The sequence below is a fragment of the Astatotilapia calliptera genome, chromosome 12, assembly GCF_900246225.1.
Source record: "Astatotilapia calliptera chromosome 12, fAstCal1.2, whole genome shotgun sequence".
NCBI lineage: Eukaryota > Metazoa > Chordata > Actinopteri > Cichliformes > Cichlidae > Astatotilapia > Astatotilapia calliptera.
The window spans coordinates 29920058-29981005 of NC_039313.1; the positions used below are offsets into that span (position 1 = coordinate 29920058).

The 60948-nt window shown below is 39.3% G+C and overlaps 2 protein-coding genes across 3 annotated transcripts; one reads left to right on the forward strand and one right to left on the reverse strand.

The window, feature by feature from the left end:
* Positions 1-22905: 22905 nt before the first annotated feature.
* On the reverse strand, positions 22906-34990 carry prodhb (proline dehydrogenase (oxidase) 1b). Of its 2 annotated transcripts, XM_026188405.1 has the most exons (14): positions 34118-34989; positions 33083-33291; positions 30063-30097; positions 29818-29967; positions 29606-29670; positions 29411-29527; positions 29160-29233; positions 28570-28651; positions 27751-27843; positions 27173-27319; positions 25670-25845; positions 24867-24965; positions 24672-24760; positions 22906-23656 (listed from the first exon to the last, which is right to left on the reverse strand). In XM_026188405.1, exons 1-14 carry the CDS (start codon positions 34460-34462, stop codon positions 23466-23468), a joined length of 1872 nt encoding a protein of 623 aa, XP_026044190.1. In that variant the 5' UTR covers positions 34463-34989; the 3' UTR covers positions 22906-23465. The 2 variants fall into 2 exon arrangements, with proteins under 2 accessions (XP_026044190.1, XP_026044192.1); XM_026188407.1 differs by lacking the exon at positions 24867-24965 and having other exon boundaries at positions 34118-34990.
* A 998-nt stretch (positions 34991-35988) lies between these two features.
* scarf2 (scavenger receptor class F, member 2) lies at positions 35989-54596 on the forward strand. The gene is made up of 11 exons (XM_026187697.1): positions 35989-36692; positions 39167-39225; positions 39320-39421; positions 39867-40386; positions 40845-41063; positions 41275-41403; positions 41747-41850; positions 43005-43119; positions 43419-43516; positions 48311-48466; positions 49035-54596. Exons 1-11 carry the CDS (start codon positions 36583-36585, stop codon positions 50195-50197), a joined length of 2775 nt encoding a protein of 924 aa, XP_026043482.1. The 5' UTR covers positions 35989-36582; the 3' UTR covers positions 50198-54596.
* The last annotated feature ends 6352 nt before the right edge of the window (positions 54597-60948 follow it).

The following is a 60948-nucleotide window of genomic DNA, read 5'->3' on the forward strand; positions in this document are numbered from 1 at the left end:
GCCACTGACATAAAGACAAGAAAGCTCCTTACCATGCATGGAGGGTTTCACCCCAAGTCCAGCACCCTGAGGCTGTACGCTAAGCGGAAGGAAGGGGGCCGGGGACTGGTGAGTGTCAGCACCACAGTCCAGGATGAGACAACGAACATCCAAGAATACATTGGGAAGATGGCCCCAACTGACCGAGTGCTCAGTGAATACCTCAGGCAGCAGAAACCCAAGAAAGAGGAGGGAGACGAGGAACCATCATGGAAGGACAGGCCCCTGCACAGTATGTACCACCGGCAGATAGAGGAGGTGGCTGATATCCAGAAATCCTACCAGTGGCTGGACAAAGCTGGACTGAAAGACAGCACAGAGGCACTAATCATGGCAGCACAAGAACAAGCTCTGAGCACAAGATCCATAGAGGCTGGGGTCTATCACACCAGGCAAGACCCCAGGTGCAGGCTGTGTAAAGATGCCCCAGAGACAATCCAGCACATAACAGCAGGGTGCAAGATGCTAGCAGGCAAGGCATACATGGAACGCCATAACCAAGTGGCCGGCATAGTGTACAGGAACATCTGTGCCGAGTATAACCTGGAAGTCCCGAGGTCAAAATGGGAGATGCCCCCAAGGGTGGTGGAGAATGACCGAGCTAAGATCCTGTGGGACTTCCAGATACAGACGGACAAAATGGTGGTGGCTAACCAACCGGACATAGTGGTGGTAGACAAACAGAAGAAGACGGCCGTAGTGATCGATGTAGCGGTTCCGAATGACAGCAATATCAGGAAGAAGGAACATGAGAAGCTGGAGAAATACCAAGGGCTCAGAGAAGAGCTCGAGAGGATGTGGAGGGTGAAGGTAACGGTGGTCCCCGTGGTAATCGGAGCACTAGGTGCGGTGACTCCCAAGCTAGGCGAGTGGCTCCAGCAGATCCCGGGAACAACATCGGAGATCTCTGTCCAGAAGAGCGCAGTCCTGGGAACAGCTAAGATACTGCGCAGGACCCTCAAGCTCCCAGGCCTCTGGTAGAGGACCCGAGCTTGAAGGATAAACCGCCCGCAGGGGCGTGCTGGGTGTTTTTATATATATATATATATATATATATATATATATATATACTGTATTTTTTATAATTAGTTCCTGCTTCCAAATGTTTATAGTGAAAAAGCATGGAAATTACACCAAGTGACATTAACATTAACAAATGACAAACCTTTTAAATGTGTCCTTTTTTGCTTTAATTTATTAAAGTTAAATAGTGAAATGTTATTCTACTGGGCACACACTCCAAACTTCATTTAAAAAGTTCTACGGCTATTTCTGTTTTTCATTTTGGTCAATAAAGGTTAACTGTCACATACTTCTAAATGCCACCTCAAATAAGCTCATTATAAACCGTCAGCCTGTTGCTGTTTGATCTATGTTAGAGCCAGGTGAACCAGTACAGACTTTATGTCCTGACTTCTTGATGCTACAGTGCTTCTGACTGTTAAAGCTGATTACATGCAGATACCTGACATACTGAAAATACCACCAATGTGTCAAAAGCAAGCCACAGTAGAATACTTAAAGAACATGGAAGTAATGATGAAAACTGGCCCCAGGCTACCCTGTAGTCAGAAACATCAGATGCTGTAGCTACAGTATTTCTCCCATCACATTTATCTATTGAGATGGAAGGAGGGCAGAGCAGTGTCAGGAGAAAGGAGCTGGATTATTGTTTTTGGATCAACAGTAATTGGCTGATTCTGTTAACTGATTGCTTGGATGGGTAATTAATGGGAAAATTGAATAACTGATTTGAAGAGTAATTGGTTTGTGCATTTATTAATGATGGGTGGGGGGGTTCTATTGCCCAGGAGTCACAAACGTTATTGAAATGTTCACCCACAAAAGAATAACTTTCAGATAGCGCTACTGTACGTGCATTTGTAAGATAAAAAACACAGTTTGTGTTCCTTCAAAAGCATCACACCTCTCATCACACTCTTTTAGAAATAGCTACAATCAGGCAAACCTTTCATCATCCTACACCTAACCCCTCTCCTCCACTGTGTGATGAGCAATTCAAGATGATGATGATGATGCATTGCTTTGACATATCACAGACTTCAATGCCAGTGCTTTCACCAAGCTACAATATGTGGCCTGGCATCGTACCAGTTAGGCTGTATATATACAAACGTTCACAGTTTAGCCTGAGGCTGGTAATGAGCTGGTAGGCTGTGGAGTCCTCAGTGGAGAGCGAGATGGGAATGTATCCCTGGGCTTCCACTGGGCTGCTGGATAAACCTGGCCTTGCTGAGACTGAGAACACCCACTCACATCTGCAGTATCTGCTTTGTGACTCAGTGGATATCCCTCCTATCACAAGCACGCACACACAAAAACACACCCTTTTTCTCCACCCACCCCCCCCCCACCATATCATCTTCCCCTCACCCACGCTTATACACCCACGCACTCCCAACTCCCACTCACACACGCCTGTGATACTGTCAAATACTTAAATGCCAGACGACCTTCCACCTACCTAGTGCATCCCACATGCACAGACGAAGTGAGAGGAATACACATATGCTATTCCTGAACACACACAGACATACACACCCACTTGTGGAAACAGACACGTACAATATCCTGCTGTCCTAGGGGACAGGGTTAATCCCTTTCTCGCTTGCACTTTAGCTTCTACTTCACTTCATGAGGCAAAAGATGACCTTTTAATCCATAAAACTTTTTGTCGGGTTACTCCTACGTGCCACAGCTCAGTTATCCCTTTTCGACACATTGTTAAGATCTTACTAATGTTAGACTTGCTCAGGGCATTTTTTTAATCCTTAATAAACAACAAAAACAACAAATAAAACGGTTTAAATTGCTGATCTATTTTATTTGGGTGATTAAGGTTAAAATTCTTTTTAAAAAATATGTGAGATTGTCTATAGTGGGAAATGCAAAAATGCAATTTATTGCAAAGAAGCAATCTTTTATTATTATTATTATTATTGTTATTATTATTATTATTATTATTGTTATTATTATTATTATTATTATTATTATTATTATCATTTTTTATACCAGATGTTCCTTGTCACGTTCTACCTTGCCAGAATCTGTTACTTACATTCCCAACAGTGGATACTAACCACTCAGGTAACGTCACTTGAGGCAATTAATCACACTTTGCACTGTTTTCACATAAGATTTTTGATTATTTGAAATGAGTTAAAAAAGAAGACAGAACAATATGGCGAAGAACAGGAGGATGCACTGGAGGCGAATAACAAATGACTGCAGGTGCAGGGAAGGATACATAGAGAGATGGTAAGGCAGGTAAGCACTTGAAGACCACAGGGCCTGTAATAGATTTAATATACATTTACCAACCACATTTTTAAGGACTACAAATAGACCACTTGTTGAAGTTCAAACTGAGCATCAGAATGGGGAAGAAAAGTGATTTAAGTGACTTTCAACATGGCATGGTTCTTGGTTCTGGTGGATCAGAAACTGACGATCTATTGAACACACAACATGTCAAACCTTGAAACAGATTGGCTACAACAGCAGAAGATCACACGGGTGGCACTCCTGTCAGCAGAGAAAATGAAACTGAGTCACAGACATGAATCCATCTTGCCTTGTATCAACATTTTGGGCTACTGTGGGTGGTGTAATGCTGTGGGGGATATTTTCTTGGCACACTTTGGGCTCTTCAGTATAAACTCAGCATCATTTAAATGCAACAGCCTACTGAGTATTATTGATGACCATGTCCATCCGTTTATGACTACAGCATAGCCATCTTTTTATGACTGTTTCAAACAGGACAATGCGCCATGTCACCAAGGTCTCGTTTCTTGACCATGACAATAATAATAGTTTTCTGTCACCAGATCTCAGTCCAGTTGTGCTGCTTTGGAATGTGGTGGAATGAGAAATTCATAACATGGATGTGCAGCCAACAAATCTCCAGCATCTCAATATGGATTAAAATCTCTGGGGATCATTTCCAACATTGATGTGATGAGGCTATGTTAAGGTAGAATGCTGACTGGTTGAAAAGTTAGCATGAACAGGACAGGTGACAGTGGAGTTCGTTATAAAGAGAAAGAAGTGTTTAAAAAAAACATGTAAATCAAAGATCAACAGGCATGCATGCACAATACAACCACTGACTGCAGTGTACAGTTTTTTTCTGTCATTTCCTTGACTATTATGACTTCTGTCTCCTCTGTGGTTGAGGCTAACAAGGACCAACACCAGCCCAAGCATAAACAAGAGCAGCCCTTATTATCAGTTGTTGTTTTGACACTGCGTCCTGGTGACAATAGGCTGCACAATTACATGCTCTGGTACCTTCAGACAGGGACCTGCAGCAACAGCATGTGCTGTACGCTGATCGCTGATTATTATCACTAGCAAGTGACATGAACATCACTGATCATCTTGGTACAATGTGTTTCTGGAAGACTCCAGAAACATACATGCTGCTATCTCAACATGTACCAACAACGCTGTGCATAAAGTGGGTGTAGATCAAACACACCCTTTACGACAGGGGTGGGGACTCCAAACCTCAAGGGCCGGTGTCCTGCAGATTTTAGATATCACAGGGTCAGCACACCTGAATCAAATAATTAGTTGATTAACAAGCCTGGAGAACTTCAAGGCATGTTGAGGAAGTAATTCAGCAATTTAAATCAGCTGTGTTGGATCGAGGACACATGGTCAAGAAACAAGACCCCTGCAGGATTCCGTCCCTAAATTCTACCATCTAGGAATGTACCTGAATAAGTCCAATTCATGGAGAGTTTACCCCACAAGACCCAGTGGATCTGGTACCGGATAGCCAAAGCTCTTAGATGTTTCACTTCCATTATTCAAAGGGTCAGAGATTCTTCAGTCACGTGGTGGAGCCACGTATGGTTGTAATGTTGTGGCTGATCGATGTATGAGCAATAGATTGTGGTAGAAGTGGCAGCTGGTAATGGCAGAGAGAGACTCATTTCCGCTACGTGTTACAAGTGATGAGATTAGTCTGCTGTGTGTACGAGTGTGTGTGACAGAAGGAGGGAGAGAGGGAGACAGTATAATTGGTGGATTAGAGAAAACACTGTATATTTTTGCACGAGCTTGAGTTAAGAGAAGGAAATTGAAAAGCAAGTAGGTTACGCGATGAGTGCATACGTGTTTATTTGTGAAACAAGGAGGAAGGCCCCGTGCTGAGCCAGACAGGCAGACAGCTTTCCACATCTCCCTCTAACAACACCTCAAGGTCAGCTGAGGTTAGAACTGCTGAGGCTGGAATCTGAGTCGTCTACTGCACAACCAATATCTGCTCAGCTTTGTTCCTTTTTTTTTTTCCCTATCAGCACTGTATCCCACAATCCTCTGCAGTGATTAAACATCTGAAAGGGAGTGTGAATTGGGATGATGGGATAGAGAACGACACCGAGTATTTGAGTGTGCGTGTGGGTGAATATTTTGGGCCATGTGTGGAAAAAAGAAAGGAGGAGGCAGATCTGCAGACAGAGACAGATGTGACTCGATGGTTGTGAATGCCTCTGTTTACATTTAAAAATAGTCTTGTACACCTCAGCCACACCTCATTGCTCCTTTCCACTGCAGCTATGTCAGTGTAAGGAGAAATGTCAAACCAAAGGTGACGCAAAAAGGGAGGGAAGCAACCAGAAAAAATGTTTAAGCATATTGCAGAATGATTTTCTCTATATGTCACTGTCAAATGAACAGAGATAACCATCGATTCTGCCATCTCTCTGCCCTTTAGCTCCCTTTCTATTCTTATGTGCAACATCACACATCAAATCAGCTTTTAAAGCCTTAGATGGACTTTTTTTCTTTTATGTTTCTCTGCATTTAAAGAGAAGAGGATCAGCTCCAAGAACATATTCTCTGGAGTGTGTGCCTCTACGCTGATGTTATTGAATGAGTGATTGAAGTTCATCCATCGAAATCAGTACATTACAGCATAAAGAAGTCTAAAAGTTTCACTGGCTTTGGGCCAAGCTATAAAAACAGTATGTTTAACAGCTAAAGTTCTCACTAAACTATGTTGAAAGCAGATGAAAATCATTAGTAGTATTTCTGTCTGGTTATGGGGGCTGCTGAGTCTTATTATTCTCCAGGCATGCAGCAAGATAATCAGAACCTCTTGAGATGACATTATTATTCACAACCCACCACTTTTCTTCTGTCAACATTAAAATGTAGGTGAAATGTGATTTGATGTCACTCATGAATAATAATACAGCTGTACTTTTAAAGACTATATTTCAACTTGCAATAAGAACTGGATGACAGCTTTCAGGTTTTCAAGATTACTTTTTGACAAATAGTAAAAAAGGGAGGAAAAGTTTCACTTTGGTGTGACAAAAGCCTTTCTTTGCTGCTCTGTGGCGTATATTTCAAGACCTCATTGTAGTTTCCCTCCTTTGTGGACGTAAACCATTTTACTTATTAAGTATCTTTCTTCATTAGACAACACGAATCAAAATAAAAAGTAATAAAGGCAGTGGAATTAGAAATAAGGTATAAAATAAATGAAATTATTACTTCTCAACAGCACTTCTAAAATACTTGGGTCTTGAACTTAACCTCCTAAGACCCGAACTCTTCCACGGCATGCATTTTTAATTTCTCTTTGATATTTGGGCATATTGGGACCCGATGAATGTAAAAACAAAGAATTACCAGATTCTTTTTTTTTTTACCAGATTTTTGGTTCTAAGAAAAATGAAAGCCACATATGAGGATATTTGTTTAAAATTTCGATAGAACAGTAGCAGTATAATGTCCTCGTAAGTGGATATCAGGCCCTTGTAGAGCAAAATTGAGTATTTTGGTCTAAATAACCCAAAATGTGATGTCCACATAAGTGGACGCCAGGTCCTAGGAAGTTAACTGTTTTTTAAGCTATTCACAGAGTCAACACATTTCAAGTCTACACCACTACCTACAAAAGGTTTTGAAAGGTCTACATGTCACAAAGGGTCACAGTGATAATGAAAGAGTGTTGGCATAGTGTTATTTTCTGGTTAGCTTGGGCCTTTCTCTTTCCTGTATCTGTAAATCCTGTATAGGTCCTCTTACAGTCCAAAGACATGTTTGGTAAATTGGTGAGTGTAAGGTGTGGCTGCAAGGTAGATAAATATTTAGTGCAGATCAATATATATGTGAATATATGGGGAAAAGTTATACCTAGCTTAAAGTGTAAAGCTCTCTGAGTGATCAGTGAGACTAGAAAAGCTCTATGAAGGCCATTTAAGCTAGATCTTTAATGGAGAAAGGTGTGTGGTTCTATAAGGTAATCACAATTATTTCGAACTAGAATCTGAATTTGACTTGGAGGAAAGAGTTTCAGAGGACCTCTTGGTCAAAGCTTTTGCAGACTCATTCTGAATCACTGCTTAAAAATCCCAGGATGGTTTGCAAACTGAGAAATTAATTAAAGCAGCCTAAATGAAATGGAAAAAAAGTAGCATGAATAATCACCTTTGTCACAGCCTGAGTTTCTAAATATCCTTCACATGCAAAAAGAAGAAAATCTTACACTGTGGTGAGACCCCAAGAATTCTGACTGACACTTTCCTGCTACTTGGTGTCACACACGGACATAAATAAAAACCTCATCGTTTTTGTATCACATTTTACACAATCATTTCTAATTAGACATATTACAATGGTTAAAGGTTTGTAACAATATTTTTTACATACCACTCATAAAAAATACCTTTCAGTTTATGCTCAACTGCAAATGATTACCAACAGCAAAAGTTCTATCAGAGTGTCATGATGTGAATGAGTGTGTGGTATTCTTCCATTTGAGTCCTGTGAGTTCCTGTGTCCGCCCATGTGGATGAGGCTCTGGTTCCTCACCTGCTTCTCTCACCTGTAATCCATTGACAGCAATCAGCGACTCTTAAGGCCAGTGCAATCCTGCACTCTTTGCTAGTTTGTCAGCTACCTCATGGTGATAACTAGGCCTCCTTGTCTCCCACAGCTCATGGTTTTGGTTTGGTTTGGTTTGTTTGGGGGGGGGCCCTTGTACTTACTCCCATCTCCTTGTGTCCCTAGATCTCTTGCCTCCGATTAACCTCACCTGCTGTGTAATGTCCTGGATGCTGGCCACACCTGGTAACACTCTCCAAACCTGCTCGAAGCCCCTTTCCTGGAAACAGCACTACTCACTGGACTCGCCTGCCATCACTCCTGGATTCCTGGAGTCACAAGGTTGGAACCTCACCTTTCACAGACCCCTTCATTCAGCCAGACGCTCACTCGGCTACTCTCCCGAAGCCTCTCACATCCCACCTGAAAGTAAGCCCGAACCGATTAAACTCACCTTCGGCCATCCGCATCACAGCTCTGGATCTAACCGCCCTCTCCTCTGTGTCAGAGACCCTTGCTACATTCCTCTTGTCGCCTTTTGTACATGTTTCCTGTGCACAATAAAACCTTGTTAAATATCATCTTGTTTTGTCCATCGAGTCTGCTTTTGGGTTCCACTCCCACGTACTAGCCTTCTGGCCTGTGACACAAAGAGAGACAGAAAAGGAAAATGATGGCTGAACCAGAGATGCTTGCTGTTAGTGGATCAGAATACTGCGATTCGCATAGTTTTGAGGTTTGAAGACGACTTCGAGATAAGGGTTGTTTTGAGACTGCAAAGGCTCCCCCCCCCCCCCCCCCCCCCCCCCCCCCCAGTAGTAACAGAAGGGAGACATGTTTAAGATTGTTATTTATTACATGAATGTCAAATGGGGCAAACTAGGGTTTCATAGAGTTGTTTATTCCATCTCACTCATGAATGTAAGTATTTTCTGAAGATTTGAAATACATAGTGTAGGAATTACGTGGGATAATATTGTCTTGATTATTCATTATCTTATTTCCAATGAAAGGAAAATATTACAATTTGCACATGAGAAAACAGCTGCAGCAGGTGATGCAGAAATAATAAAACTACTATTAGTATCAAAGGAAAATTTTTAGATTTCATCTATTATTGGAGATCGGAGAAGTGTCTAGCTCTGGCATCACTGGCCTATTGTTCAAAGCACCTTTTAATAAATGAAGAACGTGAACTCAGAGTTCAGTGAATTTCCACAAACTAACACAAACAAATCTTTGTGAGAAAGAACAATTGAGTCAAACTGAAAAGCTACAGAAAACGTAGCAGTGGAAAGGTGGTTCAGGATGTAAGAGCTAATTTCACACCAGCAAATCAAAGAAGCAAAATTAAAAGACAAATCAAATAAGACACATAACACATAGAAGAGGGGTTTAATAAGACAGAGTGGGTGGACAGAGGCTACAATCATCCTGAAAGTTTGCTGGTAATGAGCTGAGCAGAGGAAAAAAAACCTTCAGAGGTCTAAATAAAAACTGGAAAGATCTGTGAACTATAGCCTCATGAATTCTAAATTATTCTTGGGATTTTATTTGTAACGCTTAAAGCTGGAGTTTGACACACAATATTTCTGACCTTCTGCCTTCAAACGTTTCAGTTTGCAGTTTACTTATTATATGATCAATATCATGCACATGTAGTAACTTCAGCACATTAACAATTTGCATAACAAAGCAGTTAATCTGCTATGCAGCTGCTATCACGGAAGAATGAATTTGATCCAGAAAGTGAGATCAAGGGGTGAGCTTGCTGTAATGCCCACTTGGGAAACAGAAGACTGAGAACAATGGGTGTGAGGGAGAGGGAGGTCTGTGAAAGTGAAATTGTTTTCCAGAGACAGATTTGTAAACCGCTGGAGCAGCTTGTAAGCAGCTTTCACTCAGATGAAACAATACCAACAGAGTCGTACATCTGCAGGCTTTCAACGCACGTGCTTTCAGAGGATGTTTGTGTTTCACTTATGGCTAATATTTGGTGTTTTTTCCTGATGGAAGCAAAGCATCAGACGTTCTCTTTTTATGTACAGTATATGCCCTTTGCTGCTAGTCGCAGCCTACAGTGTGTCTCAGAGCAGTGTGGGTATTAGCAGTGAGCTACTGGAGGGATGTAGGGGAGCCATGCTAGGCCAGCAGGGCTGTAATGATGATCTTCACCATGAGTGATAATGAGTGCTAAGGTAATCCTCGCCTGGGACCACAAGCAAACACACAATAAACACACCATTCTCACACAGTCATGAACAAAATGTCACCAAGATACCGCACAAGCACTTATCTGGAATCACCCCCACACTTTGCCTGGACTTATCAGTCTGGGTACTGAGCATGCAGGGAAATCGGAGGCGCACAATCTTGCCCCTGAGGGAGGGAAACTTATGGCACCCCAAAGACTGTTATGGTGACACCCCCCTCTTGCTTCTTCTTCTCATCCTCTTTTAACAGCTTTATTCTTTTATCACACAGGCAATCAGATAGATAGTGGTGTCCTGAAACCCTTCGTACAGCTCAGTGATTGGGGACTGTAGACAGTGGACCTCCCTAATGCAACCCTTGAGCCCTGAGGTTTTTAGCTGGAGCCACCTCTGAAAGAAAAGAAGGGGAGAAGTATGAGAAGCAGGAAAGATGAGTGCTAGAGGTTTGTGAGTTTCTGTGTGCAGAGCAGAGAGTGTGGACAGCAGAGTTTCAGGTGTTTTTTACAAAAATGGATGTGTACATGAGTGGGTTGTGCACATAGAAGAGATGCTAGTAGCACAGATAAAAGGAAAGAAAAGCGAATCTCTTTCCCATGTGTCATAAGACTGTCTCTTTGAATGAGAGTTAAATCTATCAAGTCAAAGTGGAAGAGCTCCGTCTCTCGCTCTCTCACCTCCCCAACGCAACGTCCTCCCTTCCCCTTTGCTCATTCTCCCTCTCTTGCTCTCTCTCTCTCACTTTAACTTCCTCTTTGATCTGATTGTTTCTCTCCCTCGCTGGACCAAATCAATCTGCCACCCACACATCATGTTATCACGAAAAGAAGACAAGGACACGTGTGTTTGAGCCGGCCCGCATGACACTTAATGGCTGTTTGCGCATGTCCGTCTGTGAATGTGTGTAGCTTAAGTGTCCCTTCACAGGCACGACAGCAGTCTTCCCGCTAAGCTTATGAATAAATATGATATTAATCCTTAAAATATGGAGGAGGGGATTACTTTGTTTACTACGTGCGTTTCTCCTGAAATGGAGTGCTACCACAGAGTGATGGTGGCATTTTTGCTTGTCCAAAAAGCTTTATGAAAAGGCATAAAAGAGTAAAAAAAAAAATGAACGGAAGAGGAATAATGTGTAATATTTCTGTGTGTGTGGATGTTGGCTGTGTGTGGGTGCATAACTGCCATATGTTCTTTAGGTAATTCATGGAAAATAAGAGATACGTTGGGTATTACAGCTCTATTTTTAGCACAGGCAATCTCAAACCATGCTCCTGCTTCCGTTGCTTTTAAATCTGCTCCAGCAACTTGCCAATATTTCCTCTGTCTTCTCAAAATCCTCATCATGATAAGAGAGAATATGAGTGGGGAAAAAAAGAGGAAAATTTCAGAGAAGCTAAGCAACCAATCTCCCAAAATAGGTCAGTTTGAAAGCACGATGAATTTTCATACAGCCTTTTAAAAGGCTTTTTAGGACTGAGGATTGTGGAGAAGATGCTGCTGAGGATCCCTTTCTCTCACACGCGTACACAGAGCTGGGTCGAGGTTCACTGAGGGGGCTTGAAGACTACTACTGCCCCCTGGTGTTTGCCTCTGTGGTAGTGTGTTTTTCTTGGGCGTACATCCAAAGGCTCACCCCTACTGAGCATTTGGAGAGGCAAAAACGTGTGGGTTCAGTCTCCTCATATAGAAATCATCTCACCGAGGCTTCAGTCAAGGTGTGGGTGTTAAACACTGAACGAGAACGGATGAGATGTACATTTGTTCCCCTTCACACGCCTTCTTTATGTAGTGGAGCCTACATAAACACATGGGAGAAGAAGAAATCAATAAAGATGTGCCAGACTTACCCACAAAATTGGAGCTCTCATAAGCTGCCACCTCACGTTCCGCCTGTGGTTGCATAAGAATAGGGAGGGAATCTCTGACTCATCATCCCAAAATAAGCCAAGCAATTATTCATATTTTAGGATCAAGTGACTTAATACTGCTGACAAGGCTCTCAGCTCACCTCCAATCGCTCTTCTGTTCAACTCCGTTTAACGAATCTGCCGTATCTCTTAAAACAGCTTCTTCACAATGAAAGATTGGACTTGTGGTTTAAAATGTTCCATAAAAACTTGTTTTACTTATCATAAAAACTAATTTATTTAACTCATATTCCGAGCCTTTTCTACACAATAAAATTCTGTATTGCATTGTAGACCATAATTGTGTCCTTTAGCTTTCTGTTCAGATTTTATTTCCTGCTCCTTCTCACCCAAAAATGAACAAAATTAGATCTTGAACATTAGAGAGAAGGAGCATGTGCCTACCACCGCAAGAGGTCCTTGATATTTTAAGTACCACGTAATACTTGCTATCTTGCTAGCTATTTGCTTCCCTGGATTTTTGGTGCATAAGATTTTACAAGACTGTGTTTTATCTGTTTATTAAGAGCATGTTATTAAACCAGGCAGACCTTGGGGACTAACTATAGCTAGTTGGGATTTAAATATGAACATGTTGTGTGCATTTTAGATTATTATTATATGAAAAATGATGCAATGTTTATATGTTTAGAGACTTCTGAGTCCCATAGTGAGTGAAAACTGTATTTCCTGATTTTAGAATGGGTAATGACACGAAATATTTAGGGAAATAAATGATCTGTGATGTTTCACGTAATGAGGATAGACAATGCTACATGTTATACACAGAATCAAATATTCTAGGTCTTAAATGTAGATATTATACAGCATCTTTGAAGGCATTTTTGTACCTACCCATATGCTGCCAATCTGGAGCTACAAAAAAAGGCAGGTTGCAGAGACTCACAGTGGATTATAATGACAGCATGAAGCTGTTGCTCAAAGCCGCAAGAAACTCCAGCACAAGCCAGATGTTTGCTAATGTCGGTATGCTCACCTGCTCTGCTGTGATAAGAAATCTTTCATTTAGATACATGCAAAGGTTATCGAAATCTGCAAACAATATTTTGCCTTAAGCAATTCTCAACCCAGCAGTGGCTTTCTGCCAATTCATACAGAATGAAGTATTTTACCAAACTTTTAAAATGATTTTTCCTTCATAATCCCCATTCCAGTCTCATGTTCTGAAAGATGTAGGATAAACGGATAAAAGTCACTTATTACGCTCTCTGGCGAAACTGAAACATTCATGATCAAAAGATTGCTGTTATAGGTCACTTGTCCGACAGTAGCTTTGAAGTTTTTCTTTTTTTTTTTTCTTCAACGCAACAATATAGTGTCTAAAGGCAACTTGCAGTTCATTCTCAAAGTTTCTGAGTAGATTTATGAGTATTTCCCCAAAAGGCTGAAAAACAGAGAGAAATAATTTTAAGGAGACAGAGGTGGCAGGATTACTAAATGAACTGGAGCTGATCTGGCTCTGAGGGTAAAAGATTGGTTTCATCAATTAAATGTGGGCAATATGTCTTATTTCCCCTGGTATCTAGTCATGCTGATTGGGGCGGGGAGAAGAAATAGCCCCATTTTGGAAATGACTCATAAAGTTCAGTTTAACATGGTTAACTACTGCTGGCAAAAAGCAACTCGATGTTATCACCACCGAATCCTAACACCAATCTGGTTGATCGCTGCTTGTCTGCTCACTGCAGAGCTGCAAGATAACCAGTCTATCCCCTGCACTCCTTCTGCTCTCAGCATCACTGGTCATGTAAAGGTTCCTCCTACTGTTTCGGCACTTTAATTTGATCCCCGAACCAAGAGCCACCATGCTGTGTTTGTTTGTTAAGATGCTTCTTTCTCTAAAAAGATATAAACATGTATCATCAAACAACCTGCATACAAGTATGTGGGGGATTTTATAGGGAATGAAAAATATCTCACTCACTGTACAAATTATAAAAAGATCTTGGACACAATTTTGTACACAGTGGGGGAATAATTCCCTGCTGAATTTGTACATTTGCTCACTTGCAAAAAATGAACAATCTGATATTTTTTATGGTAATTTCATTTTAATAGAGAGAGAAAATATCAGCTAAAAATCCAGAAAAACTACATTAAAGTTAAATTAATTACTGGAATGAAACAAGTATTTGATCTCGTACAACCCGCAACAAATTTACACTGTGTGCTGGCTTTGTGCCCATCAGACAGATTACAATCAATCAGTTACAGAAACTTCTGATCTCACACCTGTCCACAGAATTGATTCCTTCCATTCCAACCTCTTCACCACAATAGGCAAAACCAAAGAGCTGTCGAAGGACAACAAAGACAAAGTTGTAGACCTGCACAAAGCTGGAATGGTCTGCAAGACCATCAGCGAGAAAGTGACAACTGTTGGTCCGATTATTCAGAAATGGAAGAAATAACCATTAGTGACACTTAGTCTGAAGCTTCAAGCAAGAGCTTGCCTCATGGGGTAAGAATGATCATGAGATAGGTGGCAGATCACCCCAAAACTACATGGGAGGAGCTTATTAATGATTGATACACTGTCTCTCTCAATGAAAACTAAACTAACATAAAAATAGAAACTGTTCATTTCTTTGTAAGTGAGGAAATGTACAAATTCAGAAGGGGGTCAAATAATTTTTTCAACCAATGTAACAAAATCGAGTTCAGTCACCTCTAGTGTCTCTAGCCTTAGCAGTTTAGGGAATCAATTATTAACATCACACTATATCTCCTTTTCTTTCTACAAGAGGTCAGAAATCACAAAAGAACAAGAGGCCAGAAAAGTAGAAACATAAATAGTTTAAAGATTTTAAATAAAGCAAATGTAATTTTATGTATAATTTGTAATATCAGTGCTTCCTTTAGAATAATGTCATGGCAGAGCAAGAATATTAAACAATGTAACTATCAAAACTTTCCTTTCACAGAGAAAAACTGTAATTGTGTAAAAACTGAGTGATGCGTAAGAAAGAAATGGAGTCTACCACATGACATATTCACACATGCAGTTTCTGCTGTATGATTTTTCTACTTTATGCAATACCCTTATCCCACCTCTGTTGTAGATTTCACATAGATTGACAGAACAAAATTCTAATGCATGGAAGCACACACACACGCACACACGCACACGCACACACACACACACCCCAGACATCAGGTTCAATCCATCCTGTGATTGGGAATTGTTCTTTTTCTTATTAAAAGAACAGGTGGCCATGAGATAGCAGTCTCATTTTTCACTGCTGCTGCACTCCATGAGTCCAAACTAATGATCAAAACACTGAGCCGCTCCAAATCATCTCTCACCCCACACTGATAGATGTGGGAACTGATGGGAAGAAAAGTGTGGGTGCCTGCGAGTATTTGTGTGAACCCACAGCCGGTACACGATTGCGTGACTTTGTTTCCATATCTGCTTCCACACCTATATGTATATACATAATTGCATGTGCAGGTGTGGTAATACCAAGTGTGTTCATCTGTTTGCACGTGTGTGTATTAGAGGCAATAGTGGGATATCTGTGCTTTCAGGGTAAGAACTGGAATGAGGCTGTGAAGCCAGTGGCTGTGACAGATCACTTGCTCTGCTCCTTTTCCACACTGTTGGTATTCTCTAAGCAGTTTCCTCTTCAACACACACAGAGAGCTTCCCATCTTCTTTCCAATTTTCCTTTTTTTTATGCAGTCGTCAGTCATTCGTGCTGCACCGTGCTTATCACTTACAAAGAGAAACCAGCATACATCTCAAAGGGAGAAGATGAAAGTGGTTTAATAATCTGTAATGTATGGGTGCCATTCATTGGCACAGAATAAAAGGAGAAAGAGGAGATGGTAGCAACAGTAAACTCTAAGAAATCAAGTCACCCCCTTAACTGGTGACTTTATGGGAGAGAATTTGGAGGTTGCTGTCAGAGCCATTGTGTTTTTAATTCTTCCTGGGCAGCTTTACTCGCCTCCAAATGAGATTACTGAAAACACAAGCCAGTCAGTGATGACAGAGTGACTGAAAGAAAAAAATTAATTTCAGCGATGTGTGAGGCGTGTGATATGTTATCTGCATGAATTTTCATCCCCCCCTGTCATAAAAACTGCGATAAAGGCCGACACTCTGCCACACAAATCCACTCAGGAGATGATTTTTTTTTTTTGTGATTTCAATTTGATAGCGCAGAGATGACACCGATGGAAGTGGGAAGACGCGATGCTTTGGTGTGTGAAATAAAAGTGTTTTCCATGATCCAAACTTGACAGCAGGCAAGACAGAAAAACACAAACTTTCCATTGCTCCCTTCTTTTCAGTGTTTCTGATCATGTGCCCCTTTCTGCCACTCTATATGGGCCAGTGAAATTAGTCATCGAAGGTCCCATCTGTTGTGTTTACGACTCATTTGTTTACTCACTGGTTCACATCAGAGCTTACTGAGGCCAGGGGGGATTCCTTCAGTGTGGGACAAGGTCTGGGCTCTAGGGTCAACTGAGCTCAGTGATTCATCATATTTTTCACTAAGTAGCTGTGATGAACACAGATTCCTTTCATTTCCATCTGTGATGAAAAGCAAAGTAGTGGAAAAATGTCACTAAAGAGCCAACGGAACAAAGACAGAACTAACCAACAGTTGGTTGGTCAGGTCAGCCAACGATTTCACTACTCATAGATTTAGATAATTTTCAAGAAAAAACAAACAAGTGCTCATCGTCCGGACGCAGTTTGGTAAAAAATGGTTTGTTGGTGCTTGCTGCCCATGGGGAAATAGCTGTGAGCATGAACATGGGTTGATAGAACAGGTGGTGATGTTAGGTAAGACTGCAATAAATTCACATTATGCAGATGAGCAGTAAAGACAGCAGAGGCAGCTGGAGACATTCACAATCAAAACTTTGCTGAAACTCAGTGTTGTCCACCAACACTTTTAAATATATGCCAGACTGGGAATTAGCTCTTAGTCTAAGCTGATTTCCCCAGGCTTGCCTATCCATCCCTTCATTCATTTTTATACCCACTTATACTAATTCTGGATAACAGGAACCTTGTGCTATCCATATATTTTGCTATGTAATTCAATCTTCATATATCAGTTCTTTGCTATCAGTGATGACATATACAAAAGTGAAAGATGTTTTCAATTTCAGGCATAATAGCTATCTTAGACTATTACACAGAAATAAATGCAAAAGTGTTTTGTGTATAGTGTATCGGTACAAAATAATGATTTGTTTTTTGGTATCCCAATCAGTTAACCTCCCTCTATATGTAGCTCTAGTTTTTCATGTGTCATTTCCCAGCTTGTCTTGTTCTCACCAGAGTTTTTCAGGCATTATTCTGTGTATCTTCTTTTATGGGTTGCAGATGAACAGTTAATTTTGCTTAGGAATGTAACTCAAATAAAAGATATGGAAGTATTTGCATGACATTGGAAAGAACAGCTGGTCAAATCTTCTACATTTTTACGAAATACTCCCTTCAGTGCTTCCCTTGTTGCCTTCCTTATCACTGGACCATCTTTTATGGAAGGAAAAAAGATAATACTGTTCCACAATTCAAAGCACTTTTCATGACAACTAAAAATCAACTTCACCAGCAAGTCATACAAATCATGTAAATTTTGTTAATAGTGGGGTTTTCATTTTATGCTATTAATGAACATTAAGCTTTTATTATAAAATCTACGAATTACAAACATTAAGCTTCAACAATAAAATCTGCTCAGTATAAAGTTGTTGCCTCATGTGAAAAAATATTCTTAAAAAACAGGCTCTGTATAAATATGACCTATATTAAAATGCATGAATATTCAAAGTGAATATAAGGTTTAACATAATTCAGTTAACACTAGTTATGTCTGCTGTATTAGTATGTTAATAGACTTTGGTATTATTATTAATTAGTTTTAGTCCAATTATTACTCCCTTCCCAAAGTTCATGACCATAACTAAGTTCAGGTGTAGATTGATTGATAAATTGACAGTTTTGCTTTCATGCTAATCTCTTTACCAAAATAGACCAGCTCCAGTGCACACCCTATAACTGGAACATACCCTCTGTTCTCACTTCTTAAACATGGGAAACTACGGAGCCCCGCAGGGGACATGGGAGAAAAAAAAAAATTAGGGAGAAAAAAAAAATTAAGATGGACTTTTGCGAGATCTCGCAAAACAAACTCGGGATCTCGCAAAAGTTGAATTCCAACAATGGCGGCAGCTACTTAGTTGTAATATTACTCTTTCTGGGTCACAAAATACACTTTTAAGATATTTTGAGGCGTGAATGTAGTTGTGTAAACGTCAGATACCTGCTCGGTTTACAAGACATCACATATTTGCAAAAGTGCTCCGACGTTTTTGGAGATCTGACACCCACTAGCTCGAAGCTAACGGGAGGTCGAGACCTACTACAGCCGGGAGGAACACCGCTTTCCCGGCACATCGTGCCTCGACCTCCTGGTCGGCTTCGAGCTGGCGGCCTCCGAAGAATGCGGCTAAAACTTTTGCGAGATCTCGCAATACTTTTGCAAAATCCCGAGTTTGTTTTGCGAGATCTCGCAAAAGTCAGTCTTAATTTTTTTTTTTTCTCCCTAATTTTTTTTTTTCTCCCTAATTTTTTTTTTCTCCCATGTCCCCTGTGGGGCTCCATAGGAAACACATTCCCATGGATGTTGCAAAACCATTCCAATCCAATTCCAAGACAACCCAACAAAATCCAGGGCCTTAAGGAACTAATTATGAATTTTATCTTCCCCAGGGCCTATGGAGTTGTTTAACTACCTCAGTGTCCTCACCTCTAGTGATGGGCACATCATCCCCCTCGACCCTTGTTACGTCCCTAACACCCTAGGCTCTGCTTCTTCTATGTAAGGCGTGCCAGCGGGAACTGTAGCTCAGGTGGTGGAGCAGGTCACCTATTAATTATAAGGCTGGTGGTTCAATCCCAGTCTACATGCCAAATATCCTTGGGCAAGATACTAACCCTCCACAACCCAGTTGGGTCATTTGAGCCATTTCGACGGCAGACCCATGTCAATAACATTACTACAGAGTGTAGCGCAAGTACAGCCGTGTGGTTCAAGTCCTTATGAATTCTCCTTTATATCAATGCATAACATGATGAATGATTAGGAAAAGACATGCAAGGTAATTTTGGGGGGCTGTTATGGACCGTCTAGGGGTGGCCAGACCATAACATAAGGGTGATCCATCCCCGTCCGACCCCAAGAAGCACATCACACAATTAGTACAGTTTGATGGTGATTTATTTACAATGAGTGGATTTAAAACAGGGAAAGGAGCAGACTATAACTTTAGGGTGGACCTAACAGCAGAACAGCAAACAAAAAGGAGCCTATCTCAAGGATAAATCAAACTTGCCTACTCAAAAGAATTAAACCAAATGACAGCAACTTACCTCCCTAACTAAAAAAAACTTAAGAAAACTGTAATTAAACAAAAAGGCAGTCCTACGTGCTCCTGTGTAAAACAAACATCACTAGACAGGTAACAAAGTCTGCGGGTTGGGATGGGCCGAGGATGAATGGCTGGCCGTCCATGGCGGTGTCATCAAATACGTTGCCAGTCCGCAGGAACCGACATTAAGACAGTCGTAACAGGGGCTGTTTGACTCTAGTCTTGATGTTTGTTTTTTTCATTATCCTTTTGCATAAAACATCTGACCTATTATTTATATATTTATTATTATTAGTATTATTATTTTTACTATAGTTCTGCTATCATAATGAATATCTTAAAAAAAACAAACACTATCAGCAGCATTTGTTTGTTATGATGACTGACACCTGTGTGTGTGTGTGTGTGTGTGTGTGTGTGTGTGTGTGTGTGTGTCTCAGTAATAAAGTCTTTTTTTAACTGCACTGTGTGGTAGTTTTGGTTTGTTTCACTAGGGGTTATGAACTGAACTATTTATTAAAGGTCGTCTACAGAGCAAATAAGCATATAATGTCAAAGTACATTTGTAAAATGGATGCAGACTATAGAGCATAGCCTATTAAGTATTTTTCAGGAACCATGTGTGAGGTATTCATTAATTAGGACTAAGCAGCAACGTTTCTGGTTTGTTGTGTTTCTGTAATTACTTAGGATTTTATGCATACCTTCTTGTTAAGCATTGCCAATTATTTTACCAGGAAATGTCAGTGTCTTGCAGAAAGTTAACAGCCCTTCCTCCTTGTTAGACATTTGAGCCAACTTTGTCTCAGATGTTGTTATAAAATATTGACAAGATGTCATGCAGCATTTTCACTGATGCTGAGTTATACTGTGCTTGTCATTCTGACTGGCCATGTAGAAATGATCTTGTGATTATGGTGCAATGTCAGGAAATAGAGTCTATTGTCTATTCTTGGAAGTCTTCTTTCTGCACTTTTCTCTATTTCCACTTTATTAAGTAATATTTGTATGGAAGAAGAAAACAATTTAAACACCATAGCCAACTCATCGGCCTTCAAACTAATTAAGCCTATAAACAGCTAACTTAATTTTACCGTTTCCGCTTCGCCAACTTTTGGCTGACCCAGGCAATTAAAATTGTGTAAATGTTAGGTGTCAGGTGTTACGACAAACTGCATGTAAGGATTTTACAAAGATAAAAAAAAATTAAAAACTCTTCCTACTTTCTCATTCAGAATGACTTTTTTTTAACTATTTATACTTTACAATATAGTTTTGCACACTTCCCCCGAAGTTTACTCTTAATTTTAACATTATCTTAAAATTGAGGATATGATTAGAGATGTTGAAGTTAATGTGCATTGGCCTAGTTATCTATTTTGTGCACTGTGAGCCACTAATCTCTCAGTTTGCTGTCAAAAGATAAAAACAAACCAAAACATAATACTCTTGGATGGCTCAAAGCCACCATACTGTCACTTTATCTATTGGCATACAAATCCTGATTAGAGCTTAAGTGACGCCTAGAATGCGGCAACAATCCAATCTAGCCTTTGTTCTACAGAAAAACAAAACTTTTCAAAGTCACACCCCTGAAAATTGATGTTCTGTATGTATTTAAACAAAACCTGTCACATCGTAAGTAGTCATTATTTGAAAAACCCTGGGCTGTTGTGTTCCAAGCCAATGGCCACAGCCAAGACACAAACTTAGGTCCAAAATGGTAGAAACAAGAGCCCAAAGAAGCCAGTTATGTATGCCACACATCACATCTTGCATAATACAATGTCAACATTCATTATATAAAGTAAATTAGTCTATGCTGATGTTATTACATTCTTGTGTGCTTTTGATGTAGAGAGAACTGTTGCTGTGCTTAGAGCTTTGCTGACCTAGAACTTGGGTAGAATTTTTCACTTCTTAATGTGTCCTCTGAATCTACTCATGCTAACCAGAAAAACTCCACTACCCTATAAGAAGGGATTTATTGGCAAATGTATACTCAAAGGCACATCTTACATCAAAAGTAGACTTGATTCTTAATTAAACTGATAGAACACAGCAACGGTGACACCTCTGCGGTGCTCTGCCTCAGTAAAACTGAACAGCCACTAAAGTTTCTTCTGAGTAATGATTAATGCATCCAATTTCTGTGATCTGTATTGAGCGTAGCATCATGGGTAATTAAATGATGGTCTACAGAGCACCGACTGCTCTCATAAAATGACAAGGCCATAATCATCATGAAGCTTGGTTACCCTCTGACTCAAATACTAATTGCGCATCAATAACCAAGCAGAATATGTCACCAAATTAAAACCTCAAACAACTCAAGCTGTACAAACAGTTCAAAGCTATAGCATTTCCGTCAAGGACATCAAAAATATGCATGACTTCACATACTTTATATTCACATATTTAGCAATTTCACAAGCATATTTGGTAAGATACAAATTCAACAAATACATTCTGAGTTAAACATATTTACATTGTCAAAAATCAGAATTGCACAGAGTTGTCTAATGTAATAGATAGTGCTCCAACATGCTAGGAGGTATCTTTGTTGTAAGAGGTCCAGTCTGTCAGACAGACCAGAAAAACAGATATCAATGCCAGATTCAGGGGGCTTTCAGCCTCTTGAGACCAGATTTAGCTTGCTTTATAGACACCCCAAATGGATAAGGGCATGCTGTAGATCAGTCAAAATGGAGAAACAAGACAAAGTGCCCACATCAACAAGCCACAAACAACGAGAAAGAGCCTCAACAATTCCACTATAACAGAGACCCAGATTTAAACGTTCACTTCTCCACCAGCATGGCATCAGTACTCGGCCTATTAACCATAGAAACAGAACCACAATCACAGGAAGGGAAGAAAACTATTAATAGGTAGGAAACTATAACGGAGATACACTTCAGTGATAAAGCCAAGAAAATACTTAATCAACCTTTTAAGACTAATAGGATGAAATTATTGTTGATATTATTGTATTTGCTTTACAGTTACAAAGCTCATCATCAAAAAGATTGATCAAGAATTAAAAACTATATGTTTAACAATTACTTATGAGACTGAGCAGACAGATGGTTAAGAGATCTGGGATTGATCTGAATTAAGTTAAGAGTTGGATTTAAAATCAAGATTTGGACATGAATTGACCAAAATTGGGGAAACTTTCAGTCTGAGTATAGAACACATACTGTGGGCAAAAATATAACTTCTCCTAGTGAATATAATAACAAGGATGAAGAAGAGAGATGTGCTTTGATGAGGCAGTTATACTTCTTCATGACACATAAACTTGTATTATGTCAGTGCGCCCCAGGGCAGCTGTGGCTACAATGTAGCTTGCTATCGCCAGTGTGTGAATGTGTGTGTGAATGGGTGGATGACTGAATGTAGTGTAAAGCGCTTTGGGGTCCTATGGACTAGAAAAGCGCTATACAAATGCAGGCCATTTGTATTGTTTTAAAAATGTCAGTGCAACCTCAAAAACAAACATACAGTACTGAGAAGCACATATACAGTAGATATACCTATATAGTTTACTTTGCTAACATTTATATCAAGCATGTTATTCTTATGATTCCCGTTCTCCTTGAAAATAAATAGAGCAATAAAAAAAGATGCCCAGCCCAGTCTTGTTGACATTTTAGGAAGTCCTTCTGGAGCAGTAAAGTTGCCCATATGATGGATATTAGAGCTCTACAGACAGTGGGAAAACAAAATGAGAAATGCTTATGGATGTAGAGGTGCAGAACAGAAGGAGTGAATGGAGTGAAGGTGGATAAAATCCTGCAAGAGCAGAATGCTGAAAAACACTAGTAGGAAAAAGAAAAACTAGTGACCTATGTAAATAGTCCATCAGTTAAAAAAAAAAAAAAAAACAACTTCAAAATATAGATTAAAACAAGAGATGTGCTTAAAAAAGACAGCACAGGCAGCTATGATGATGGACACTAACCAAAGAACCAGATAAAGAAACCCTCAATAATCTTTACTAAATCTTTTGTTCTTTTCAGTACACTGGTTTGTAAAGAAGCTCTCCAGAGGCAAGTCTCCGTTTCAGCTCTTTCCAAAGCAGTTCCCTCTCCTTCTGGGCCCCCTTCATGAAGCCTCGGTTCTCCTGTGCTCTCCGAGACAGGTAGGGCATTACCTCATTCACTGGTCCATAGGGAACATACTTATAGACAGGGAAGCCTGCCTGGCCTGGAGTGAAACAAAAGAAAATGGGATTGATAAATGTAGACAAAAACTATTTCTCTCTTTATTTGTCAATATTATGAAATTCTTTTTCATAAAATATCATTTTGACTGACTAGTTTAAATGACAGGAGAGTATACTTTTTACAGATTATATTGGACAAACTCTATAGAATCACAGCATGAGCATCATCTTGATTGGTTTCTCTCACTGAATGTTTGCTACGATCTGTGTAATCAGACGAGACTGCAGTATTTGCACTGATATCCTCAGTTTACAGCATTTCTATTTGAAGATTTCCTCTCGTCTGTCAGTTAGGCTCGCACACTGTGAAACTGCTTTGCCAGGGCTTAACTCTTTAGCTCTGTCGAAATAAATGTTGTTTTAACTAATCCATCCAAAACATTATAACATGATACAATAAACTCTGCCCTGACAAGCACATCCTGAGTAACAGCTTATCTGAAAACTGAATTATAAAAACTAACTAAGGTACATTTGGTGCAGTAAGTGATGGACAAATAATATGGGTCTCAGCTCCAGTCTGCTTTATTTTATGAAACAACTTCTTTATTGTTTCAGGATTCAAAAGCAGTGCTGGCAGCTCCATCCCTCAAAAAAGCAACAAAGAAACACATGCCTGTCTCTTTACATCAATACTGGTCAAGGCCATGTCAGCTTCAGTCTCACATTGACAGACAACTGCCTGCCACCACTATGTCTAGCTTTGACTGACAAACAAAGCGCTGAGATCCAGCAGAGGCACTTCGTTAAGAGGACTGTTCAATACTGAGGTGTCTTGGCTCATATGTCATGCAGACTGGCTTCTACATGTGCACTCCTTGGGGCCTGTGAGGTACGTTTGTGCAACTTAAAGGTCTTATGACAGAGTTGAAAGCATCACAGGGTGTATGGCCTGTCTGGCTGGCACTGTCAAAATTATTCTTACTATTTATGACAAGACAGATTGGTACCTAGACATTGCATGGTTGTGTATTTCTGCTTCTGTACTTTTCTTACCCAGTGGGAAGCTGATTTGATCACACATGCCCAGTAGCTGACCAAAGTATACCTTGTTTTCTGTGGGAATGAGACCCAGCTCATTCATTCTGATTGAGAGAGGATAAAAATATAAGCATGTTTATACAGATGCAATTTTGTATGAAAGAATTATAGTTTTAAGTTTCAAGTTACTGGATACAGCATAAAATTTGCCTTGTTAAGGTGTGTTTCACTGTGTCTTCATTGTGGGAAGCCACCATTACATTTGCTTTTCTGTTGAGTGCAATCTCATCCAACACATAGTCCAAACACCTTGCACAAATACATGACACACAACAGGGACAATTTAGGTAGTCATAATAATAGGTTTGTTTGTCTTCCAAGTAGGAATTAGTAACTTCTTTTATATTGTTCACTATAAAATATGCATTTTTATTCTATTGTGCTTACACTGTTTCATGGCACATTGAAATAAATCAATTTCATCAGCAGATCACATTTATTGTAAGGTGTGGGACTACTTTTACAAACCTATACTCCATAAAAAATCTCTATAAACATCAAGTATTCACAGTATGTAAACAGAAATCTGGCCCTGTTCATTTGTTTCTCTGTTAGTAAGGCTATATTAATACACATATTCATAATCACCATCTGCATGTTCTGAATCCACCTCATGTTATACTGTATCCAATTAAGCATCCTGAGTTTTTTCTTCATTGATTACATTATTCCATCAAAATCTTCTCAAACTCTTGAGACGAAAGCTTGTTGCCATAAGAACAAGACTGCAGTAACTCCAAATAAAAGACTCTGTCCTTTGTGGTGTTAACCGGTGCCTAAAAGGTTGACAGTTTAATTCTGTTATTTAAAAAAAAAAAAAAAAAATGAAAAAAACTACAGTAAGCAGACTGTTCCTCTCTGAATATGATAAATGAGAGCTTGGCTAACAGCAATCAAACTCTACATGTGTAGATTTATGCAGAACAAACAGACTGACAAGCCTTGGCTCTTACCTGTGGTACATCCTATTGGTTGACTCATAGTCAGGGTTAATAGGGTCTTCATATCCAATCTCTTTGGCCCTTTCTCGCTCCTGATACATGTAGGCCCCACGCACCAGCTTGGCAGCAAAGTGCCAACCCTCACGTCGAGACAATTCTACATCCATAGTTACATTGTCATAGGCCTCCTGCAGAACAAAAAGGAGGAGCACCGAATCATGAAAATCAAGTCCTCTAAGTTTAGGTACCAGTTTTAAAACATGTTTTATATACAGAGCTGACCGCATTTCCATGTTTATTACAAGTAGAAATGTGCAATGATATACCTGCATTATCTTTACAGAAGGATTAGTCAACTTAATCTGGGTTACCTGTCCTATCTACCTTTACATAATAAATAAAATGACGTGTAAAAAAAAAACAAAAAAAGAACTATGGAAGACAAACTCTGTAAAACAAAACAACTATCCAATGTGGAGATGATGTATAGCACCACAGCATATCAGCACAATGGCAGGGCCGAGGGTGATGATTTGGGCTTGGTTTGCAGCCACAGGACCTGGACACCTTGTATTCTACGTATGCGGAAGGATTTTAGATATGAGCTCATTAGTTAGCTTGGATCCAAAGGACAAAAGAAAATATTTTATAAGAATCAAGGTATTAACCTCTCGATCAACTCGAGACCTGTGCCTAAACAAATGCCCACTAGTGAACCAAAGTAACAACCGCATAGTGAAATGTTTAAAAATTCCTCCAAATGATTTGAGAGACTGCAGAAGTCCTACAGAAAATAATGACTTCAAGTTTTTCCTGTAGGCGGCTCTATAAACTATTGAACTATGAGGAGTATTTGGTTTTTCACAGGATTGCACAAAGCTCTTCTTTTTTCATGACTGTAAATGCCAGCAACATAAAAAATAAAACACTCACAATAAACCTTGTAGTTATGTTGTAACCAACAGATAATATTCTAAAAATACAACTATTATGAACCTATTATGAACCTATGCACTTTTGATATCATAATGATAATAATAATGCTGGGAAAAACACACAAAAAATAAATCACCATATTTCCACCACTATTGTTTTCTCGTCTTTGTCGCGTCACTCTTTCGAGCCCAGCTTGGCTGACTAATAGAAATCTGTTTACATGCTGGCATTTGGACCTGTCACAGCATGTTTTCTTCGATAAAAATTACAACGGCTGTGTCAATGGATCTCATTAATAAAGAGAGGAATCTCCATCTGTTTTGGTTTTATTTGTTTGGGGTTTTTTAGCTATTTTCAACAACTGTTCATTGGATCTATTTCAAACACACTGAATATATTACTAACCTAAAGAAGCACATTGTCAAAACTTGAGGTTTCTTGTGAGCTGAGAACATGGATTTAATCACTCAGTGACAATAACAATCCTCCCATTCACCACAGAAACATTTTGCATAAGCAAGGCATTAGTAGAAGTTTGCAGCTTTGAAGATCTGTTTTTGTGCCCGCTGTAGGCCCGACCTTTAGGTAGCATTGATAGGTGTTGAAAATGACAGGCTTTTCTCCGTTGTAGGTCCTCTGCATCTCCAGTGTTAGTCTGCTAATGGCTGGCTGGAAATAGGTTTGCTCTGCATCCACCATCAAACGAACACCACTCTCTAGGGCATGCTGAAACATGAAAGATCTCATTATTTTGGTGTAATATCATCTAATATCCTAGAGTTTCATTAAAATAGTTTTCAAGGTTGAATTAATGAACATTTTTTAATAAATAAATGAAACAAAAGAATCAGTGATTCTTAACACTGTGACATTAAAACACAGTAATAATAATAATAATAATCCCTGTAATTTTTTTAATTATTATTATAATTATACCAGTGCAGCTTTTATAGACTATAGTAGCTATATACTTATGGGAATTATATCATATTTACAAGATTTACAAATCTCATTTAACCGATACACATAAAAACATCTTACTAATCGCATATAGTTGATCTATAGGTGTTTATTCATAGTAGTTAAACAGCAAATTGCCTCTAAGTGTGGGCATGTTCATGTATGGTAATCAGTCCTTGTGGCTGGTATGTAATTACCTTCGCCAAGACATCTACACGCTGTAACATCCGCTTCATTTGTTGCTCCTCCTCTACAGTGAACTTCCCCAGCAGAGGCTCCAGCTTACCTAGCTATGAAAACAACCCAGGAGAGAATCCACTGTGAGATACTAATAAACCAAATATCACACAGCATGACACCTATTAGTCTTCCCACTTTATGGCTTCTTCTTAACCCAGGGCTAAGTCATTCACCCTAGAAATTCCAATGAATGATGCAGAAAATCTGCAGTTAAAGGTTGCAGACTTTTAAGTAAATAAAACTCCAAATGGCTGTTTACTATTTGCAGTGTAATTGAGCTGATTGTGTTCAAGGTCTGGTTATAGTAAAATAACTTCAGATAAGAACATTTAAACTTCAAAAAGCACTTCATTTTCACTATAGCAGCCAGAGAGCAAATGACCATTTAGTAATGAAATCCTTATTTTAAATGTCATCACAATTAATTACTAATTTTGCTTCAGTTTTTCCAGTTGCTTCTGAAATGAACATATTACAACAGGGAACAAAAATAACTGGATCAATAACAACAGCCTATGGCAGCTACAGTACATTTGAATGAATTGCTTAGAAGTCAGAATTAGCTCAGCAGGCACAGCTGACACTTAAAACTCTCCTGCCTGCTACAACCTGAAAGCATGCCAAACTTGGAGCAGTATTATCTAAGTCAATTGTAGTCTCCAAGGAGTAATGGTAGAAATATATTTTAAGTGTTTCTTAATTTTGAAAACTGTTTTCTTTAATCTATTGTATCCCAACAAAAAAATCTCTCTTTTTCAGGATTCTATGCTACTGACCTCTACATTTGGAACAACAAGCAGATCCGATATCTTTGTTCTGTCATCTATTAGGCTGTTCCAGTCAAGCATGTCAATGCATCTGTCAGGAAAAAGGATGGAAAGTATTACAGGAACAGGGTTTTGGTGAAACTATTACCAGTATCTTTTTGTTACCAGAATCTTTTTTGTTTTTTTTGTTTTTTTGTCTTACTGGCCACTTTGTGGATAATTATGTTTTTAAAGTCAAAGACATATTTATAGCTACCCCCTTTTTATTATTAATCATTACTTTTATTACTTGCCGAACTTTGTCAGGTTAGCAGAAAGGAAAGTGATGATTATTTCTTCCATTTTTTAGAAGTAGTAACATATATTAAAGGGATCGTATTTTATAGTATTAAACATTGTATAAAATAAATTATCAAATGCATGAACTAAGAATATCTTCCTTAGTTTAATTTACTTTTTGAAATTAATATTAGTTTAAAATTTCCATACAATTTTTTTTCATGAATTACTTCTTCTGCAAAACTGCTTCACAACTAATGAAATATTTCTCTGTGTCAACACGTCTTTTATAACTATTTGAGAAGTCCGGTCTCGCTTACCCTGTCGAGTCCTCTTTCCTTCCTGTAAACCAGCCATAGAAGTCACCATTTGCACCCAGTTTGGTCATGAACTCCTATGAGAATACAGAGATTTAAAGTTCTGCACAACACACACTAAAAACATGTCTTGCATTATCCCAGTTGTGCATTTATGGAAATGTAAAACCTATCTGACATGTTTAGCACATATTACACAAGTATCACCATAATTCATCAATGCGAAAAACATGGAAAAAGAAAAAAAATACTACCTGCAGTTGTGTAAGCTCCAGCCTCTGCTCTAAGGCCTCCAAGCCATCTTTACCCTGCTGTGACGCTAGGAAGGTGAAAAACCGCCGCCATTTCACCAGCACCTCTGAGAACTGGAGCTTTTGTAGAAAGAAAGTAGTGTCATTCAGCAAAACTAAAAGCTTACACTGACTTTTTCATCGCTCTTTAGTGCCTACCAGAAACTGAGGTCGTCCTAGTGCAGTCATTTTGATGGCAGAAAAACCATCCATTGAACTCCCACCTACAAGTGGCACATAACATTAAAATAAATGAAATGACAAAAAACTAAAGATAACAGTGTGATGGTACGATAGAATGATGTCTGGTGTCATAGACTACAACTTCAATGCAAACACATACAAGTGTGGCTTCTCCTGTGTTTGCCTACCAGACGCTTTGATGCATTTGATAAAGGTTTCCATATGTTGGTCACATTTGGCCTCGTCAGCATAGAAATATGTGCGGGCTCCGGTCACTCCCCCACGGCGGTCGCTGAATTGTTTGTGCGCTTGATATTTTCTCTCTCTGTGGTCCTTGCCTGTGAGTGAAAAACACATTTGCATATCATTACTTTTGATTACATCTCACAGTACAGTTTGTCCACAAATGAGGGGGAAAAATAAGGCAGCTTACCTATGTTCTCTTTCTCTGCAGCAGACACACATGAGCTAAAACAGAAGTTATATGAAAGGATAAAAGATCATGGTCATGAATTTAGGCAACTTCAAAAATGTGAAAACTTGCACTATTTTCTGTGAACATTGTGGCCTTGTGGCAGTGGCATGCTCGAGGCTGCAATTGTGTTTACTGATGCTTTGCTGAATTTCTGCTGCTCACCCTCTGCAGAGGGGAGTTGCAGCATCACTCCACACTTGACCTATTCCCCCCTCATCATAAGGCACAGGGGAGCTCATGTAACCAAACAGATGACTAAACAGTAAGCATCCTGGACATCAGAGACATCAAGAGGCTTCAAAGCCAGGAAAACTAAAGGGAGCCATATTCTTTTAACTTTGCTTGCTTTTGACAGGGACTCTTTTTAAAAGCAAAATCTACAATGGAGTCCATCTGACATGGTCTAAAAGTGTACTATTTTAAATGTTGTTTTTTTTCTTTTGTCCTTCCCTTGCATGATAGTGTTTTATATACAATCTGCTTATGCTTAAAAATGAGAGATTTACTATTTCCTAGATTTTTTTTTTTGCTGTCGTTCAGATACTATTGATTGATTTTCAGCCCTAAAAAATAAGACGCCAAATCTCCAAAAATTAAATTGAATTAAACAGCTTCAGTGGACAGTGTCTGTGTCAAATAACATTTGTGTTACGCTCTCTGTGTCACATTTGGGATATATTTTATCGCCAGCACAAAACACTGGCACCCAGCTGCTTTAAAAAGCATGCAAGCCTTCAAAAGCGTGCATTTGTCAAATCTAAAGTGTAAAACTGGGAATGTATTTTTAGTATAGATGGTCTACACATCCAAAGGCTGTCACTGTAAATATCATGCGTTCAACATCAAGCTAGGATTTGCTTCTGTTCCTTATACAGCATCTTCCTTCTTTTGGAAGAAACTGACTAATGTTGTTGCTATCTTGACATATGACTGGAGAACTTGTCAAACCTGCTGTCTCAGATCAAGCTGGCTTAATGTGCCTTGTCCTACAGTCTCAATGTTTGAAGGTGTATGTTTGGCAAACAATATCTTTCTAGGCTCAGATTTGATACCTCGCTTGATGTTTCTAAGCAGGCATCCCCCAACACAAAGGATATCAAAGCTGTGCCATGACATCTTGTTACTAGTGATGAGGTCTAAAAAATATATGCAGTTAAAATAAAAGGGAGTTTATAGCAAAGAGCTTACCTAGAAGTTTTATCACTTTACAGAATGTGATAGGATGACAAAAAATTATGTCTGGCTCAAGATGTTATCACTGTCAGCTGTTACTCTATGTCAACAGACTTAACCATAAGATACCTGACTAGAGGTAGCCCCATTTATTCATCACATCTGAGCTTTATAAAACTAGAGAAATTCTGAGAGTTAGAAAAGGTCAGTCTTTTTTCCTCAATATTAACTTTTTTGCTAAGTATATCTGACAAGTACATTTGTCATTTTTACTTCAAAGAAAAAGGAATCAAAATATTCCCTTTTCTCTACTGATTTGTCTCTGGAACATCTCCAAAGGGGACCAAAATGGCACTCGTGCATTACTCATAATGCATGAATGCCCAAAGCTGAAACTAAAGTAAAAGTCCTGCTATTGCCCACAGAGATACTGCTTGCAAAAGGTTTGCACTGTTGTCCAAGTTTACATCATCTCACAGATCACTTAGGAATCCCGTCACACGAGCTGCACGAGGCAATACCTAGCAAGTGAGAAATTCTCTTCAGCCAGCCAATTGCACACTAGAAAGCCACAAGTATGCCAACAATTCATGGTGTAAAGAAGATCGACCTCCTGGCTAAAATAAAAACACATCTATATTTGGTATTAAACTACAAGAAAATGCAAAAAAATGTGCTTTTGCTTTGTGTTGTTTTTTTAATCTGTAATATGTGTAATACAGACAAGCATAGCCTGAATTCAATGTGTCTTTGACAGTAATGGCATGCAATTTTGGGCCTGAACCAATTGTGAAATTCTAGGTCAATACTGATATGTAAATAAAAAAAGGGTATAGATGATTTTTTTTGTATTCCCCATTTTGTGCAACAGGGGAAAAAAATCATTATCAAGAAATAAATTTTTTGAGTTATTTCCTCCTTCACCACATTATAGCTGTTCTCACAAATGAATTCCAGGTTAAGTTAAGTCAGGGCACTGTCCACAATTGCCCTGCATCCTGTACAGCATAACAGGAGATAATACCAATCAGAAGTGTTCATAAAACTGAAATTACTCACTTTGGTTTAGGTGAGAGCTGCTGCATGGGTAAGCAATTGTCTGTTCTATTCTCAGATGGATGCATTAGACATTACACCGACATTTTACCAGGGCGCTGGCAGGGTAAAAACTGTTAAATGTGCAATTCAGCTGCGTCAACCACTTGTTTTCTCACATACATCTCCACTGGGTGGTTTTGATAAACGTTCAGGGCTGCAGTACAGGTGTGAAAACAAACAAATTAGGGACAAGGGATCCAAGAAATTAAGACTAGAACATTATTAGGACACAGCAAATATCAGCCACTGCAATAGTTGAAGGTCATTTAAAATTAATAAGCTGATGGCAGTCGGCAAAGCAAATACTGCCTAATATATTGGTACATCACTGTGTAATACCTTTGACCTTATCCAACCACATCTGGTTGGATAAGGTCAAAGGTATTACACATTACAAAGGTGAGGTGTGGGGGGGCTGGAGCCTATTCCAGCTGACACTGCGCAGGAAGCAAAGAACAGTCTGGACAGGGCACCAGTCTATTACCCATGCTAACACATTCCAAACCTTCAACCAATTTAGAATTACACATTCATCTCTGGTGCATGTCCTTGGACAGTGGAAAAAAAAACCGTGAGCCCAAAGATGTGCACGTTAGGCAACAAGCATGTCAAAACCCAAAACCTTCCTTCTGTGAGGCAACAATGGTTATCACTGTAACGGGGTTGAGTCTATTGTATTATTAAGTAAAGCAATAGAATTTTCATACTCCATTTCTTTCCGCTCCGCTTCCTCCTGACTGATGTCTTCCTCAACACTATAGTCCAGGACAGAGCCAACGCCGTAGGAGTGGTTCTTCTGAATCAGTGGCTTGATGTCATTGTGGTCCTCACCAGCCACAAACTGACCATAAAATGTCATCTTCATGAACTGGTCAAAGGTTTTCTGGCCTAGAATCTTCTTAGCCAGATCCATTACCTGGGCAAAAAGGGAAGGACATTACATACATTACATTTCTGATTAGTAATTCTAATATGTTTTGGGCTTTCATCATGTCTTTTACATCGTCCCCATTGATTATGTAAATATGTGTGCCATGCTGGATGTGTTTTAATGCACTCTACTCCCATGTATATAACACATTTGCTTAAAAGTCTTAGATGAATGGAAACTGCCTTGTGCCCTGATAGATTTATACAGCAGCCTGTATGCTAACAGTACACTACAATAACAGGACAGCTGAGGTTATGTAACATGGACTGGATAGCTGAAAAACAGGTTGCAACTTGAGAGGTGTGCATTGCATTTAAGGGTGGAGCGGAAACTGTTAGGCCTGTCTTCATATGAGAACATATATAGCCTACAGTGCATTACTTTACATACAGCCTATGGTTGAGATTTGATCAGCTGACAGAACTTTTGTTTACCTTCAACGCTACTTATGGCTGACATAAATGGGAATATTCCCATATTGTTTGAAAAGAAATTGTCAACATCACTGTCAATGCTATATCTATTAGTAAAAAATAACATAGTAGCAATTAAATTGTATTATATAGTATATAATATAATATTGTATTATACTATACAATTTATCGTCCAGTGACTTGCTTACACCTGTTTTCTTTGATTGTGACATCTCATTTGCTTGTTATGCGAACGTTTCACATAGAATTCAGTATTTATGCTCAACTTTATTTTTAAAAAACTGTAATTAGAAAGTGATCTGAACACCTAAAGGCACATTAACAAACAGACTTCGTGTTAAATTGCCGGGCTGCGCGGTGAGATAGCGCCTCATTACCTCTTTGTTCTTATCAACCAGGAAGTCATATGAACAAAGTTTGAAAACCACCAAACTTCTGAGAAGCTCTAATGAGTCTTTGCTCTTGTAAGCCTCCCGGGTCTGCTCAAAGTCTACGGAGATCTCATTAGCAGCGGCGGCGGCGGTGCCTTCTCTCCTTCTCCCTCCTCTCCCAGACAGTCCGGGACACTCTGACCCGCCGCGGCTTCTGACACCGTCATGCTCCGTCTGGGCCGTCGAACTGGAGGTCACGGTGCAACGTACTGCTCGGTTTAAGACTAACCGTTTAAAGTGGATGTCCGCCCTCGCCCGTTTGAGGGCTGGCACGGTTTTGACGTAAAACATCAGCGGATAGCTGGCCCGGGTATCAGCGCTGAGGTGAAGCTAGCACACCAATAGTGTTTGCTAGCTGCGCGTGCCCAACTGTAAACAAACTCGGGCCCGAACGGGCACATTATCATCACTTGGTTGGTGGTTTGAGACGGTGACGCACTCACGGCTTCCTTCCCGAAGTTTCCCGCATCTCTCCACCAGCGCGTTTTTTTTTCTTCTTTTTTTTGTGAGCACGTTGCGTTGTTGTGGGTATTTTTTTAATTGGCAATGCTGTCAACTTCCGCAGAAAACACGAATTACCATGACGTGTAGAGGTACAAAAAAAATGCTTGTATTACATTCCACTTCACATTAGGTATTTTCCTAATAAACATTTTGTTTACTATGTTAGACTCAAGGATTAAATGGCAATTTCTTAGGATATAACTTAAAACATTAAAATAAGCTATATTGGTATTTCTTCAGCTTCTGCAGTTGAATTTGCCATCACTTTGGTATAGCTAAATATATCGCTTCGGCCTCCTTCCTCTGCTTGTTCTCAACTACTACGTCCGGTATCTGGAAGTCACACAGGTCATTCTTATCCAACCTTGGGGGCGTATCCCATTTTGACCTCGGGACTTTCAAGGCCATACACTGCGCAGATGAACTATGTCAGCCACTTGGTTATGTAGTTGCATGTATGCACTGTCTGCTAGCATCGTGCAACAACACCGTCTGCATACATAGATAAATAGTACCCATATGTTATTATCCAAATTATATTAAAAAATTATGCTTTATTATGAAATGGGCGCATTGCACGATCATGATCATGTCAGACCTTTACTCAAGTTTTCTTGGATAAAACTTTGTTTTATCACCTGTAAATTAGTATCCATTTGGGCGTTTCCATCCTTTCAGCAGTTGTTTTCCATTTTTCGACGAAGCAATATGTTGTAAATGTGTAGGACACAACTTAGTCAAAATTAGGTTCACAGAAGACACTGCTATATAGACAAGAATGTGAAATGCGTATAGTGCTGCAGTTTGTTAAAATGAATTCATGGATACAAAATCACTCATACAAAAGTGATATGTTCAACTTACGTGCGACGCACTTAGAGGATTTAATGCAGGGTACTGTCTATCAGCATCACTACGTTCATGTTGACAGATGGGGGAGCTATTGTCTCAGTTGTGGGTAATACACTGCTGCCCCCTGAAGCCGCCACACAAAGGCTCACACAATAATAAAAAAAAAAAACCAAAAAGAAACCCAACTACTTTAAAATACGGTTTGGTTGAAATGCGTAGTCTTCTATAAATTATACTTATAAATCTGATAAGTCAACGTCTAAGATGATCTATGTACATAACTTTTGTTAATAAATATAATATTTCCACTAAATGTCATCAATATAGGTAATTACCTCTACTGTTTGTTAAAATCTAAGAACGGAGCACAGTACATTTTTTCTTTATTTCTTTTTAACCCTTTTCCTTCAATCAGACCCTGTTGCGCACAGGCTTATGTAAATTTGGTGGCTCACGCATGGCGCACTGAGCCAAAGATAGAGTAACAAATCAGGAATTTCCCTTCTGCCACTCCTGAGAGCGCAAGAGAGGACCAAAGTTAAGGATTAAGCGCGTCTCATTCGAGAGGAACAAAAGCGACATAGTGACACTCTGCTTTATTTTAATTTTATTTTTTTGTAAAGATTATCAACAGTCTACACATTCCCAGAAGCTCCGAGGACACATTTTGGCAAGAGAAAAAAATATTTGATTCATTTTGAATCTGGAGGCATGTGGCTTATGACCTCTTTCAAGGAATAAGTAACACAACAGGAGAAAAGACGTTCACTAAGACTACTGCGATTGCAACTTTGGCTTTATGACTTTTTCTCCTTTGCGGTTGGAGCTGCCGTCGCTGGTCAGTTTTGGAAAGTTTCTCGATGGCGTAGGTGGTGGCGAGACTTTTTAAAACACCTTAAGGATTTATTAGCCTATTTAAAAGGGATGCGCATTCGTTTTATGTGCATTAAAGAAACTGGAGTGTGCAAAGAACACTGAAACCCAGCCGTCGTAACTTTTGGATGAGGGTAATGCGGCGTAAATACGGCGTCTAGAAGGATGATGCTGCTTGTACAATGGAAGTAAAGAACTCTTTTACTTTTCTTGCGTTGGTTTGTCTTTTCTTCTGCTCCGGTTTCAGCCAAGAACTCAACCCCAAAGGCAGGAATGTGTGCAAAGTACTCGGGTAAGCATGCAGGGGGAAAATGGGAGCTATTCGATTTGTTGTTACTGCAAATCAGCTTGTACAATAAGATTTGCAATAAGATGACATTTTTTTTGCTTCTTATTCTCCATTTTCGGGGGGATGGGAACTTCCTTCAAAAAGGTTCCGCTAGAGTTGGGAAATAAGTAGTTATTCAAAGTGTTTTTTATTTCTTGTTTTGTGGAAAAATGCGTAACTTTATAAATTTGACGTTTCCATTGGTGGCCTTGTGCGTAAATAGTGGTCCTCCAAAGTCGCCGAATATTTTGTGAAGCCATCCGCCGTCTTTAGTATTTAAAAGATACGTATTTTAGGTCAGGAGATCTTAGAAACACTTTGTTTTTTATGCATTATGTCACGTCGACCCACCACCCCCTCTCCCTTACATATAACGCGCTCCCTGTTCAGTGTAGCCATAGCAAGATAGCAAGAGGAGGAGTCCACTGAAGAAAAGCATAGCTATACAGATGTGTGTGCTACATCTGGAACCGAAATGTTTTTGTTGCTCTGAAGAGGGCGCTCTTACAGACCCTTACAGCACTCGTGGCACTATTTAATAGTGTGGTTGATAATGCACTTTTAAGAGCCAGATTTTGGAGGAGTTAATGAAACGCAAAACTGATAGGATTTAGGTTAAAATCCTGTCATAAAAGCAAAAGTAAGTGATCCTAAAGGCATTTCTTGGTGATCTCCTGAGCCTTTCAGTAACTTGTGTAAAAGAAAAACATCCAAGCCCATAATTGCTGACTGTAGTATCCAAGCTCGAACTTATGTTTTGAATTTTGTAAATTGTGGTAGGCCAGAAACAGCAAATGTAATCCAGGGATCATTTTCCAGTATGTTCTAAACAATGTGTGATAAGTAACCATATACTTGTAGCTGATTACTTTAGGATGGATGAGCTTAAAAGTTATCACTTACTTTTTTTATGTTGAAAATGTTATCGGACCAAAAATAGCTTATTTGAAAAAAGAGAGCGAGAGAGGGGGGAAATAGCTTATCTGAAAAGCCACACACTGTATTTTCCTGTGCACTCAGATAGAAAGTCATCAGCAGCTGCTCTTCAAAAGCTAAAGCTGTGCTGTCATCTTGCCTCACTGGGCAAAACGTTGTCATTTGCCAGAAAGGAAATTCTGTTCTAGAGTATTGTTATGCTCTATGAAGTTTTCAGCATGCTGTACATGACCTCTATTGCTCTACAAGGTTGATATTGTGCCCCTCTTTGCACTTTTCACCATTCATGACACTGAACTCACCATTAGATTGTCTTTTTTTCCCCCACTATCCATTTATTGTTCTATTTTTATAGCCCTGAATCATATGAACAGAGGGAAGTAGTTCATTATTTATCACAACTAGTCAGCATTCCAATATGTCTCCTCATAGTGGAAAATCAACTGCTGAATCTGGCTTTAATGGCAATACATCCTAAAATCATTTGCCGGTGCCCTCAATAGTCATTGTTTTCTAGCTTCAAGTGTTCCTAACAGTGTTTTGAGAATGCAAAAAGTTGCTGGCTTTGTGGTGTTTTCAGCACTAAAATCTTCTTTTCAAATCAGTGAAAAAGCAGCAATTGAGGTCGTCTGTGAAAGTAGTCCGTGCATTCTTTCTGTGGTAATGAAAAGCACACAGCATGTAAAGACCAAATTAATTCCATTAAACAGTGAAGGTAATTTCTCCTTCTGCATTCTGGCATGGATTGGATTAATGTTAATGGTTAACAAAGGGTCGATTATAAAGGGTTGATTACAGTTTGTCCAAATTTGGTGTGGCACACCTGAAAAAAACAAAAAACAAAACACAAAACAAACAAACAAACAAAAAAAAATCTAAACAAAACTGTATGAAAAAGAAAAAAAGAGATTCTTTGGAAAATTTCCTTCCATACAAGTCAAGTAATTCAAAGGTTTGACCAATGATCTTGAACACGTGCCGGTTTTGGCAGGATAATAGAATTGTGCTACTCCCTTCCCATCAACTGAACACAAACTGCCATCTTCAAACAATTTAGGGCAAGCTGACGTGTTGCAGGGGCCCCACAGAGGTCACCGGCATGGGAGGAAGAGGACATGCAGCCGTTCTTTCCTGTTAGGCCCAATACTTGTCTGCAAAACTTTGCCTCTGAATATTCACACTCCATCACAGGCTGGGGGAGGCAGAAAAGCCTGTAGAGCTTCAGGAGCTAGTAGCTTTTGAGTGTATGTGTCTTGTAGAAATTGGAATGAACCATATTGAGGTAATTATACAACAATGTGCTAAGCATATGTGTAATGCATATGCTTAGCACATTCTGCTTGCATTTGCAGAATTTGGCAACAGCTGCATCAGTAAGAAGCACAAAGCCAAAGAAGCAGGAACTTCGTGTGAATGTTGTCACTTGAAATATATTTGTTTTGCTTTATTTTAATCAAGTGCTTCATCTTTCCCCCCTTTCATTCTGTACCTTTTACCCCCAGATCATCAACACCAGTGTGCTGCAGTGGATGGGGGCAGCTAGGAACTGAATGTCTGACACGTATGTACCACACTTAGAGCTAACATTTGGCAGTATGTCATATGGCTCATTGTGCACACCAATAGAATAATATGGCCTATACTTTTCACCTCAGCCCTCTGTGAAGGAAACTTCACCTGCAAGGACAATGAGGTGTGTGTCAGGCCAAATGAATGCCGCTGTCGTCATGGATACTTTGGAGCTAGCTGTAACACCAGTAAGAATTTTTTTCTCACTTTATTTTTCATTTTGTGTCATTCCTGGTATTAAGCAAATACATTTTACATGTTAAATATAAATGTTCCAGTATAGTACTCTCGACAGTCAGTTTTTCAACATATTGCTTATTGACACAACAAATATCTTAAAAAGTTGGCAAAGGCTAGTCCAAAAAAACAGGTATTCAGAATTCATGTACCTTCAAGATTTTGGATGATGACCAAATGACCAAATACATGTATAATAAATGGCATTCTTTATGCATCAGCTAGTTCTTATATTTCTCTCAAATTAGTTATCATAACATGCTTTTACACAAAGTTCCAATGTCAGTGTTTGTAGCTCAAAGCACTACTGCGCTTAAGTACAACCTTCCAGTTTTACTAGTATTTGTAGTCTTAGACTCTGTAAGAACTTCTCCTGATTGCATTGTCTTTTAACAGAATGCCCTGCAGAGTACTGGGGACCAGACTGCAAGGGAGAATGTCACTGTTACCCCAATGGCCAGTGCGATGATTTGACTGGCGAGTGCACCTGCAACCACAATCGCTGGGGACCTAAATGCGAGAATGTTTGTCTTTGCCAGAAGGGCAAGTGTGACCAAGAAACAGGAAAATGCACATGCTATCCTGGCTTCTGGGGTCCTCAGTGCAACAACAACTGCTACTGCAGCATCAATTCAATCTGTGATGTGATGACAGGGCGATGCTTGTGCAACCCTGGCTGGACTGGGAGGAACTGTGCACTCCAGTGTAACTGTAACAATTCACCATGCGACCAGTTCTCGGGACGCTGCCAGTGCAGGGAGAGGCTTTGGGGTCCCCGCTGTGAGCGAAACTGCCAGTGCCTCTATGGCAAGTGTAACCAGGCTGATGGTTCATGTACCTGTCTGCCTGGGTACCGTGGGAAGTTCTGCAGGGAGCCATGTCCTGCTGGATTTTATGGTCAAAACTGCAGGATCAGGTGGGATTATTATTTTTTTTTTTAAAGTAGGCAGAAAGCAGTGTACCATTATTTAAACAGGAAATTCTGAGCTTTTCAGATGCATAATGTTGAGTTTCCATGCCTGGTCCATGTGATATTGCAGGTCTGTGGGTTTTAGAGGATTTAATATCTAAAATCTTAAATCTAAACATGTCTAATTTAATGGAACAATGCCCAAGCGAGATTCAATGGAAATTGGTATTCAGGAGGTAATGGTATTCACATTGTCCCACAATCATTGTCACAACACAAGAAACGTGCAGTACAATTGCTTCAAGTACTGCTACGGTTCAGTGTTTATCGCCTTCAAATGATTAGAGCAAGAATCTAAAGCAAACTAATACAGCTGGTTTCATGAAGATTTTGATCACTGAGCTGTCTCATTACATTTAGATAAGAGGAGACAAAAAAAACTGTGTTTCATTGGCTGCCACCAGGTGTGGGCACTGCAAAGGCCAGCAGCCCTGTAAAGTGACAGGAGGAAGCTGTATTACATGTGAGAGAGGATGGAATGGGACTCGGTGTGATCAGGTCTGCGCCAAGGGCTTTTTTGGTGAAAACTGCCAGGAAGTGTGTCCTACGTGTAAAGATGGTCACCACTGTGAGCCCATCTATGGCAAGTGTTCGCACTGTAACCCTGGCTGGATTGGGGACAGGTAAAAAAAAAAATGCACACACACGCACGTGCGCACATGCAAATGTGTAAAGAAAAGAGCATGCTGTTTTGTTGTTTAGTATTCCTTTTAAATATTTAACTACTAGCTATTACGAGACTATTTCTGGCACTGTGGTAATGACCATGACTCATACTTCTAAGCTTTAAAATGACATTATGTGTAATCAAGACATCCTTTCTGTGTGTGATAGGTGTGACGTGCGCTGCCCCAATGGCACATATGGCGAGAACTGTGAAAACAACTGCAGTCATTGTTTTAATGGCATCTGTCATGTTGTTACCGGAGAGTGCCTCTGTGACCCCGGGTTTTATGGCACATAGTAAGTTAAACGACACCTCAAAGATAAAAACAGCCTTGTTTATACCCTTGACAGCTGTACAGTATGCAGTGGCAAAGGGTTGAACGTGGTGATATGATGTTTGTAGCACATTTATATATCTGGGGACTTAAAAGGTTGAGTTTGTGTTTTGATGCATGTGTTTAAACGAATAAAATAAAATTTAGGAACAAAGAAAGCAAAATTCTCTCAAACACAGCAGAAACGATTGGGATATGGAGCTAATCCCAGTTATCCCCTTCTTTCTTCTTTTGTTCCATGTAACATACTGGTTACTCAGACACAACATTAAGCAGATGTTTTCTGTCTCTTCTCTGTTGTCAAGCTGCAATATGACCTGTCCAACTGGCCAGTATGGAATCAACTGTAACCAGACATGTTCTTGCCATGACAAGAACTGTGATCCTGTGTCTGGTGCCTGCTATCTCCGTAAGAAAATCTTTATTTTTACTTTTAGTTTTTTATGAGCTAACTGATGTGTTGCGGTTAGCGAGTATGTCAGAAACTAGTGGGTCTTTTTTATTCTCCTAACTTGAACAGATATTTCTTACTTTATACTGTACACACCAAAAGAATTCAAATGCTCTGAACTGTTTATTTGTAAATTACATGCCAGCAATACTGCCTGCATATTAAATTTCTAATAGTTGGCTGTATATGCTGAGTAGCAACAAATACATCTATTTAGGTCAGTGTGTGTAGTGGGACACCAAAGGGCCTTGATTGTGTTTCCAGACCTAGACCGGTGTCCTTTTTATGGCTGTGTTTGTTGGCTCTGTTCCTGTCCAGCCGCAGAAGAGAGAAAGGAAGGAAGAAAAAAAAGAAAGGGATAGAGGAAAGGAAAGAAAAATGAGAAACTGGAATGGATACAGAGAATAGAGAAAAAATACTGTTTGGAAAGAGATTATTGGAGGCAGACGTGGAGAATATCACACACAAAGACTGCATGAATTTTGGCTAGTGAACATGATGGGTGGTGGCAAGTTGGTCAGTGATAAACTAACCCTTTGCTACTTTTACCTCAACTCCATTCCAAATTGAGGGTGACAACATGTCAAGGACAGACCACCCAACAACCAGAGACGTATGTGACAGCGTAAAACCCGAGGCTCATTGCTTTTTTACTCCTATGTGTTACTTCTCTTCTGGTGCTTGTCTCTCTTTCCCAATACTAAATGGTGCCCATAACTGTACAATACACCACTGATTGTCTTTGGGGTGTATCAAACTTCAAGTGGGAGGAATGCTAATAAATCTTTGAGTTATGATGAAGGGTCTATAACAAAGAGGGTGTGAGAGGAGGAAGCTAATTGCAGAAAATCAACAACAAAAGCCCAATTGGTTTTAAAGGGGGGAGCGCTATAATCTACAGTTATTGTCAAATCTGCCAGATTAACAAATACACGAGTTAAACACTATATTATGGTATCTTCAATGCGATTTCATATTAATTCGTAATAATGTCCTACATGCCACGCTTTTTTGTTTTAGCTATGACTGAGAGAGCTATTTGTTGAAACTGGTATTCAGACTTCACCAACACATTGTGGCACACCCACCATTCCCTGCATTTTGTCTTTCAGAGCCCAACCAGCGGATGGGTGTGATTGCAGCTGGGACCTTGGTCTCCTTTTTACTGATTGTCCTCCTCTCACTGCTGTGCTGCTGCTGCCTCTGTCGGCACAAAGACAACCACAAGTGAGTGACAGATAGGTGCCTTCACCTCAGCGGTCCACATTAGGCGCTTGAGTTTCTATTAGGAGGCCTGCCCTGGTTATAAAAACAGAGAAAAATATTTTCTTTGTACATTTTCTCACAGGTTGTTAAATTAATAAATGCACATAAATTGTATTTCAAGAGCTTTTATATATTGACATTATATTGTGAATAGCAATATGAGCAGTCCCTGAGCCCTCAAAAGAGGCAGAGGGCCAGGTTTAAAATGCCTAGTTTGAATGATTCATTTGGATTTCCATGGCGTCATCCCTTTTCAACAGCAAAAAAGCCAAACGGATCTTGTGTGGACGATTCAGCAGAATCAGCACTAAACTTCCCCGTATTCCACTGAGGAGACAGAAACTGCCCAAAGTAGTCGGTGAGCCCGAAAACTATTTCTCATATACCACCACAGTGCTACCAGAAGCTTCTGTATTCTCTGTAATCGTTGTCTTTGATTCTTGCACAGTCTGCTAAAATGTATATTTTTATTAGATTCAGTAAAAGCCAGTGAATGTAATGATATTCTGTGTAAGCAGTATACGTAGATGGTATAAAAGCTGTGTTTTAGTGGCTATCAGTGCTTTCAAATGTTTTTAATTTTAACGTCATGTAGACAATGACGCTAATGTCTGTCAATCAGTGTAAGCATTTTCTTTTAGTGCTACCTTAGGCTGCTGCCTAGAAGATGAATAGGGTTGAAAAGTGTATGGTGGCTGCCAGGCGAGTATGAGGTTTCATTTGAAAAGAATGCACTGGTTTTAGAGCCCATTATTATTCTTGGCACTGCCAAATGCCATGTGTTCATATTATTACGACCCTAAACTTGGGCTTTTTTCTCCCTATTTTCTTTACTCTTTTCCATCATCTTCTTCACAAGAATTTTTTTTCTTGTGCTGAGGAGGAGGCTGTGTTATTAAAAAGAAAGCCAGTGGTTGTTGGGGGCCCCACATGGTGGTGAGTGACGAGCTATCAAAGGCTGCACTGTTTGGGTGGACGCTGTAGTTCTGCTGCTCCATGTGGAGGTCTCGTGGTGTGTGACAGATGTGTTTGTGACCCCAGGCTTTGGGGTTTTTTTTTCGTTTTTTGTTTTGCTTTTCTACAGATGTCAGACTAGTCAACGTATTATGGCTATTTGCTTTGGATTTGGAGTTGTTTAAATTTTAAAACACTAAGGTTTGTTATCAAATCATTTCCCATTACCTATGCAATAAATACATTCATTTGTGCATCATATCAGACAGCAGAAGCGATATTTGCTGCGCTGTTAAATGGAATTTCCAATATTTTCAAGACACTGACTTATCCTGACATTTTCTGATTCTAAAATGATAAGTTAATCTGTCAATCCAATCATCTCTCTGTATTTTGTAACATTTTGCAGACTAAAAGCATATATGGCTGGTCAGTGACACAGATGTTCCCAACCTTACTTTGATTTGTGTTTTCTGAAAAAGACAGATGCTTTAAAATGTGTTTTTGAAGTCAGTGTAGTGCATAAGGGGTTAAATCATAATGACCTGGTTTCTTTTCCAAGTCTGAGCAGCATGTGCTTTCTCATTTTTCCAACTGATTATTTAAGCTACAATCTGTCCACATTATGCCTCATTTGAAAATACAACACATGGACTGTGTTGCCTGTGTCATCCTATGGGACATTAATGCTTATTTGTGAGTAAGTGCAAATCATGTAGGTAAAAGGATTTCTTAAGAATGCAAGTAAAGAAAAATCTATTTTTAGGCCTTGAAAAACTAAAGTTTCAACAGTTTTAGACAGTAAATGTGAAAAATGTTGCAGTCAGACTTGAAGGCAGACCCTCATACCAACCTTCATCTTCTCCTTCGTTTGTCCTGCATAAATCTTTGCTACCCTGCTTGCATTTGTGCTACTCACAGAAGCATGGTTTGCCAACATTTAGAAACTCCAGCTCCGACTGAAGCCACACAGTCCTGCACACAGAACACACAAACACACACACATTCCAGAGGGGGGCCATAGGGCTGGAAACAGGAAGTGGTCAAATTTACCCCAGCTAGTGTCAGAAGTGTGATTTATCCACATCAGGGTCAGTGGCAACAGATGTGGTAAGACCAAATGATAATAAAACAGGGGTAGGGGAGATGGGGGCTGGGGGGTGTTGGCTCTCACCTAAAAATTAAGTTCCCATGAAACTAAATTCAATTTTCAGTTTGTTTGTAGTATTTAAAAATGTTTATAGTCAGCCTATATTTGCCATTTGAGTTCTTGCTGTCCTATCAGTCAAATGTAATGGTCTGATAAAGCAGAACATGGTGAAGAAATATCTAATGTGGTCAATGTTTTGAAATGGTATGTTTATAAACAATAATAAACAATCAATGAAAATTAAGCTAAATAAACATCTGGAAACACATGGAAGTTGAACCACAGTACCCTAAATGAAAATCTTTTACATTATGCCTCCATATGCCTGCTTTTTTTTTTTAAATATAAGACTTTTTTAAAATCAATTTGTCTTTATTTTCCTGAAATTGAAAAATGCAATATTTATCAGCATGGGAACTACATTTTAGAAGTCAGGGATGAATTAAAGGACAGCATTTAGTCCTAGCAAAGTTAGACTCAATAAAAAAAAAACCTATATAAACACACTGTCACCTATTTCCCTCTTGGTGAAACTAATGCTGTTTGCTTGCATTTTAACATTCCTTTCTAAGCATATTTACTCCACACCCTGCACATTCGTGTCTGTCTGGCATTCCTTGCCTCCTCTATATCCAAACGCTTCCTCATGGACGGATGCTAAGACCAGCTGCTTTTTTTCTTCTTTATTTATCCGGGCAAAGTTTGGCTGGTATTGCAAATGTGTTTGCTGCAATACTCACAGTGTAGTGTGGAGTTGTCTAATCAAAAAGTCAGAATATTTTCTCAAAGTCACACTTTGGCTTTTACTAGAATGACCCAGTTACTGTTATACTGCTGTATATATTCATTCTTTTAAAACAGAAGTGTCCAAATGGCTGTAGGCTGTACGCTGGCTTTGTATATGAGAATTTACATGCAACGTTGCAACATATGTCCATGCTGTTTTAGGCTGAAGTATATTTTTATTTACTGTTATTACTGGTGAACCATATTATTATTCAGTGCACAGTTTTCTAGAGATGGACCAGGTGTTTGATCTATCAACTTTCTTGTTGTATCCTCCAGACTTCCACCACCCTACTGAGCAGCTGTGGTGGTGGAGTTCTGTTGTGGAGATGGGTCAATAATACCCTGTTGTGTGTTGGCCTTCATGCAGAGAGGGATCACAGTGGCGTCTAGTCAGCATAGCGATCTTCCTTACTAGACTCACAGTCTGGACCAAGCAATTTTTAAGGACAGCAGTTGTTCATCGCTGCATACATCACTTGCAAAATGCCCATGTGTTAGATCGCTGACTAACATGACTGAAATCTTTGCCGTTCTACATTCCTTTGTCCTTCAGTCTGTGCCTGTCTGCCTGTTGCTACACTATGAGGACCCTGCATAAGTGGTGGAAAAGACATATACAATAGCTTTTTTCCTGTATAATTCAAATATTTACTTAAGCATAAATAGTTTTCGATCTTACATTGAAGTTCCATTCTGGCTTCAGATTTATTTTTATAAATTAATTAATATAAAACATAGAGATAGCAGATTGTTATGGGGATATCTTAAAATGATACTGGAAATGTAAGCCCTCTGTGTTTAAAAATACTATCTTGTGACCTCTTTATATATACAAGTAGTTGAGACAGACATGTTGCAACTGTTTTGACATTCACCCCTCAGCGCATAAAACAAGACAATAGAACCCCAAAATCAAATATTTTGTTCATGGAGTTAGACTTCTTGTTTTGATGAAAGAAGGAAACCTTTTAAGGAACCATTTTAGATCAATGTAAAAATAACCAAGTGAGTCATATATCTAAGGGAAAACCTTGACTTTCAAAACAGATTGAAAGGGGCAACGTAAAATTAAATTAGAAAGTAGAAATTCAGATAAAATCCAGCAAACTAAAGGGGAAAACATGACTCAATCATGTTGTTTTTGGAGAAAAAGTTCAAAGCACAAAAGGCTCAACAGAAAGTCACATGGTGTGAGCCACATTGATTCACATGGGAGGCAAGAGAATAAACTTCAGACTGGTTTAGGGTGACAGATAAACCAGACTTGTTTGCTATAATGGGAGAATATAAAAACAGCGTCTAAGCAGATAATCTGCTGGATTTTCTTCTTTTGTAACATTTTAAAAGTGCATCCATATCAAACACTAATACAAATGCAGCAAGAATATAGAGAGATACATTTTGCAAGTCAGGCTGCAAAAATCTAGCTGTAGATCTCTTAAACTAGCAAATCGTTTTAGGCCAGTCTTGGCCAGTGTCCTGGTAGTTAGGGGATTCCTTCCATAGATGGTTTATCTAAGGTCTAAACAAACGCATGGACCCATGTGTCATCAGGAATATAAACAGGAGCATCTGATGTGGCCGGTCATGCAAGTTAACACCCAGTATGGTTTAGTCCGGTTCACACCAGATGGGAAGATTAAGCTTAAGTACCCTTCAGAAAGCGCAGCTGTCCTGAGACTGAAGGGTTAGCAGAATGCTGTAGTGTCTGAGGACAGAAGAATGAGAGAGTGAAAGGGAGATTGTGAGAGGGAAACATGACTTGACCTACTTATTGTTAGGGAGAGGACTCCGTGGAAGATGACGATGAAGAACCCATTTGTGGTTCATTTTGCTGAACCCACAAAATACTAGAAAAGCCCAGCAGAGACAGTAAGCAACCACATAACATTGCAATGTTTTATCTCACCATTCAGCTCTTTATTAGTATACTGTATATTATAAAGAGCGTTGTTTGTTGGTTAAGATTTTCCAAGCAAACTCTAAAGAAAATCTGAATATCGTCAGCTGTGGGAATTCAGCTCCAGCTAATAAATTATGAATGGGTATGAAACTATCACCATTTGCTTTTAGAAACTCATAGTGTCAGAGCCTTTGTTAGCTCACATGTAAAACCTATTTTTCTACAGAGTTAGTTAAACCAATGCTTTCTACAACTTTGCTGTGAGACTGAGTAAGAGCAGACTGTTTGTCCTGTAACACAGTAAAAAAAAACCTCTGACTGACCTTTTGACTTTTGCATTTGTTTTTTGTTCTCAGTAGCCCACCATGACCCAGAGAACACCTTCAACTGCAGCTTCATTGAGCCCCCCTCTGTGGCTGAACAGCACTCCCCCTCCTCCTGGTCATCCCAGGGGTCCTTCTCTTCTTTTGAGAGCGGAGATGAGGGGCCAGTTTACTGTGTTCCGCATGAAGGTGAGTAATCATGTAAAAAAAAACAAAAAAAAAAACAGTTCAGCTATCTTGTATGGACACACATGCGAGATAATCATATTCCCCAATGTGACTATCCAGTGACTCACTCACTTCTCTAATAGCTACATAATAGTTGGCATTTATGCCATTTAAATTTAGATTCTTCTTTGAGAACAAGAAGAGCATAAACAGGAAATGGAATGGTCAAGTCAGCATATTGCACACATCCAAACAGTGACTAAATCCTTAAAGTTTGGTGGAAAACGCCCATTCCGTCAGTTTCTAATCTTGAACTATGAAATTGCAAATGATGCTTTAGCCAGTTTTAGTCTGTTTCTCTTTGATGTGGGTCTCTTTACAAAAATGGATTTTGAGTAAGATCATCAAGTTGCCGAATTGACCCAGTTATTGACCCAGTTATTTTCAGTATAATTGAACAACAGCAAACATGCAGTAAACGTAGTGATCATATCAAGTAATGTAATGCTGCAACAGCACGTATAATCAGGATTGAAATAAACAAACACCATTTTTGAGTAGCATCTCTTGACCTGCCAATGATCCACAGACTCCATGAATGACAAGCGGAGCCCCAGCCCTGCAGCAGAGAAGCCAGAATCTGTCCCTGATGAAGATGACGCTGGTGAATACACCTCCCTGAAAGACACAAGTGTAACCAAAACAGAAGGTAGTGAGCCACAGTATGCCTTGGTCGCCCGCCTCTCCAAGCAGTCGAAGGAGGATGAGAACAGTGGCAAGGATAGAGATGGCACTCCTATATTAGAAGCCAAGCGCAATGGAAAGCCACCGCCTTCACCTGGCAAGCCCAAACCCCGGCCACCAGACCCATCCACTAAACCCAAGGTGTCATGGATACACGGGAATACCACAGGGTCTCCCCAGCCTGAGCAGCAGGGGGGAATTAAGGCACTTGCAGTGTCAAAGGAGAAAAAGAGAAGTTCAAGTGATGGCTCATCTAAGAGTGAAGAGTGGCAAAGAATAAAGGAAAAGCATCATGACCGACAGAAGATACAGGAGGGGCAGGAGGCAGATGCCAGTGGCTCCCCTAAAAAACACAAACCTCTGCGAGGAAAAAAGTCTGGGGATGAGCACGGCAGTCCCAGTCACATGGAGCACATCAATGGTGTTGTTCAGAGTGCCCTCAAGAAGATAAGTAATTTTCACTGCTCCTCGCCTGAAAAGAAAAGTGTTGATAGTTCAAAGCAGACCCCTAAGGAGCCACCCAAGAGCCCAAAGGTCATCCATCCTCATATGAACTCAGAGGCTGCTACGCTGCTTGCCGCTCAGCTCAAGGAAAAAACCCAAAGCATCAACAGGAATGAGGGAACAGGGCTGACAAAGACCAATGGTCTCTCCACACCAAGGGCAAATCGGGAGAAGCCCACACCTCCACAGAAAGCCAAAAGAACCGGCTCCACTGGATTGAGCCAGATTGAGCAAGGCTCCACCAAACCCCAGCTGCCCACCTCAAGTAGCCTACAGAAAATGGTGGCACCTGTAAAAACCAACCTTGGGACCCCTGAAGCCAAGAGCCCGGAAAAGCAGGACTTGAACGGCTCCAGGACAGGGGACCCACTGGATCCTACACCAAAGAAGACTCCCATAAAAAAACCACCCAGGAAGAAAGGAAAGGAAGGTACTTTGGATACATCTGAAAGTAAAACACCACAGCAAAAGACAGCTATTATGCCACCACAGGTTGTGAAATAAGTGTTTTGAACTACAAATTGCACAAAGTTTATGATGGATTTGCAAAAGACTAAAATTTGTTGGAAGTTTAACCACAACATAGTTTTTCGGTCAAGGAATTGTAATTTTACTGTTAGAGTTTAGGGCGAATCCAGGACCAGTCAAGAATAAGAAGTGCTTTAGATCAAGAGGAACAGTTGAGTCATATTGGTAAGGTGTATTATAATAACCTATATACATCATTGTATTCGTTTCAGGAGTCCTTTTTTTAAAGTAACAACTATATATCAACCTCACACCACAACCTGTGCCTAAACTGGACACAACTGTGAGAACAGTGGTGCAAAAGCATAATCCAAAGTTCATTCATTTCTTTTACTCTGCAGTATGTCCACCACTATACTTTGCTTATATGCTTAGACATCCATTAGATTTTTTTTTCTTTCAGTTCTACCACTGGCTTGTATGCCAACCCGTACACTGTATCATAAAAAGTTTTGAAAAATTAAATTCTGTACAAAGGGGCAGAGAATTGTCCCTATTCAAAGTTTCATCTCAGTGAATAAACACTCTAGGACCACCAGCTGGTCAAACTGCAAGATTTAACCTTTAAAGTACATCCCCATTTTTTTCTCTTAAAAAGGTATAGTTGAAGTTTTGGGATTGGCTTGTCTTCAGAGCATGGTGTCATCATTATCTGTCATGTGGTATTTTTTTTTTAAAAGGCTTTAAAATTGACACTAAAAAACTTAGTAGTAAATGAGTTATTACATGCATTTTTTTTAATTTAAGGGCAATAAGTTTTCATTTGATTTATTAAAAACCAAAAAAGTTCCATAGACTTGAGACCCCCTTTTGAAAAACTGCGCTTTATTAATATTTTTTCAGTTTTTCCTACCTTCAGCAAAGTGCGTAGAGATAACTATACACCAAAAGTTGTGAGATTTTTTCTGTGCCTGTTTATTGCAGTCAATCAGAATTTTCAAACAGGAAGTGAAGTCATAACATAACCAAAAATAAGGTTTTACAACCTTCCAAGAACATGGCCACTGAACCTGGACACACCTATAGCGTGACACAAAACTTGGTGTTAGGACTTCAGGTTATCCAAAATTTAATTTGCATAATTTCATGACTGGGGTACCAAATTAGGCAAAAACACATTTTTCATACGTGACCTTGCAGCCACAGACTTAGCACGATTGGATTAAATTGATATAATGTCTCCGGCCTATTTTACTGTTTGACCGCCTCATATTTGCCTGCAGATATATTCACGAATTGAATATGAATTGCTGTTGAGGTTAGAAAACTAATTTGCCATCCAGGTGTCAGAAAAATAGCTATTCTATATATGCTCTCCACAGGTACTAAAGGTACTAAAAATAACCAAAAACTGGTCCTCGGAGTATACCAAGCCACTCCCCCCCAATTAGATGTACCAGCACACAGGAATACAGATCTGACCTGAATTAGTTTAGGATATAATCCTCATCTCTTTTATGTATTTTAGATAAGGGTCTATTTGATGTTGATTCTTAAAAGAAACACTTTAATTTATGCTGTATTTGCTGCAGAACAGCATCTCTAGCAAAAGAAAGTCTATCTTAAATCTTAAAAATCTTACTCTCCAAGCTTTTAATGATGTTATTCTTCACATCTAAATTTGAAATTTTGACACACAGGTACACGTGAAATACTACATTTAGAATCATCTAACGAAATTATCCGTACTTATGAGACAGATTTAATTCCGCTTTGAGCATTATTACTGCTTCTTTTTCCATACAGAAATAAAGTATTTAGGGATTTTCAGCCTTTTGCTCTCCTTTGTCCAACTATTTCATATACATGGCTTTTCCATACTTCTGCTTAACCCAAGCCAACATAATGTGCTCTTACTGTATGTTTTATTCAATCAGCTAAACCACTAAACCAAAAATGAAACCCCAAAGCACACCTCATTTTATTTCATGCTTATTATTCACTTTGAATTCACTTACTTTCTGTGTGATGAAGTTTTGTATGCTTTATTTAAAAAAAGCATACCATTATATGGTATCCTCCTATTAATCAGAAGTAAAATATAGTTTTGTTGAAATATTCACCACTAGTGGCATTCTTTGCAGATCAGACTACAGAAGAAGTCTGCCATGTGTCTCTGTGTACTTTCAGTTTAGTCAAAAAGTGAGGTTGATATTGCGTCAAAGGTATTTTCATTTCAAATTACGTTGTGTTATGCCACCTGGGTACTTTCTGGAACTAAATCTTGACTAAGATCTTTTCTACCTTAAAGGATCAGATTATCTTAAGCTATCAGAACCATGCTAAAATAAAAAGGTGTAGACTGTAAGACTAGATGGTACTCGGGTCTTATAATTTGCCTCAACTGTGGATCGGTTTAAGTGAAAAAAGCTATTTTTGCCTAATGTTATTGCCAGTCTCTATTTTAACTGCTGATCCTAAAATACATACACAAAAAAATGGTATTGCAGTGAAATACTCCATCTTGAAAAATTCAATTTTTCTTCAAGATACACACGTGAAAATAACTGTCACAATATGAGCTATAAATAATGGATAATGAATTAAAATAAGCAGAAAGTTATACCAACGTGCCATAGTGTGTTTCCGTCTGAAAAGTCCACATCGCACCCTCAGCTAATTTCGTGAACCAAATATTGCTGTTTTGTGTTTTTATCAAGGTACAACATATTTCTCTGGTGATTTGTTTTTTCAACATTGTATACACTGTGTAAATTTTATTATCTTTGTAAGCTGTGCTTATATGACCTTTTCAGTGCCTATATGTTTTCCTTGACATCATTGAATTTACTTTTATGTTGCATTCTTTGTTTTCTTTTGTTGCTTAGTTTGGGCTCTGAAGCAAACTTGGAGTATCAGTGCTTTCCTCCGGTCAAGTTTACATTGGCTTTGTAATTGTTCTCTGTTGATGTTATGTTTATGTGAAACTTAACTGCATGACGCAGAGTGTAATTATATGGCATTGATAGCTGCAGAAGAACCTTGTAACCTTTGTGCTCCTTCCATTTGTTATTATTGCCTGCAAAAAACGAACTCATACAAAAAGGGTTGTACAGTCGTACTATAATACCACTCCTGAAGCAATTCCATATACTTTTGACCATAATGTTGTGTAATTAGGAAATGACCATTTTTATCTGACTGGTCTGTGCTTTTTTCTTTGGCTTACAGAACATTTTTGTAGAAAAGGGCCTGAAAAGCTGCAGAAAACATTACTGACTGTAAGGTGTATTTTGTCTTTTGTGGTTCTTTCATAGCAGTTTTGATTTGTTTTTCATTTGTGTATGGTTATTTGGTTGGTTTTTCCTCATTTACTTCTTTGGAATAAAAAAGCAATACATGTAGCTATAGAGAGCTTTAAAAACAGTCCTCATTGAATCAGTTTCCTGTGACAATCATTGTATACCGTTTTGCATCTCCTGGACATTTTAATGGGATCATGACCTCCTATTGGCTTCTTTTTCTATTGCCTGATTCCAGTGTACAGTCCACTAGAAAAACAACATGGTAAAGAAGTATAAATTTTGTAATACATCATGTATTGTATTCTCCTTAACAGATCCACTTTTATTTTATCCATTCTTTTAAGTCTCAGCTGTTAGGCTACACAGTACTGCGGATGTTCTCACAGTCATTCGGTCATAGCGGCTCTTCAAAGACCCTGAGGGAACCAGGGGACTGTCAGTTTGGCTCCTTCAGGAGGGGACAAGCGCTTCTTTCATGAAGGAAAAACAGTGGAAACTCTGTGTTAAGGAGTTAATCACGCGCTGCATATGTCTCGTCTTTTGGAAGGGAGAAAAGGGGATATAGCCAAAACTGGGCCACAAGGCAATGAAGGAGGATGAATGGTTGTATATGAGGATGGATGGATAGGTCATGTGATGGGTAATTGGAACCAGAAGATGAAGTGGCTTTGTTTAGGTTTCTGCTCTTTTGACATGATGTTCTACTTACAGCTGTACATATGTGTTATGCATAGAGAAGTTTTATGCTACATTTTCAGAGCTATAAAACATAAGCCTGGTTTCCAATACTTTTTTATGGAGATAGCAGTGTGATAAAGCTTTTTACTGACACTGACAGCAATAATGTTGATGTGACCTTTGCAGAGCACTCTAAAAAGATGTCTTTTGTAGAGCAGAGCAAACAATTTAATCATTGTGGTGATGGTTTCCTTATTTGTCATACAAGTGGCAAAGTGCCAGTCACGCCGCCACTTTGCTTTGGACTTGAATGAATTGTAACAAATTAAACCATGAACGAGTTAAATTCATGGTCCAAAGAGGATGAACCTTGATGATTCTGTTGCATCAGTATTTTCAGACATTATGCTACTTTAGTCACGATGAAGATTAAATACTTTTATTTTATTCTATTTGCATTACTTTATTTTTGTGCATTGAATGAAACCCAGTGACATTTGGTGTTGACATATATGGTGCATGCATGTGGAGTTTTAATAGCCATTTGGATCATTCATTTGGCAAAGCCATTCAAATTAAAAACAAAATTAATTCAGTACTTTAGTTTTTTGGTTCATAACCAAATATCCGCCTAATTAATGCTAATTAGCAGATGTTAGCCTGCTGATATTGGCATTAGGCTTAAAGAATCCCTGTGTAGAGCTTCACAGAGCTGCTGACCATACTGAAATGTACACTCTCACGATGAGCACCCCCCCCCCCCAAAAAAAGGCATACCATCTTTCATGTGACAACAGCCTGAAGTCAGATTTACTGCTAGAATAGAGAAGAATGTTAACACAACTGCCTCCATCTGCCCATCCGCAACTCACAGATGGAAAAGATTCTCAGCTGAGGATACCGAAACATGTTCTCTGTCTTTTCATCCTTGACATGCTGTGGGAAAGTCACAGATTGGAAATGAACATTGCATGTCACCATTGCACAGAATCTCAGGATCAACCGTGTTGATTAAGCATGTGTACAACTTTTGATGGATTTCTGTGCCTGCTGCTCGTGAATAGAACAGATTTACAATTACAGAGCTTGTCCTGTTTCATATCAACTTAAAGTAATTTTTTTACTCATTTATTGACTTGGCATTGAAGGTTACGTGTAGCACTGCAACATAAATGCACAAAAAGGAGCTACTACACTGGATAATGCCAAGCTTGGTCAAAAAGTCAGGGGTAGGCGTGTGGGAAGGGGGTTCAGTGACATTTCGGCTGCCAGTCTAAACATAACTTGGAGCTGGGGCGCCCTCAATGTGCCATGTCTATAGGAACAGCGAGGCTTTAAAACTCAGGCCTATGAGTCAGCCAAAAGCCCTGGACTCAAAAAACCTATTCCAGTCCCTGTGTCTCTATGGCAACAGGAACAGATTGGAACCACATCTGGTAGCCATTTCAGTCCCTGCAAGGAAAGGAAGAAAGAAATTTATGAGTGAGGGGGAAAAAGACAAATATTTTCTGCAATGCAAAGCAGAAAGAAAGTGGAGTCGAGTTACACTTGAAAGTGGTTGAAGATTATTAATTCAAGCATGGCCTGAGTCACGAGCCGTTTTTCACTGTCCGCGTAAGTTCAGGACAGTGGATTAGGTTCAGTAAGAAGTATTCAGTGTAAAGAGACGTGTATCGCCTCTATGCAAAGGCATGCACCAGAAACAAAGGCAAGAAAAAGAATATTCTATGCAAATCTCTCTTTTGATTTTGAAAATCTGATATTGAAATGTTCACGGTGTGAACACGGTTCATGAACTTTGCACAAATTATTTCTCATAAAACCTCGGTGTGATGTAAAGTTTGATTGAAGTTCAAATGAACAGTTGCTCTTTGTTCAAGTGTTCAAACAATGTCTGACATTACTGTGTCTGCTGTAGTACGATTTTTCTCAAATGCTGTCATTCCCCTGGCTGATCCATTGCATCAGACATGGCCAGAGGAGATTCAAAAATGGGCTTTTTTCCCCCCGTCTCTTATCCCTGTCGACAGGCTGTCTGCGAGAAACACTGTCTAATTGCAGTCTTTCTTACACATTAAATGTTGTTTCTCAGCCCTGTGGAAATGCAGTAACTATGAAATGACATTTACTGGAAATGGAGCTGGTGCTTTTCTTGAGCCAAAACCACTGAAGACTGTGGTCAGCATGCAACCAGAAGTGGGGAGGCAGGGGGGGCACCAGCATCAAATGTGTTTATAGATTTCCAGTGACATCTACATACTCTGCGATTTAAGACTGTCATTATCATAAACCCAAAACTTCCACGCGTTGGCTCAGAGCTAAAATAGGCCGCTCTTAATGCACAAATTAAGAGCAACCGCACAACAAGCCGACCTCCCAAATAGATGCCTAGACAAGCTGGTAAAGTGATGAAACTAGGTCAAGAGAGTTGAAACTGGATGAGGCTCAGTTTGGGATATAGTAACATATCAGTATTGTTCTTTAAGTCAGTGTGAAAACCCATTTGCTCTATCTGACACTTTCCACGCTACTTTGAGCTCAGTGCATGCATCTTGACTGCAGCGGCAGAACTTCAGAAAGACACGCGGTTTTCCTCACGCACTATTCGTACTCATTTGCGAAAAAATCAACCAGTATAAATAGTGCAAAATATAATTGATCCGTAGCCTCTCTCTTACTGTCCAGATGGAGATTTTTCTTACTCTTTTTTCTCTTCTCTCACATGGAAGGGTGTGCAAACAGTTGTCTGGGACTTCAAATTGCCCTGAATTTTCCCCCTTTGTCAGCATAATTTAAAGGAACTAGCATATTAGGGGAAATGGTTTGGATGGCTAATAAAAAGCAGATCAGTCAGATTCTTTTTATTTTTTTTCATTTTGTTCTCTTTTTCTTTCTTCTTTTTCACAAGCTCTTCTTCTCTTGTATTTGTGCCCATAGCCTGTTTTCCTTCTCCTTCAATTACTCCTTCCCCTTTCTCCCCTTCCCCCTGTCCCATCTATCCACTACCTGAGCAGTAAAGTGGGACTACAGACTTCATAATATGGTTTGGGGTTTCAGCTTTCACATAATTCCACAGACTGACCCAAAATTTTTTGGGTTTTTTTCCCCCTCACTGCTTACTCAGTTCATCATAGAGCCGCAAAAAAGAGATACTGGGATGGAAAATGAGCACAAGACCCATTGTGTCCGCCCAAACCCAAGGAAAATAAACAGATGGTTTATGTTTTTGTGCAGTGAACCCCAGCTGTCCCGACAATCAGTCCTGTCTGTGACCAACAAACTGTACAGCTTTGTTGTTTGGGATGCATCCTCTCCATTTTTAAGTAAATGCAGTCACAGGAACAGGCCTGTACCCTGCAGAAACATTTTCCCCATTTTACAACCCCCATCAGATTTGTTTTATGACATCTTTGTTTTTGTGAGTCAGAGGCCAAGTCACTGATACTGGCACCACTCTTATCCAGTTGGATAAACACACTTTAGCAACAACCTAAAAAAAAGAAAGAAATTTTCGCCTAAATGGATGTCAGGATCTATTTACTTTATGTGGCTGCAGTTAGCTGGCATGTGAAAGGAAGTGTTAGCTGTATATTTTCCATCATTCTGACTCTGTGCTTGTGTGTATACACATAGGTGACACACATATGTGACCCTTACAGCCTTCTTCTACTTCATGGGACAACAGTGGAGTCATTATAGGGAGCCATGTGTTTCTGATTACTGAGGCACAGATTAGAGGGAGGGGAGCAGTGCTTGCTGTTTGCTTGCCCACCAGCTCCTCTGATGTGGCTAGTAACTGGACATTGATCGGGGCAAATCCTTTCACCACCCACACCCCATTTCCCACCTCCACGACAAACCATTTCCCACATCAGTCATGATTCCTCTACCATCTATCACTTTATCCGGTTTCCAGTTGAATTATGCAAATACAAGAGGGACCGTCTGTGAAAATATACCTACTTGACCTACTTACAATTCCAAAAGCTCTCAGTACTTTATTCTTGAAAATGTGTTATTGTTGCTAAATCGTAAACACAGTTGCCTTTTACTACAGAGGACAACAGTATGATGTTTTTGTTGCTTCGGGAGTGTGATATTTGTTTGACCTCCACAAGGATTTTTGTTTTTGATTTCTCCCCCTCGAGGGAATTCAAGGTCAGACACACAACACTGTGTGACAAATTAGAATGATTATTCTCAAGGACACCAGTTTGAATAAAGTTGTATTCAGAGCTTTACATAAAGTCATCATGGGCATGAATATGAGGTATTTAATGATGTTTGTATACTATACATTTTAAATGTCTTTAAGACATTATTCTTTTTCATTTTCTCTAATCCACCTATGTGGATTATATATATATATATATATATATATATATATATATATATATATATATATATATATATATATATATATATATATATATACATACACACACACACACACACACACACACACACACACACATATACATATACACATATACACAAGCTCAAATATATGCAGATATCCCCACTAATATTTAGCAAAATGTCTCTGCCATTGTAAAAGCAGACATGTCTCAAAGATTGTCCAATGTACATCCAAAAACAGGACCATTAAACTCAAGAAATAGAGAGGTCACAAATAATGATTGTAGCATTTCAGTAATTAATCAAGCTCCATTTGCCTCAACAGTGGTTCTCAGTTCCAACAAACCAATGAAGAAAGTTTTCACAGGAAATTCCAAGATGATACTCAACTCAGCTCTACTTTTCTTTTAATGACTTCAAAAGACTGTACTGAAACCAAGCAATAGAGAAATGCAAAAACTGCTTTTCTCAAATACAGACTCAATTTATTAAATTTTGACTAAATTAGTTGTATTTTGGACATTTGTCAAATAAAAGAAAGAGCTTTCAGAAACAAATCAATGTGGACTGCCAGACATTTTGGGGAAATGTCTGAAGAATATGAAACCATATGCAGCTCTTCACTAACAGTTTCACTTCTACATAACTTGTATTTGCAAACAGTTGTTTGAACTGATTAACTTTGAATCTGCACTTTCTTAGAAATGGTCCTAAGAGACCTTCCTAGTTTTCTTAATGTATAATTCTGCTTTCATGTTCATATTTTCTTGGACTTTCCCACATTGTCCTGCCTATTGGTCAATCCAGTGAGTGCTGTCAAAAAAAGCTAATAATTGTAGCCAATCACAATCACCAACAAGACAAAGCTGAGGGCTGTTAACAGACAACCAGAAAGTTCAGCACCAAGTCTGCATATTTGAGCCCGTATGTATACTTTTAAACTTTCTGTGGATTTGAGAAAATCCTAAATAATTTCAAAAGTGTTGTACAATCATTCCACTCTAGAAAACAAACAATTCAAAAAACTTATTACAAGCCATGGCTATAACATTCATGCCCATGATGAGTGAAGATGTTGTCACGGTACCTGACCCCAAACTGTGGGACCTCAGCACTTAACCATTGACCAACAGGCTACACAAAATACACAAGGAATTCATCATCCATCACATGGGATTTTTTTTAAAACAAATCTTTAAATGACTGCATCCAAAAACACAGAGAGAAAAAATGATGGTGTTATTATCTTGACAGATAATCAAACAGTGTTGGCAGTTTTTCAGCTTTTTTATTTCCATTTTCTGCCAGTGGAGTTTGAGTTTCTGCAGGTGTGGATGTTTTTTTAAGCTTTCATCATCCCATCTAATGAACCAGATGGTGTTTAGATGAACCCTTTCCCCCTGATGCATCACAGAACTTTTTCATGAAAGGAATGATTGAATCTTCATAGAATCACCAACATCCAGGATACTAATATGTCCTGTATGTAACACCACCACAAATCAAGGGGAGTGAAGAAAAAAGCAAAACTGTTTCTAATTTAAGAAACAAATGAGGCAGATGCTAATTTAGCTGTATAAGTGTATAGTTTATAAGTTAAAAAAAAATTATAAACACTGTTTTAGGTATAAATAATGGGATAGCGATTTGGTGACAGAGCGCTCATTAATGATGTAACCAAGTCAGCTAAGTGAAGCAATTATGGAAATGCCTTGAAGTGCAATGCCACCATTTCAAATAGACTCCCATTCAATAGTCCCAGTCAACTGCTTCATGAAATTGTAAGTAATTTTCCCCACATGTCAATAAGATGTCATTAGCTAAGGTCACTCCTTCCAGTGAGTGTACTAGCTGTCTTCTTCAGAGGAGAGATATATGTTCCCCCAGTCACGTTTCAAGTGTTGCTCACAGTTTCTTCTTCATGTCCAAATACAGCCAAGTCTATCTAATGGAAAAATAAATAAATCAGTGGAATGCAAAATAGGGCAATGCCCACAATGCCAATCTGCTCCAGAAATGGGTGACGTCATGGTGGCTACGTAGTTCAGCTTTCTGCTAAACATGCTTATTATGCTTTAACCTTTTCTGAGTTAGATGTGAAGATTAAAGGCACGATCGTATCCGTCCTTTACTTGAAAACATACAAAACAGTTACCCTGGCTTTGCTGAGGCTATAATCTATCACCACATCCAGACTTCACTAGTTAGTTTATGTAAAAATAAAAAATGAGACTTTATAAAAAGGAGTGGAGGAGTTCAAGTACCTTGGGGTCTTGTTCGCGAGTGATGGGAGAAGGGAGCCGGAGATTGACAGACGGATTGGTGCGACGGCTGCAGTGATGTAGACGCTGCACCGGTTTGTCGTGGTGAAGAGGGAGCTGAGTGTAAAAGCGAAGCTCTCAATTTACCGGTCGATCTATGTCCCTACCCTCACCTATGGCCATG

Bases quoted from the DNA above. Each gene is read 5' to 3' on its own strand.
- scarf2 (XM_026187697.1), top strand. From the start codon at position 36,583: ATGGAAGTAAAGAACTCTTTTACTTTTCTTGCGTTGGTTTGTCTTTTC. The intron at 39,422-39,866 runs GTAAGAATTTTT...GTCTTTTAACAG, and splicing joins TGGAGCTAGCTGTAACACCA to AATGCCCTGCAGAGTACTGG. The intron at 43,120-43,418 runs GTGAGTGACAGA...CCTTTTCAACAG, and splicing joins CGGCACAAAGACAACCACAA to CAAAAAAGCCAAACGGATCT.
- prodhb (XM_026188405.1), bottom strand. From the start codon at position 34,462: ATGTTTTACGTCAAAACCGTGCCAGCCCTCAAACGGGCGAGGGCGGAC. The intron at 29,528-29,605 runs GTAGGCACTAAA...TTTCTACAAAAG, and splicing joins TAGGACGACCTCAGTTTCTG to CTCCAGTTCTCAGAGGTGCT. The intron at 28,652-29,159 runs GTAAGCGAGACC...TTTTCCTGACAG, and splicing joins AGGAAAGAGGACTCGACAGG to ATGCATTGACATGCTTGACT.